The sequence below is a fragment of the Lissotriton vulgaris genome, chromosome 7 (assembly GCF_964263255.1).
Source record: "Lissotriton vulgaris chromosome 7, aLisVul1.2, whole genome shotgun sequence".
NCBI lineage: Eukaryota > Metazoa > Chordata > Amphibia > Caudata > Salamandridae > Lissotriton > Lissotriton vulgaris.
Genome location: NC_141695.1, coordinates 20304960 through 20377048, shown reverse-complemented (window position 1 = coordinate 20377048; position 72089 = coordinate 20304960). Strand labels below are relative to the sequence as shown.

The window sequence follows — 72089 nt, the reverse complement described above, 5'->3', positions numbered from 1 at the left end:
TGTTATCAGGCTTGAGTTTCGAAGTGTTAACCCGTTTACCCTGGCTATAATTTTTCCGCAGTGCGGGGCGTTCCATTATGTCGGTTGGGCTGCGTCGGCCAACAGATGTGCGCCACACTACCGAGGTAGTGCTTGTGATGGCCGTTGGCCGACGGGCGCACTTAAATGCCCTGATCACCAAGCAGAGCACTGTGACATTAAACACCTCTCACCCCATTAACTCAGGGCTGCAGCAACTCTTTTGTACTGGAGAGAGGGGCTGTGAGAAGGTAAGCCCATCATGTGCACTGTGCTGCCCGTCAGAGCTGGTTGCAAGAGCAGGCATTACAGGTACCCAGGGCCGGCTCTAGGCTCATGGTGGTCCTGGGCAGGGAGCGTAGGTTGGGGGTCCCGGAAGAGGGGGTCCGGGCGGGGCAGAGAGCGCAGGCCAGTAAAGAGGGGAGGGGGTCAGGGAGTTTAGAAGTGGAACAGAGCCGGAGGCCGCCAAATCCCTGCCAGGGGCCACCACGCAAATATGTATCCATCCTCAAACGATTAATATATATTAAGGATATGTATTGGCGTGGTGGCCCCTGGGGTTTGGTGGCCCTGTGCAGGTGCACAGCTTGCACATGCCTAGAGCCGGCCCTGAGGTACCTGTAGTGTTGTAGGTCAACCAAACATTTTAGAGGTCTGCAAATTGGTGGGCAGAGCCACAATGCTCTAATACACAAGCCACCACTAAATGTGACCCCTCCCCCCTTAAAATACATACCTTCCCCAATGGTTGTGGACTTAGTCTAGTAAACCCCACTCAAATATATGCACTTTCCCTAGTGTTGCTTACTCTGCATGTAGAACAGTACATCTTACCACGCCCAACCCTGCACTTGCCCCAGAGTAGCTGGGACTGGAATAATAGCAGAAAACTTAACCCTATCCTGTTTCTGAGACTGGAATTAGAACAGCAAATCTGATGCCCTCCCATCCCCCCAAATATATGAATTTCCCCCAGTGTTTATTGTCTTGGAGGCAAAAAATTTTTCCACATGAAGATATTTTTTCTTGTTTTTAGAATAGTAATTAATAAATATTATTTTAGTTTTTAAATGCAATTGTATTTATTTAAATGTTTAAGTAATTTATTAAAGAATATGTGAAATTGTATACATGCAATAAATTGTTGTTTAAATATATGTAGGAATTGCATGGAAATACATGTATTTATTTTTTAATTAACAATATATATATATATATATATTATTTTTTTTGGGGGGGGGGGCGTGGCCAAGCAGCATGGCCGGCAGGACGTGAGCTCCACAAGCTCCCGGCCTGAGAACCCGTAAATTCTAAATACTTATCCTGTTGGAGCTCAAAACCGGTTGCGGCGGTGGTCGGAGGAGCCCCTCCCACCAGTCATCCCCCTTGCGAGTGGCGGAGGCGAGTACCTGGGCGGAGATCCGTGCTGGCTGCCGGTGTGGATGAGCCCCGGACCTCTGGCTACGCGAGGTTGGGGTCTGAGGCCTATGCAGTGGTGACGACGGCGTGGCGGACCTGCTTCCCTGTGGCTCCCGGGGGACTCGGCGCTTCCCTCTCCGCACCGGAGCTGCTGCCATCTGCGGCTGGTGTGGAGGAGCCTGGAGCCCGCTGGTTGCTGCTGCGGGGGAGCTGTATCGACTGGCGCCTACGGAGGTGGCCGCACCGGAAGGCCTTTCCCGCTGGCGCAGCATTGTATAGGAGGTAGAGGCCTTGGGAGACGCCTGCCGCGGCTTGGGTGAGACCTTCATGGCCCTAGCGATCTCGGTCTTCTAGTGCCCGGCGGACGGCCCGGGGCTCTGCACGACGGAGGTGACCTGGCCCGTAGCCTGATGGCCTATCCCGCTGGGGCGGTGGGCGGCCATTGGCCGGCCCGAATTTACCGATCCGACTGCTGGGGGGGCTCGTGACCCCTGAGAGAGGAGCTGCCCCGTGACTTTGAAGGCCCCGCTAGGAGCGGACTGAGGGCCCGGAGGGCGCTGCTGTGAGTGGTGCTCTGTATCCTGGCCCCCCCGCACTGACTTGCTTGCCCCTGGAGGCCACTCACCGAAGGGGATCAGTGTCCTGTGTGGGTCCATTCAACCGGCCTGCGGCGGCTGAGGCCTTGATAGTGATCCATTGCACGCGGTGTCACCGCTTTGTACCTGGCGTGTCGCCCTACGTTGCGGACTACTCAAAATCATTGGCTGGGAGGCACCTGGGACTTGCGGTCTGAGGGGGTCGAGTGCTCCTAAACCTGAGGGGGCACCCTACGTGGCTGGTGTGCTGACCGGAGCGCTCTGGGCCTTGGTCATGCGTAAAGACAGAATGTCGCGTGCCACGCAGCCAAACACCATCACCCAATACACTACGCAGTGGCTGCCCCCCCAGAGGATTACGCGCCAATCGGGCCAAGATGAGGGAGCGGGCGAATCCGGAGAGCCCTCCTGGGCGGAGTTGTTGAAGGCCATACAGGGCTCCCATACCGCACTGGAGCGGCAGATCGAGACGGTCTCCATAGACGTCAACTTGCTGCGAACTGACCTTCGAAAGGTTGCTGACAAAGTAACTGATGCCGAGGGAACTATTGCGGAGCTGCAGGGTGAGGTGGCCACTCTCAAAAAGACAGTCACACACCTCACGGCCGCGACGCAGGCCTTGGAGCGGAGGGCTGAGGATGCGGAGGGAAGGGCCCGTCGAAGCAACATAAGGGTCCTGGGGGTGCCGGAGCGGCTGGAGGCGGGGAACGCTGAACGCTTTTTGGAAACCTGGATCCGTACATCGCTGCGCCCGGAGGGCCTCTCAGACGTTTTTGTCATCGAGCGAGCACATCGTGCTTTGGTTCCGCCGCCGCGCCCCGGGGCACCCCCATGAGCCCTGATCGCCAAAATCCTGAACTATAAGGATCGCAATTGTATTCTACGGGCGGCGAGGGATTTGGCAGATCTCACCATCGAGAACAGCCGGGTATCCATCTATCCTGACTATACCCAACAAGTCCAGGAGCAGAGGAAGTCCTACTTGGAAGTAAAAAGGAAGCTGTGAGAGATGAAGCTGCAGTATATGCTGTTGTATCCGGCAAAGCTCAAAGTACTCTCGCAAGGGAAGGCGCACTTCTTCGAATCCCCAGCGGAGTTGTGGGAGTGGCTGGAGATCAGGGGCGACGACCTTCCGCCCGGGGAGCGGGGGGGGACCCCGTGAGACGTGGGGAACCCGGCCGTCACGGAGACGCCGCAGCAGACGGAGACGTCGGTCTGGTTCGGCTGGCCCGGAGGAACATAGGATTACGATGGGCGAGGACGGAGCTATGCGTATGGGTCCTTTGCCGGATGAGTCTGAGTTGGGGGCTCCGAGCCTGACCGGGCCTGAGGAGGTCCTGGTCCCCGACACTTTGCAGGACACAATACAGGACACGCTCTTCACTGCTCCTGTGATCCCGGAAAAAGGGGGGACTAAGTCGCCGGAGGTGCCGGTTTCATCCTGAGGTGATATGACTCCTGGACGTTCTGTATGTTTGGCCTACTGGCCCGTACCTGGTTTGCTTTTCTGATGGATAACTGCTGTCAGCAGCGCTTGGCACTTTGTGACTGTATGAATCAGAGTACCTTCATTATTTTGCTATATGAGAGATGTGTTTGGGTTTGGGGGGGGAGCTGTATGGTGGGACGGGGCCCGAATTGCACTGTCTCACACCGGGGAGAGTACAACTAACCTTTGCTGGCTTCGGTAGGGGGCTTGGAGGGGGGGTTGTTAGTTGTTGAGTGTGTGTGTAGTGTGGGGTGAATGGGGAGCTGTGTACGTCCTGGCACTGGCAGAGGGAGGGCGGGGTAGCCTGTTTTGTTGTTGCTGTCATCCTGCTCGTTGGTGGGGGGAGGGGGGGTTCTTCAGAGTTTGAGTGGTTGGGGGGTTGGGAGATTGGAGGGAGTTGTGGGGAGAAACTGTTTTCGGCATCGAGTGTACTGTTGTTCGAGACCCTGGGAGGCTGCTTGCGGATGCTAGATTTGGCTGCCCGGATGGGCGTGGCCTGTGCTTATGGGATACAAATTTTTTACTTGGAACGTGCGTGGGCTGGGCACCTGTACTAAGAGACACAGGGTACTGTCCTTTCTCCGGCGCCATGGAGTCTCTATTGCGTGTCTGCAGGAAACTCATTTGAACGAGGAGGGAGCTCTTAAGGTGGCGAAGAAATGGAGGGGTCAGGTGTTTTATTCCTCCTTCTCTACCTATGCTAGGGGGGTCCTGATCTGGGTGGCACCCAGGGTTCCCCTTGCGGTTCAGTTCGCTGAGGCGGATATTGAGGGCAGGTACTTACTCCTGCGGGTGAAGTTGGATGGGAGGGATTTCCTGCTGCTAAATTCCTATGCACCCAATGTGGATGACCCAAGCTTCTTCTCCAATCTTCAAGAACTTATTGTTTCAGATTTAGACGCCCCCCTCCTCTGGTTTGGGGACTTTAACTGTGTGATGGACCCGATGTTGGACAGGCACCCTCCCCGTGCGGGCACGAAACCGCGGATGACGGCGCGTGTCCGGAGGTGATGGATAACCTGGGTGCTGTTGATGTGTGGCGCCTCGGTAATCCGGGGCTGAAACTATACACTTGTTACACTCCGACACACAACACGCATAGTAGGCTCGATAGAGTCCTTGCTGCAAATCTCTGTTTTATCGGTCACCCATCAGGCTCGGTTTTTGTCTGATCATTCGCCCGTGACGTGCGTAGCGCAATGGGTAGTCCAGTCCTCCCGTCCGCGGACTTGGAGGATGCCAGGGGACCTCCTGCAGGATCAGGTAGGTAGGGAACATGTGGAGACAGCCCTACAGAACTACTTAGACTTAAACTGGGGAGACAGAGACTTGCATTATGCGACCAAACGGGACGCTCTCAAGGCGGTTGTGCGGGGCGCATGTATGGGCCTGACTTATGGGGTCCGGAGACAGTTGCTCCGAGAACTGCGGTGCGCTGAGGATCCCCTCTGCCACTATCAATCCCTGTCGGATCCGGATGGGTCGGACTTGGAATCTGAGCGGACGGCCCGTGAGGGCATTCAAGATATCCTTACCCGGCTGGATAAGTTTACCCTCGGCCAATACCGTTGGCGTCTCCACTGGGAGGGGGACAAGTCAGGCCACCTGCTAGCCTGGATTCTTCGGAGGGAGTCCGCTCCACACGGATAGTGGCGTTGAAGAATCCCGCAGGGGACATGGTGCACTCAGAGTCGGACCTCCTCGCGGATCTCTGCACTCATCTGCAAGCAGTATATACCGCGGACCCCTTGGTGACGGAAGCATCCTATCAGTCATACCTTCGGGGTCTGACCCTCCCGATCTCTCAGGGGAGGATGCGGAGGAACGGGACGCCGTCTTGTCGCTTCAGGAGGTCAGAGTAGCACTGGCCGCCCTGCCAATGGCCAAGGCTCCGGGTGGAGACGGTTTTCCACCGGAATTTTATCAGGCGTTTGCAGATACTCTTGCCCCCCTTCTCCTGCAGGTTTACCATGAGGTGCTGGAACGTGGCACACTCCCACCTACCATGCATCAGGGGGAGGTTTGCATGCTTCTGAAACCGGGAGGGGATAGCTGTGATCCCGCGGCATACCGGCCTATCACCCTAATCAACACTGATGTGAAAATCCTTACTAGGATTTTAGCCACCCGGCTGGCGCCGCATATGGCGCACTTAGTCCATCAGGACCAGTATGGGTTCATCCCTTGGCGCAACACCGCCATGAACCTTCGGCGCCTAAACCATGTCCTTCATGAGGTGCGTGATAGGGAGGATCCCCAGGTCCTGGTGTCGATAGACCTGGCTAAAGCTTTCGACACTGTCAGCTGGGGGTACCTCTTGGAGGTGCTTCAGCTGGCTGGGGTGGGGCCCCTTTTCTGCGCCTGGATCCGGATCCTCTACAGCGTGCCTAAGGCCAGGGTCAGACTCGAGGCGGCCTGCTCAGAAGAGTGGCAATTGGGCAGGGGCACCCGTCAGGGGTGTCCCCTGTCGCCGCTCCTATTCGCCATGGCGATTGAGCCCCTGGCGGTGTCAAACCTAGCGGAGATGGTCCCCTGGGGGGATACAGGTGGGGGATACTGTACATTTGATCTCCCTGTATGCCGATGACGCGTTGTTCTACCTAACGTCCCCCGGGAATCGCTGCCGCTCCTGTTGCAGCACTTAGATCATTTTGGTGCAGCTTCTGGGCTGCGCCTTAATCCTGGGAAGTCCTTGATCTTTCCCCTGGCGGGCTGTGGCGAGGATCCCAGACTGGGTTTCCCGCACATGGGGCTGAGGTGGGAATTGGAGGCCTTCCGATACCTGGGAATCCAAGTGGCCGCGTCCGATGAGCAGTTGCTGGCCCGTAACGCCGAACGAGTGCTCAGTTCCCTGCAGCAGTCCGTGTCCTTTTGGAATACGCTCCCACTCTCCCTAATGGGGAGACTAGCCGTTTCCAAGATGGTGATGTTGCCGAGGGTGTTATATGTCCTACAGAATATCTTGTGCCCGCTCCCCCCTTGTATATTTAGCAAGCTTAATACGCTGCTTACTTCCTTGCTCTGGGCGGGCAGGTGCAGCAGGGTTGCACTGCACACAGTGGTCCGACGCTGGGAGGAGGGGGGTCTGGAGGCCCCAAGGTTCGATTTATATTATTATGCGGCCCAACTTCTGCCAGCCACAAGGTGGTTCGTGGGTACAGATAATTGGGAGTTACAACTCCTAGCGGGCAGGGCGGATGAGAGGACGCTACAGGTGGCCCTGATGCGGGGCAGGGGAGCGGATGATTCCCTGCTGTATGTAGTTCGACACACTGCGGGAATCTGGCTGCGACTTGTGGAGAGGGTGTTGAGGCGGGCCCCCTATTATAGGGAGCTACCGGTGTGGATTTTGGCGCCGTTCCGGGAATGGCGTGAAGGCGGTTGTGAGACTCTGACGGACCTATATCCAGACGATTCTTTCGTGACCCTAGAGAGGGCTATGGAGGCCTTTGGACTCACTGGGGGACAGTATCTCCATTATAGAGGCCTTCAGGAAATGGCGAAGGCGACCTGGCCACAGTATCCGGAGGCGCCCCAGGTGTCCCACACTCTGAATATCCTTCTGTCCTGTAGCGGGGGCGACGGCTGATGACGCTGTTATATACGGCTATGAGGTGTGACTCGGCCCCTCCGATCTCCCCGTCTTGGCGGCATGGGAAGCGGATCTGGGGGAGGCCCTGGACCCGGGTCAACGCAAACGAATTGGAACCCTTACTCGGAAGGTGTCATGTAATGCACGATTCAAACTGATCCATTTTAATTTTGTGCACCGCACTTACATGACTCCAGTTGCTTTGCACCGCATCGCCGCAGATAAAACAGATGCCTGTCCTAGATGCGGTACGGTCAGAGTCGGATTTCTCCATCTGGCCTGGGAGTGCCCGCTGGTCGGGGACTTCTGGAAGGCGGTGGTGGACCACATCCGAAAGGTCACGAGCCTTCATATTGCCATGACCCTGCTTCATTGTTTACTGGCCCTGGTCCCCAAACCCAAAAAGAGGAACTTATCTTACAAAATGTTGCAGCTACTCCTGGTGTTGGCAAGGCGACGAGTGGCTATCACTTGGATGGAACAGAGGGCCCCTGTCATGTCACTATGGCTTCGGGATGTTGGCGAATGGACATTGGCTGAGGAGACACACATGCAGCGTACACGCAAGGATGAGAGGCTGCAAGAGGACTTGCTTGCCTGGCGTATGATGTGCGCTGTGGGGTCAGTCTGCAGCGATTAGGATGCAGCTAGTGCTGAATTGTTCTCCCCTAGGGAATCAGGGTCTGAGGGAGAGGATGCTGGGGGCGGGGAGGGAGGGATGGTGTTGGGGTAATGCCCTGCTGGATATGCACAATGTTCCATACTGTCAGTTTTATGATTTACTTTGCATCCCGAAGATTTGATTCTTATAATTGTTATGATGTCTGCACCTGCTGGGGCCGTACTGGGGCAATGAACTATGTATACATGTATTTTCTTTCTACCGATGCCAATTTTGGGGGGTAATATGTTGTTATTCTTGCTGACAAATAAAGGTTTTTAAAAAAAAAACAATATATTTTTTAAATAAAGTGAATATGCTTTCGAATTACAGATGTCTTTTTTGTTTTTTGTTTAGAAAAGTACTTTCAATGATTATTCCTCTTTTTCTAATAATTACACTTCTTATTCAGTGTTAGTAATGTTAAGAAATATGTACATTTTAAAAATAATGTTACATTTCCATTGAATACTGTATTGTTAAGTAAATATTTTTTACATTGCATTACTTAATATATTATATTTTGTAGTCAGTATTTTGGTAGTAGATGCTTTATAGTCAATATTCTGGTCATTTATTTTTTAATCTATAAATATCAGAAAGATATAGATATTTTGGTCACAGATATGTTGCTGCCCTTAGGGATGAGTATATTTGGATTTCACACGTCTGTCACTGCTGTCGTTATGAATATGGATATGATTTTTACTCTTAGTAACATGAATATGTGAACTTCGCTCCCCTGACTTTGCTGTGAAGCTTTCCTTCTGAAAGTGCATAGAATCGATTTCCACTCTCTCATTCCTGGTGCCCCTATGAGTATATATATCCTTTTATATCCACACCCTTATTCTGCTATCCGTATAAATATGTATATCAATTCCTGGCAGACAGGAAACAACTGGTCTACTGGAATGGTCTTAGAACAGAAGAATTCATCCTGCCAGGAGGAGTTCCCCAGGGTTCGGCCTTATCACCAACGTTGTTTAACATTTATGTAGCCCCCTTAGCTAGCCTGATAAAGAGCTACGGATTTAAGCTGGTATCATATGCTGATGATACACAGCTTATAGTATCGTTAGACAAGGGTGCAGACTCCAGAGCTTTGGACTTCTGTAGTTGCATGTCATCCGTGATTGACTGGATGAATACTAACTTTTTAAAGTTAAACGCAACCAAGACAGAGGTCATTGAATTTGGCTCAAAAGATCAAATCTGGAATCAGTTATGGTGGCCGAGCACGGCCGGAACACCTCCGACACCAGTTGCAAAGGCAAGGAATCTGGGAGTAATGGTGGGAAAAAATCTTACCTGGGCAGCACAGATCAATCAGGTAACATCAGCCTGTTTCTTTACCCTTAAAGGGTTGAGAAAGATCCTCCCATATATACCATTTGCTTTAAGGAAAACTGTCGTCTTGTCAACCATACTCTCTAGAATTGACTACTGTAATGCTCTCTATCTTGGACTGGGTGTAGCCCAATTAAACAAACTCCAGGCCATTCAAAATGCTGCGGCCAGAGTACTGCTTGGGCTGCCAAGAAGTCATCCTACCTTGGCAGCCATAAAAAATCTTCACTGGCTTCCAGTGTGCAGACGGTTAGAATTCAAATCACTCTGTCTAGTACACAATGTTTTGTTTGGAGAGGCCACGGAAGAGGTGCGGAATCTCTTCTCGAAGTATGTTCCTGCACGGACCCTTAGATCCTCGTCTTTGGGTCTGCTACAAGTTCCAAAGATACAGAAAGTACGCTGTGGGGGAAAGCGCTTCATATTTCTAGCGTTAAAACTCTGGAAAAAAACTTCCACTGCACATAAGAAGCCTGCCCAGTAGACATGCATTCCGCAAGGAAATTAAAACCTGGCTCTTTCCCTAAAGTCATCCGAACGCCTGCACAGTTGATGTCTCGTTCCTAACACAGCGCCAAGACGCCTCGGCAATAGAGCGCTTTACAAGTAAAATCAGTCAGTCAGTCAGTCTGTCCCTATGAATGTGTATATCTATTTTACCCATCTCCCGCAGGTCCCTGTGAATGTGTATGTCTATTTTACCCTCCGCCCCCTCCGCCCCCTCTCCCCACTTGTCCCTATGAATGTGGATATCTATTTGACCCATCTCGCCGCTGGTCCCTATGAATGTGTATATCTATTTGACCCATCTCGCCGCTGGTCCCTATAAATGTGTATATCTATTTTACCCATCCCCCACTGGTCCCTGTGACTGTGTATATCGATTTTACCCATCCCCCGCTGGTCCCTGTGATTGTGTATATCTATTTTACCCTCCGCCCGCCCCCCACTTGTCCTTATGAATGTGTATATCTATTTTACCCATCCCCCTCTGGTCCCTATGAATGTGTATATCTATTCTACCTATCCCCCGCTGGTCCCTGTGAATGTGTATATCTATTTTACCCATCCCCCTCTGGTCCCTGTGACTGTGTATATCTATTTTACCCATCCTCCGTTGGTCCCTATAAATGTGTATATCTATTTTACCCTCGGCCCCCTCCCCCCGTTGGTCCCTATGAATGTGTATATCTATTTTACCCATCCCCCGCTGGTCCCTATGAATGTGTATATCTATGGTACCCTCCTCCCCTTCTCCTGGCTAGTCCCTATGAATGTGTATATCTATTTTATCCATCCCCCGCTGGTCCCCATGAATATGTATATCTATTTTACCCTCCGCCCCCTCCCCCCACTTGTCCCTATAAAAGTGTATATCTATTTTACGCATCCTCAGCTGGTCCCTATGAATGTGTATATCTATTTAACCCATCCCCACCTGGTCCCAATGAATGTGTATATCTATTTTACCCACCCCCCCCGCTGGTCCCTATGAATGTGTATATTTTACCCATCCTTCACTGGTCCCTGTGAATGTGTATATCTATTTTACCCTTTGCCCCCTCCCCCTACTTGTCCCTATGAACGTGTATATCTATTTTACCCATCCCCTGCTGGTCCGTATGAATGTGTATATCTATTTTACCCCCCCCCCCTTGCTGGTCCCTATGCATGTGTATATCTATTTTACCCATCCCTCACTGGTCCTTGTGAATGTGTATATCTATTTTACCCTCTGCCCCCCTCCCCCCACATGTCCCTATGAATGTGTATATCTATTTTACCCATCCCCCGCTGGTCCTATGAATGTGCATATCTATTTTACCCATCCCCCGCTGGTCCTATGAACGTGTATATCTATTTTACCCCCGCCCCCCACCGCTGGTCCTATGAATGTGTATTTCTATTTTACCCATCCGCTGGTCCCTGTGAATGTGTATATCTATTTTACCCTCCGCCCCCTTCCCCTACTTGTCCATATGAATGTGTATATCTATTTTACCCATCCCCCCACTTGTCCCCATGAATGTGTATATCTATTTTACCCATCCCCCGCTGGTCCCTGTGAATGTGTATATCTATGGTACCCTCCCCCCTTCTCCCGGCTGGTCCCTATGAATGCTTATATCTATTTTACCCATCCGCGGCTGGTCCCTATGAATGTGTATATCTATTTTACCCATCCCCCGCTGGTCCCTATGAATAGTATATCTATTTTACCCTCTGCCCCCTCCCCCCACTTGTCCCTATGAATGTGTATATCTATTTTACCCATCCGCGGCTGTTCCCTATGAATGCGTATATCTATTTTACCCATCCCCCGCTGGTCCCTATGAATGCGTATATCTATTTTACCCATCCCCAGCTGGTCCCTATGAATGTGTATATCTACTTTACCCATCCCCCGCTGGTCCCTATGAATGCATATATCTATTTTACTCCCCCCCCCGCTGGTCCCTCTGAATGTGTATATCTATTTTACCCTTCGCCCCCTCCCCCCACTTGTCCCTATGAACGTGTATATCTTTTTAACCCATCCTCCGCTGGTCCCTATGAATGTGTATATCTATTTTACCCGTCCCCCGCTGGTCCCTATGAATGTGTATATCTATTTTACCCTCACCCCCTCCCCCCACTTGTCCCTATGAATGTGTATATCTATTTTACCCATCCCCCGCTGGTCCTATGAATGTGTATATCTATTTTACCCATCCCCTGCTGGTCCTATGAATGTGTATATCTATTTTACCCATCCCCTGCTGGTCCCTATGAATGTGTATATCTATTTTACCCGTCCCCCGCTGGTCCTATGAATGTGTATATCTATTTTACCCATCCCCTGCTGGTCCTATGAATGTGTATATCTATTTTACCCATCCCCTGCTGGTCCTATGAATGTGTATATCTATTTTACCCGTCCCCCGCTGGTCCCTATGAATGTGTATATCTATTTTACCCTCGCCCCCTCCCCCCACTTGTCCCTATGAATGTGTATATCTATTTTACCCATCCCCCGCTGGTCCTATGAATGTGTATATCTATTTTACCCATCCCCTGCTGGTCCTATGAATGTGTATATCTATTTTACCCCCCCTTCCCCACCGCTGGTCCTATGAATGTGTATTTCTATTTTACCCGTACCCCGCTGGTCCCTGTGAATGTGTATATCTATTTTACACTCCGCCCCCTCCCCCCACTTGTCCCTATGAATGTGTATATCTATTTTACCCGTCCCCCCACTTGTCCCTATGAATGTGTATATCTATTTTACCCATCCCCTACTGGTCCCTGTGAATGTGTATATCTATGGTACCCTCCTCCCTTCTCCCGGCTGGTCCCTATGAATGTGTATATCTATTTTACCCATCCGCTGCTGGTCCCTAAGAATGTGTATATCTATTGTACCCTCTGCCCCTTCCCCCCACTTGTCCCTATGAATGTGTATATCAGATTTTCACGCCTCATTTTTGCTACCCTTGGAATCGTGTACATCATTTTTACCCCTCTGCCTCTATTGTGAGGTAGCCCCTTGAAAAGGGTATATTTGAATTTCACTCCCCACCTCCGCCGCGAGGCGGCCCCTAGGAATTACTTTAACTCTATCATTCATTCATTCGTTTATCTCATTACACAGGTAACTCTCGAGCTGCCCTCCCCAGGGCATCTCAGAGCGGTCTCTACCTCTGGGAGGAGGTAGCACCGAAGAAAGCCGCTTCTTCTGCTGCTTATATCCTTCAGGAATATGAATGCCTCTGTCAATTCTCCACTAACTCACTCTTCCTCCAGTGTAAGCGTGTGCTTCTAGTTAAATATGTGCCATGTTTCATATCATTTGTTCCATGTGCCTAATCCACGTCAAATTGCAATTTTGGGTCTAGTTAGTATAACTTTAGCAGTCTGTGAATTAATATATTCACATCATAGAGAGGGAGAGAAGGTCAGCCCCCTCAGCCATTGGTTGCTGTAAGTGTCACTCACACAATGTTCACCCGACATTCATCAGCTATTGGTTGATTGTAACCGTCACTTATCTATTCTGGAGATGTGGCATCCGTCATAAACATGGTTCCTCAGGAGGTGTCATGCTAGTGCCGCCACAGGGCTAACATATCCTGGCTTTTATCCTTGATCTATAATATAGCCTTATAGCCCGCCGTAGTGGGCTATACTGGCTATTAAAGGCCGGCTACAGCGTTAAAGGTCCGAGCGAAGGCGAGGGAATTTAAGAAGGGTGAGGGTCTTTAATAGCCAGTATAGCCCTGCTACGAAGGCCTATAAGGCTATTAGAACATTCTGCCACTAGAGGGCAAAATGTTATAACGAATAAAACAAAGGCTTCTCGAAGCTGGAGGGGATTTAAATCCCCGCGAGCTCCGAGAGGCCTTTTTAAAATATTGGAATGTTGCTCTGCGGGCCTTTACCGGCCCGTAGAAAAATGGAGCTCCCAACATTCCAATGTTCTAATAAACTACAATGGTTCTGTCGGGAAGAACCCAATCGCTTTGAAAAAACACATAAAGATTTTCTTGATACCTTTAAATAAGTATGAGAAGTATAGTATTTACATTGATTAATTAATGAAATGTATCACAAAAAACTTTGGAACACATATTAAATGACGTAGAAACACAAAATCTACTAGTAAATGCTTGCAAAAAGGCTCTTCTTTTATATCAATTGAGCGCATAAATCAATATTTACAAGAAATCAAAGGGCTGTCAATACAAGAAATACTGACAAAGTGACATGTGGTATGGTGACATTAAGTGTTCAGTGATAGTGGTATCAAGAACCTGTTTATGTGTTTTTTCATAGCGATTGGGTTCTTCCCGACAGAACCATTGTAGTTTATTATATACATGCAGAGGTTCTGAGGGACACAGGGTCGCCCCATTGTTGCCATACCCCCCTTTTCTCCTTGATCCACCTCTCTCTGTCCATCCTACCATTCCTCGCTCAGACGCCATGACTTTGTCACATAGGCAACATGTTGTTACGACACAGGCATTGATTTCCATGTCCTGGCAGCTTCTCGCCTTCCTGTTACTTTATCTTTCCTTTTGAGTCACTCCTCGTAACCCACCCACTGTCTACCCCCCTCCTGATCCAAACTTTCTATGCCCCCATGACATCCATCCATCTATTCATTACGGTGTCACCTCCCTAACTGCCCCACCTTCTCACCAGCACGGTACGCCTCACCCGTTCACCCTTGCCCCATCACAGTGGCCTCACCCCTGTCTCTCTTAGGACTGAATGCCTCCTCCTGCTACCACTCGGGGTGCCCTTGCCATCCTTACTTCTTTTTAACAACCCGCTCTGTGGCAGGTAGTAGGCAAAGGCCATTGTTTCTGACCTAATGCAGGATCCGAAGGGTGGGAAGGTGGGTAGCGTGACGCGAATGGCAACTCACACCAACCAGTGTTCATGCAGCCGTACTGAAAGAGTGGTAGAATACAGAAGGAATATCATATGTTACCGCGCATGCAAAAACTACGCGTGGCTTAATAACGCATTCACTACCATGACTGAGTCGTTACCACGAGTTTTATTACAATGCAAGTCATTACAACTACTTGCTGGAGTTAAGCGCTGGACTCTGGAATAGTTTAAATAACTATTCCAACTCCAATCGGTGTATCAGTACGGAAGGTGTTGGGCTTCAAATCCAAACCCAGTCCAACCCCGCATTCCCTAAAGCAAGTCGTTGTAATGACTTGCGTTGTAATGGAACTCGTGGTAACGTCGCAGTCGTGGTGCAGAGTGTGTTGTAAGGGCACTACGATGTAATGCCTGGATTGTAATAGATGTTTCCCTTGGCAAATAGTTCCTCCCTCACATTAGGCTATACTTCACTTGTAATGCGGCAGGCAGGATAGCCGTTCCGTTTGTGATGGAGTACCCATCCCTCAAACTCCAACTCAGGGCCTTGGTCCTCCCTACCTCAGGTTGCAAAGGCCGGATTCTGCTTTAAAGACCAGAGTGTTGCATATTTTAGCTCTTCGATCTACCTCGTCCTCAGTAGATCCTCAGGTCAGGAGTGCTGTACTCCGGGTTTGGCCCATGTTTTTTCTTTATTTGCAGCTTCTTGTTAGGATTCAAAAACTTTTTGGCGTAAACCTTACCCAGACCATCATCAGTTGCACGACACACAAAGTAAAACAAGGGATACAAGCTATCACCTAACACTTTATTTCTAGATCTACTTTCCGAAACAGTTTTCCTAGTTTCTTCTTCAAAGTGCTCATGTGTCAGGGGTGATCCTGCCGTCAGCTGATGATGCCCCAATCCTCAGGAAACCCCCGTCCAGCAGAGGGTGGAGTTCCCTGAGGAGTAAATAGAAGTGAAAATTAATTCATTTGAAGATTTCAGAGTCCTAAAGCAATGTCACGATTTCTCCACAAGCCTACAAGACACAAGGCTGGACAGGACAGGAGATTATAACAAATCACCACAAATAAATGTTTGGAGAACTGAGGGTTTTCTTAGTCACATACTGCTCCCATATCACCAGGCCCCCGCTTTCAAAGGCTCTGTGCCCAAAGAGGCCACCACCACGCCCTCAACGTCCCACCAGCCCCCACTGAGGAATTTGTACAGAAATAAGTTCAGGGGCCAAAGTGTTTCTTAAAAAACCTCTGCCACAGTTGTTAAAAACTAGGATAGTGAATACTAACACTACCTAATAACAATTCTATGACTCTTTCTTCCACCACCCTCCACTTCCTGCCTGTGTATCTCATGAATGCTGAGGCTGCTAGCATTGAATCCACCTCATGCCTCTTTCTTCCATCACCCTGCACTTCCTGCCTCTTTATCTCATGAATGCTGAGGCTGCTAGCATTGAATCCACCTCATGCCTCTTTCTTCCATCACCCTAACGTCCTTCCTCTTTATTCCATGAATGCTGAGGCTGCTAGCATTGATTCCACCTCGCCTCTTTCTTCCACCACCCTCGACTTCCTGCCTTTATCTCATGAATGCTGAGGCTGCTAGCATTGATTCCACCTCATGCCTCTTTCTTCCATCACCGTACACTTCCTGCCTTTTTATTCCATGAATGCTGAGGCTGCTAGCATTGAATCCATGTCATGCCTCCTTCTTGCATCACCCTCCACTTCCTGCCTGCTTTTCTCATGAATGCTGAGGCTGCTAGCATTGAATCCACCTCATGCCTCTTTCTTTCATCACCATACACTTCCTGCCTTTTTATTCCATGAATGCTGAGGCTGCTAGCATTGATTCCACCTCATGCCTCCTCCTTCCATCACCCTACTCTTCTTGCCTCTTTATCTCATGAATGCTGAGGCTGCTAGCATTGATTCCACCATGCCTCCTTCTTCCATCACCCTGCACTTCCTGCCTGTTTATCTCATGAATGCTGAGGCTGCTAGCATTGATTCCACCTCGCCTCCTTCTTCCATCACCCTACCTCCCTACCTCTTTATCTCATGTATGCGGAGGCTGCTAGCACTGATTCCACCTCATGCCACCTCCTTCCATCACCGTACTCTTCCTGCCTCTTTATCTCATGACTGCTGAGGCTGCTAGCATTGATTCCACCTCACCTCCTTCCTCCACCACCCTCAACTTCCTGCCTCTTTATCTCATGAATGCCGAGGCTGCTAGCATTGAATCCACCTCATACCTCCTTCTTCCACCAGCCTACACTTCCTGCCTCTTTATCTTATGAATGCTGAGGCTGCTAGCACTGTTTCCATGCCATGCCTCCTTCTTCCACCACCCTACACTTCCTACCTCTTTATCTCATGATTGCTGAGGCTGCTAGCATTGATTCCACCTCATGCCTCCACCTTCCATCACCCTCCACTTCCTGCCCCTTTATCTCATGAATGCTGAGGCTGCTAGCATTGATTCCACCTCATGCCTCCACCTTCCATCACCCTCCACTTCCTGCCTCTTTATCTCATGAATGCTGAGGCTGCCTGGCATTGAATCCACCTCATGCCTCATTCTTTCATCACCCTAACATCCTGCCTCTTTATCTCGTGAATGCTGAGGCTGCTAGCATTGAATCCATGTCATATCTTCTTCTTCCATCACCCTCCACTTCCTGCCTCTTTATCTCATAAATGCCTAGGATGCCTGGCATTGAATCCACCTCATGCCTCCTTTTTCCACCACCTTATCCTTCTTGTCGGTTTATGTCACTCTTGCAGGCTCGTTTTCACCACTGCTACTCAATGTGTCCCTGTTTTGATTCTCTTCCTCGCCCCCTCTTCTGTCTCTCTCTCTCTCTCTCTCTCTCTGATGATGAAAAGTGAGTCCCAGTCTTAAAGAATGAATAATCGGGACGGCTGCCCGCAGCCGCTGGCACAAAATTAGCAATGTCAACAAAGACAAGGTGGCCATGCCAGTCGAATAAAATGGCATTTCCATTAGCCTCTGTGTCCAATTGTCTCTTGTGTTTGTCCATATTACAAATGGGGCAGAAAAAGTGAAAGTAACTAGAACATGAATACATGGCTGTCTATTGGCTGAATGCCAGCGGAAGCGGAAAGAGCAACAGACGCCCTTTGCCCTCTGACGACATCACATAGTTCTGTTCTGCCTTCAAAAGCCTCCTATTCACTACTTCAGGGGATGGCTGGATGGCAAGGAATGGAAACTACATCAAGTAAACAGGGTTTGTGCAAGTATGGTGAAAATCTGTTCCTACCACTGTCTGAGGATCCCTGCGACCAGGGCTAGCAGGGGCAGAGTCGGGGCTACCAAAGAGCAAGCCCAGGCTGGCATCTGCTACACTTTTCCGGTGTATTGTATCTATTTCTAAACCACTCTTTATAGAATAACCGTGAGCAAAACTACAAAATGTTTCCCTACCTAAAGTGTATTTTTTGTGAAAATAAGTTGTAGTCCATGAAATACATTTTGCTTGCATGACAATTGTCGCACAACAATTCATGAAAAAAGCGTTACCAGGAGAAAAATCAATGGAAAACATGGAAACATCAACAATTGAGAATGATGTGAGATCTTGCTGGCATAGAAAGGTATTTCTCTAAGTCTTCCTATTGGGCGGGGATATGTATCTTATGCAGTGTGAACCAGAACAGCGCTGTTTAACACAGTCCAACCCAGTCACCAACCACCCCCAACACACAGAGAAAGGAGATAGAAATTCTCAGATCAACATGGGTGTTACTTTTCTGTAGCATCTCAAAAGTGCCGCTGTCATACGTACCCTGGTGAGAGGTCGCGTTAGTACGTCTCGCATGTGTCCGTGCAGGTCCCCGCACAGCATTTCAGCACTTCAGGGCAGTCGTTGTCCTCGTCACAAGGGTTCTCTTAGAATATAAAAAAACAGATCATAAAATGAGATGGTGGGGAATTTTTTTAATTATTTTTTTAATTTTAAAAAGTTTTATATAGCACTGGCTAGACCCGGAGGTATCAGAGCGCTTTACATGAGCATCAGATCATAGTTACAGGTTACATCGTTACAAAGTTTACACAGTTCTTAGAGTATGGCAACATAGTTACTTGTAAGGTCGAGATAAACAATAAGCACAAATACGTAACGGGAAAAGCAGGCAAGGTGAGAGATTCAGGGGAGGGGGGTTGGAGTAGGGGAAGTAGACAGGTAATGAGGGCGGGAAAGAGGAGGGGAGGGTGAGAGACACAGCACGGGGAGAGGAGGGGAAGGGTGACTGGGACACAAACCGGTAGATGAGTCAAGGCAACGTCCAAAGTCCAGTATGCTGTGATCCCAGGGGAACTGATATCCCTTCCCTATCTCTGTTGCGAGAGGCTCCCTTTACGCAGTGGACTCTCTCAGAGGGGTCTCGGAGACTCCAAGGCCTACAAACTGGATCCTTCCCCAACAAGGGGAGAGGGAGTGCTTAGGCAAGGGGTGCCATACCATACCTCAAGTGTGAGTGGTTCCCTTGGCGCAGTGGACTCACTCAGCGGGTTCTGTGAATACCAAAAGTAGTAAGTTTAGGATTTTGTCTCAGATTAGTTCTGTGAATCGGCCTCTGTGTTTTTATTTTTCTCCATCATTGTCCCCTTACGTCCCCCTCATACGCCTACATTGCCTGTGTACTTCTCCCTCACCACCCTGCCTCTGTTGACACCAGGCCTCTGTCTGTTCCAGCTGATCAGACACAATGGCATCAAAACTGTCACATTGCTCAAGGGTGGCTCGGTCGGGTACCGCAATATGTTCCTGTACATTTTAGAGGGGATCTTGCGGAATCACATGTATATTCTTTACAGATCTCTTAGCTGCCAAGGTTGTTGGATCACATCCAAATATTTAGTGCCTAGAACAGCCTCTCGCTGTCCTGGTTACTCTCCACTGACCCTGTGACTATAGTTTGGATTGCGTGGTCTGGCCTAGAGGTCTTCAAAGATGCATCTCGACTGTGAACTGGTCGAGTTTTTTAGGAAGTTAAAACTAAATGCATTTTTGGAAAATACACTAGAAACAGGAGACAAAGGGTATACAGGTCTCAAGAAGAAACCTAGTTTTGCCCTCCCATAACAGCAATCTGTATTGATGTTCAAGTGTTTGAACAAACTGAAGTTGAGGCCCTTGATAAAATCCACCTTTGGGTGTTTTACAATATGAAAAAATAAGAAGAACTGAAGTCAAATACAGACATTATCCTAAAACTCGCCAACAAAGGGAGAGGACTAATACTACGAACACTAACACAATACAGGAAGGAGTGCAGATGCCTCTTGCACGATGAGAAAAACGATAGGATTCTAGAAATAGACCCTACACCACAGCTGAGTTTGGAAATCAACATGCTTATAGACGAGGCAGAAATGGAGAAACGGATATCGAAAAAAGAAGCAGAATTCCTCAAAACCACCAATCCAATAATTTCTGCACAATTCTAAAAATACGCAAGAACAGATCCCCACTTCTGAGATGTCCCATTGCGTCGGGCTTTAGTTCCTTATTGGAACCTTTGCCCTGGTTTTTTGATTTTTTTCTAAAACCCTTAGTTCAAAAGACTCCCATATATCTCAAGGACACCAACCATCTTTTCAAGCAACTAAAAGAGATATAATTTAATTCTGAAGTAATTTGTTACTTGTCTGGGCACTGAAAGCCTTTACTCTAGTTTACCATGGGATGATACGCTCCACATAATACACAAAACCCTTGAGAGAAAGCATTGGGAATATATGACATACATAGATTTGTCTTGGAGTGTGCAAGACTGGTGCTGGCAGAGGGCTTTTTTTTAATTGGAAGGCACTTTTTACTTGCAAATACAGGGAACTTCCATGGGGAGTACCTTCACCCCAAGAGTAGTGGGACTGTATGTCCATGATTTTGAAAGAAAATGAATTCTAAATCCATCTCACCCCTTCAAAGTCAATCAATTAACATAGAGAAGATATGTAGGTGATGCCTGTGTAATATGGGCCGGGGATATTAATTCTACTCTAATTTTTCCCACAGCTGAACAGTTGTGATCCTAATCTTAGATTCACACACACTGTAAACAAGAAAACTTTGAGGTTTTTGGATGTCACGATATTTGCAGAAGGCAAGATCCTACTCACAAACACCTATGGAAAACCAACTTATAAGAATAGTCTGTTGAAATCTGACAGCTTTCATCCCAGACCATTAAAAGAGAAACTCCTCTAAGGCCAGTTTTTATGGCTAAGGAGAAATTGCAGTACGATTGCTGACTTTAAATTACAAGCACAAACCCTCTTAGAACAAAATAGGCAGGAGCCATTGGGCAACAATCAAAAACACACTGACGACATTCGTTTAACCTGTGTCAAACCTTTCAGAATTGCTTCCAACCACATTAAAAAGATTATTTATAGGAATTGGCACATTTTAAACACAAGGGGCCAGATGTAGGAACCCTAATACCGGTCGGTACCGGCCAAAATTACTGAATTTCGGCCGTTACCGACCGGTATTAGACATTTGGGATGTAGGTGGCTACCTTTCAGATTCAGTAATTTACCGAATCTGTATTTAAGAATTCGGTAAATTACCAAATTCTTAAATACCGATTCAATAAATTGCCGAATCTAAAATGTAGGAAGCACTCAAGTGAGTGCTTTTCACCTGCAAGGATTCGTTATTTACCACCAACTACAAGTTGGTGCTAAATAACGAAAACAATTAAAAAGCAATTTTGTGCTTTTTACTCAGTGCCATGTGGCAGACATACATGCCCTTAGGTCATGTATGTCTGCCACATGTGCACCCATGCACTATTCAGGGGTGCAACAGGGTGTCAATGTGACACCCTGCCACCCTTGTAGGTCTTCCAAAAACAGCCGAATCGGTATTCCCCATTCATTCCTATGGGCCTGAAGGCCCATAGGAATGAATGGGTTATACCAATTCGCCTGGAGGCCCATAGGAATGAATGGGGAATACCGATTCGGTAAATACCGAATCGGTTTTTACCCAATTTTACAGATTCGGTAAAAATTACCGAATTAATACCTACATACCATTTACCCATTCTAAAATACAGAATCTGTCAAATTCGGTATTTTAGAATCTGTAAATGGTATTTGCCTACATCTGGCCCAAGACCTCGTGAAATGGGACAAACCAATGTTCCCTTCAAACAGGCAAGAAGCTTGGAGGATGTTATCAGACCTAGAAGATCCAAGAGTACTAGAGATACAGTCCTCAATTGATTGTGCCTTCCTAATGAAGTAGGCCATTGCTCATGTGGTACTTGCAGTATCTGTCATCTAACAACTGCTCCAAAAACTCTGCACTTCGAAAAGGAACAATGGTGGATCTACCGATTCTCCACCTATTAAGAGGGCTTGAATGATGATATACCCTGGAATAGTATTTTCAATAACTAATGAAATAAATCACCTGAGAGTCCTATTGTTAGTAGACGGTGAAAGGTACCTAGGGCACTCTCATTTCCAAAAAAGCATATATGGGAATGAAACGCTTACGTTGGGTTTCTTTTCACCAAAAGTACAATATTAACAAAGCTTTCAATGTATGTATTTCATGCTGTGGGGTACACACAGAAACATGCGCACAACTCCATCGTAGTTACATGGGTACTGCTCCGGAATAAAATACAAAAAAAACTATCTGGGTATATAAGAACCTCAGCGACACCAGTGTTTTTATGCACTTTTTGATACACAGAAAATCTTTTAGGATTTATTGAAAAGAACAGGAACATCCTTTTCTTAAACATAACAATGAGGACACCTCATATCGCCCCCTCCGTTATTTATGAGCTTTAGGCGATGATGTCATCACGTCATACTCTACGTCACATGTTCAGGAAAACGGTTATCCGGCGCCATCCACAAGAGCACAGCAATATCCAGAGCTAAGAGGGGATGGTTGGTCCTCCGCTGGCGAGGCGTCTTGACGATGTAAGTGAGGGGAGACTATGAAACTGTGCTATACTTATAATTGGGGTGAAAAATCCTATAATGCTCATAACCATGCTCTCCTTCCACAAAGTGTAACAATAGGGTCTGAACGACTCTAAGGCCCTTATGGGGAGATATACTATCAAGAAACATGTACGGTTTGAAAAACAAAGAACTTCACGCTTTGCATGTCTTGCTTGTGTATCACAAAGTTTTGTCTTGTTCACACCTAATCAGGAAGGGCCAGATTCACAGAACTAACTTAAGACAAAATCCTTAAACTTACTACCATTTTGGTATTCACAGAAGGCACTCACTCATTTTGGTATTCACAGAAGGCACTTACTCATTGATGAGCAAGTGCCTTCTGTGAATACCAAAATGAGTAACTTACTCATTTTGAGTAACTTGTTCATTTTGAGTAACTTGCTCATTTTGAGTAACTTACTCATTTTGGTATTCACAGAAGGCACTTACTCATTGATGAGTAAGGGCCTTCTATGAATATCAAAATGAGTAAGTGCCTTCTGTGAATACCAAAATGAGTAAGTGCCTTCTATGAATACCAAAATGAGTAAGTGCCTTCTGTGAATACCAAAATGAGTAAGTGCCTTCCGTGAATACCAAAATGGTAGTACGTTTAAGATTTTTTCTTAAGTTAGTTCTGCACACCCAGAACTATTTCAGGAAGTGAATGCTTTGTTTATTTACAGAGTGGTGTACAACGCGAGCAGGAGTGCCTTTAGCATAGAGTCCCAGAAATACTATATTTAAAAATAATTATGTTTCTCCTTTTGATCTTTACAGTCTAACAGTAAATTATCTTGGGCCCGATTCACAGAACTAACTTAAGACAAAATCCTAAACTTACTACCATTTTGGTATTCACAGAAGGCACTTAGGGCCCGATGTAGGTAAATTGGAAGGAGGCAGATGTAGGTAATTTTAATTTAACAATTACCGATTCTGTAAGATTCGGTATTTACCGATTCGGTAAATACCGAATCGGTATTTCCCATTGATTCCTATGGGCCTTGAAGCCCATAGGAATCAATGGGAAATACAGATTCGGTATTTATCGAATCGGTAAATACCGATTCCTGCAAGGGGGAACGGGGTGTCACTTTGACACCCTGTAGCACCCCAATTCTTGGCTTGTGTGCCATGCGGCACACATACATGCCCTAAGGGCATGTCTGTGTGTCACATGGCATAGGTGTACATGCACAGATGTGCATGTACACCTGAATTCGATATTTTACCACCCAATAGGATTGGGTGGTAAATACCGACTCCTAAATGGCCTGTGGCACTCTTTGAAGTGCCAGCTACATCTGGAATTACCGATTCGGTAAATATACCGAGTCGGTATTTTACCGAATCTGTAAATTTACCGATTCGGTAAATTTACATGTTCTGTAAAATTCGGGCCCCCTACATCTCAAAAACCAATTACCGGTCGGTAACGCCCGAAATTGGCCGTTACCGACCGGTAATTGGTGACCTACATCTGGCCCTTACTCATTTTGGTATTCACCGAAGGCACTTACTCATTTCGGTATTCACAGAAGTTAGGAGTCCTAACTTTCGGACTCCTAAATGCCTTCTGTGAATACCGATAGTCTTAAAATTAGGATTTTTCTCAGTTTAGTAGGAGTAAAGTTAGGACTCCTAACTTTAGAACTCCTAAATGCCTTCTGTGAATACCCAAAGTCTTAAAATTAGGAATGTTCTCAATTTAGTAGTAGTAAAGTTAGGACTCCTAATTTTAGGACTCCTAAATGCCTTCTGTGAATACCGAAAGTCTTAAAATTAAGATTTTTCTAAACTTTACTACTACTAAACTGAGAAAAATCCTAATTGTAAGACTTTTGGTATTCACAGAAATCATTTAGGAGTCCTAAAGTTAGGAGTCCTAACTTTATTACTACTAAATTGAGAAAAATCCTAATTTTAAGACTTTCGGAATTCACAGAAGGCATTTAGGAGTCCTAAAGTTAGGAGTCCTAACTTCTGTGAATACCGAAATGAGCAAGAGTCTTCTGTGAATACAAAAATTATAAGTGCCTTCTGTGAATATAAAAATGGTAGTAAGTTTAGGATTTTATCTTAAGTTAGTTCTGTGAATCGGGCCCCTTGTGATGAGCGAATTGAAACCGTAAGAAATAGGAAAAATAGCATGATGAATGCAAATTAATCACTGGTACACAAGTTTGTGTTCCACACCAGACATAACTACAGATTGGGATCCTGGTAAATCACTGGCCCTGAAGAAGGCCACTTGAACTTCAGTGGCACCAATGATTGATGGAGGTGCTGTTGTGGGAGCTCATAATATCTACAACCACATCAAGGTTTGTTATTTTCAACCTTACCGAAGGCTTCCACAGATAATATGTTCACATAAAGAAGAGATACCTGCAGGTAATATTAAAGCATTAGATCTCTTGATAACAACTCGCTCAGCTATAACGTAAGTGCTGAAGCGCAGCCATATACACCAGGCATACTGGGTGGGAACCCTATGATGGAGCATGCCACTAGTACAGCCAGCGGGTGAGGGATCTTTTACAAATCCAAACAAATGTGAAACCCCCTTCTTGATCATGAAGTTAACACATGATTAACATATTTACAAGTTCTCTCTCTTGCGACACTTGAACAAACAAGTCATTTGTCAGTTTTCATCAGAGAGGAAACTACATTGTGAAACTTGTGTGGTGTTCCCAGGTCACCCCCTGCAGCAACTACTGTTGAGATCTTTTGGACCTCAGCAGACTCTGGAGCTCAGGTCTGTCCATGTGCTATGATATACACAGACGTTTCGGCGCTGTATGGATGTGGGTTTCCTACAATGGCCTTCTCTTTATCAAATCATATTGCTAACCAAGTCTGGGAGGTGCTGGAAAATGACTCACTGAATATTGGAAGCAGGCATTTGTTTTGCTCAGAGAAGGGGCAACACCTGAAGCTGCCATCACACTCCTGGTCATCCTCACAGGGCTTGCATTTTTCTTTGTCACCATCTGGAATTTGTTGGCAGACGGTGACTTCGTTCACACCTGGGCACTTCCCTTTACGTGGTTCCGCAACGCTGGTACCTGAAAGAGAGAAATAGTTAGAACCATCAATACCATCAAATCGTCGAATCCAACTTTCCCCAGATCCCCTTCTTGTCACAGTTGGGAACCAGGCTCTTGACAATGATTGGGTTTAGTGTTGATGTGAAGGGCTTGTGGGAATCTGCCAGTGACATGAGGCAGGAAATTCACTTGTCTTGTATGTATGTATGTTTGTATGTATATATGTATACATGTATGAGATTTATAAAATGATTACTTAGCAAAAAATCTCCAAAGCCAACAGGGGTAGTGGGTCATGAAAGGTCTTTTACCGATATCGGGCCTGATTTAGATCTCGGCAGATGGGTTACTGTTGAAGGACTGGGTTATTTAAGACCCAGCGGTGCCAGGGGACAACACCTGAAACCTTTGTGGGTTACCTGTTCCGGCGTACAAATGACAGAGACACGGGACACTTCCTTCGGCGTCAAAGATTCGAGGTTTATTTACTGCAGGGAACACAGAAGTCACGTGAAGTACACAGCATGTAGGTTCGCGGGATCTGATTCAATTTGCTACTGTGGATCGCTCCTTTTTATACAGTTTTCTCCCATACGTTAACGTGATACACAAAGGTTTACAACTTGGTTCCCATCATTATTCCCAAGAGGGGTCGCTTTGATGTATTCAAGGTCCGGAACATAAGTACAGAAACATTCGGTGGTTCCCAACTGTAAAAACCCATCTTCCCACCATTAGTACATTCCAATCGGCAGTAAACAGATCGAAGAAGGAACAGAAACAGGTGTAGAGGAAGGCAGAAACAGTGGGGAGATCGAAAAAGGCGTAAAGGGGTGGTATCGGGAAACACGAGCTGCAAGCATCAAAGGGACGTGCCTAATGAGATGCACGGCTAAGACAATAGACCGACACAGCAAGACGAGCCCCAAGCGGGGCCATCTGCCTTACAGCATCATCTCCCTCATCATAAAGACACTTTCAAAGGAAACGTGTCTTCCGCAAGAGTCTTGAGAATCCCAGGGTTGCGAAGCGGACAGCGTCCGTTCGCTGGCTACTTGAGGGCAAGAAACAAAATGGATGCCGTATCTAAGATGGAACCCGTGGGTACAGATAGATAAACCCACGAAACAGACGAACGGTTTAGGCTAGTACAGCGAAACTGCGTACACCCACTAAACCCGTCATTTGCGGTTCGTAGATACCAGACTCGACCATATTCGTGCAAGTCGAAAACATCACTTACAATCGTCACGGAACCTCACTGCGCCACAAACTGTGATGGATAGCCTGTCTGCAGAAATATAAATCCCATTATATCCTATGGGATTTATATATCGGCGGACGGAATAGCTGTCAACGTTGTGATGGTGTAACCTGTCGGTTGAGATATAAATGAGGCCCATCATCTACTGTTTTCAGTAACTTTCTGGAAATCAGGTTTAAGGAATCTAGGACATATCCAACTCCCTTCAGAAAAACTGCACTACCTCCTTAGGTACTCTGGGGCTGATCTACTTTCTGGTGGACGGAGTTACCTTCACTGCCCTTGCAGACATCAATAGCATTTTCAGGAGCCGCTGTCACGGCGAGTGCTGGAAATGCATTGCACGTTTTACGGAGAGCTCTGTCAACATGTTGGAGCCGTACATCAAACTTGCAACCCATTCTTCATGGCATGGGGTTCATTTAAAAGTTTTCACTGCCCACTACCACCAGTTTTTCATGACTGTGGCGGGCAGTGAAAACTGACCATGTGTCCGCCCAATCTAAATATGGTGGCAGGTACATGGCCTAACATCGGACAGCCTTTACTCCGTCGTCAGTGTGTACAGGCGGTGGCAATAGAGTAATTTACGCTGTCTATACACTAAAGGTCCGCCTGACTCTAAATGAGGCGGGGGACCTTCATGTTAAGAGAAAGGGTACTCTCTCACCATCGCAGCTGAGAACCCTCTCCGCCAACAATTAGCCTCTTAATCTATGTGCCTCAAACCAGTAACTGAACCACATGCAATTTAAGATCAGTATAAAATCTGTGAATCTCCTGTTTGGGGTGAAATATAACTACTTTAAGCCAAGCCCACTACATATAAAATTAAATAAAGAATGAACGCATGTTTATTCAAGCTACTGTTACAGCTCCTAGTTAGCCAGACAAAGTATATATTTTGCCTTCCAAAAATATAATCCCACAGGTGAACATGTCCAGCCCTTAAATTCCAAAGAACATGGACAGGTCTTTTTGGAATGGAAACTCTATCGCCCTGCTGCCTTCAAGTGAAAGAAATAGAAGCTTATATGATAATAAATGTAATTAAAATATTTTTTTCTGTCGCAAAATGCGATTGGGACTGTGTGCGACTTTAAAAAAGTTTTTTAATATGTACTAATCCTAATTTAGGAATCTGTTTGTGGTTCCATAAGGATCCAATCCTTGGAAGAGGTGTGTTATAGGTGTCCCTTCCAAATATCAATTCTTTAGATGGTATATCAAAGTTTTGCAACCCAAATCCGGCCGCAAAACATTGAAAAATTACTGACTTCCGAGTTTGTATGGTAACCCACTATGTGACCCCCTTTGCAGGTTTAAAAATAAGGGGCCATATTTTCAAGAAAGGGCGATACATTATCGCCGCTTTTATCAGCAGGAAACTGCCTCTAAAGTGGCGATAATGGGCTTGATAATATGCACTTGTGAATTCCCATAGAAGCCCATGTTCACACCAGAATCTGGGCTTCTATGGGAATTCACAAGGGCATATTATCAAGCCCCTTATTCCCGCTTTAGCAGCAGTTTCTTGCCGATAAAAGCGGCGATAATGTATCGCCCTTTCTTGATAATATGGCCCAAGGTTTGTTGAGGAGTGGGCAATGGTCCAGAGAACACACTGAAAACTGTCCAACAAACTTCGTAGCAAAAGTAAACCTTTCTTTGTAAAGGCCGCTCGGTTTCCTTCAGTTACGTTTAAATAAAGTTGAGTTCATTCATTTGCAATCACAGTCCTGGTGGTCTGCTGACCTCAACAGGCCACCATCTCTGGGATGGCATCCAATCGGAGTAAGCTACAATTTGAACCTACCTCATTAATATTCATGGGTTAGGTCAGATTATGGCCCACTCCAAATGGGGATTAAACAAATTGAACTATTACTACATAGGTGTGTTTGAAAAATTGCACACTAGTCGTATAATACTGGTTGCAATTTTCGATCAGTATTTTGCGGCCAGTGTTTTGTATATCAAGTCCAAGCTTTTTAATAAAAGTGACGTTTTTTTGCTTACTTCAAGGAAGAAAGTCTGCACTAAAAAGTATAAAGTTTATGATTTTTTACACAGTAATGGTGATCTGCTGACCCCAGTAGGCCTCCATCCCTGAGACGTCAACCTATTGGAGTAAGTTCCGATTTATGAGTTAGGTGGTAGAGCGACCCACTCCAAATGAGAATTTTGTGAATCGCCCTATTAGCACACAGGCTGGCTGGTTCAGAAAATTCATGACCAACAAGCAACAAAAACTAGGTGTTCCTCCATTAATTTTCAAACAGATATAACTCAGTAAATAATCAATATCATGAGACAGATCGATTTAGTTTATATGTTATTATCCAGTATATGCTCATTCATACTAACAAGTTTAACAATTTTAGAATACTTTAGGCCCCCTATCAAAGCAAAACCAAAAAAAAACACATGCTCACACATCAATACAGCCATATAAAATCATACTTAGGAAAACCATCCAATCCATACATTAAAAAAAATTGTTCAGAATCAGAATCTTATTATTATTTGGACAGTTGCAGTTCCTGCGCACGTGTATCTGTGTGTAAAGCCATACTTATAAGTATCAAGCTATCCTGGCTGAAGAAGGGTGACATATCCTGAAACCGGTCCCAGGATGCTTGTTTCTAGTCCAGGGAGGACCTGGCCTGGCAGTAAAGTCCGGACTGTTCAACTGGGGCACAGGGTCAAGACTGATTTGCATATGGCTGGGTCCAAACTCGGGTGGCACAGTGGGCAAAAGAATGATGGATTTAAACCAGATCTTTTGCCTGGGGGATAATGTTTGCATTGTCAGCATTCCCTCCATCATGTGTTTGCTGTAACACTTATAAGTATAGCCCTAGTATGTTAAGATACAAGTCTGTACTCTTGACTGGAAAAGTGTATCCTTACAACTGTACGCTAATCCTCTTGTTACACGATCAGAGCTATACCTTATTAACTCTTCCTTACAGCAGCATTTACCTCGGGCTTCCATTTAGTAACTGACACATATGAGTCCCTTTTTTGGCCAACCGAACTGGTTAATATAAATGAGCATATACCAAATAATAAAATATCAACTAAGTAGGTCTGACTCATGATATTGATTATTTACTGCGTTATACCTGTGTGAACATTAATAGAGAAGGGTGGATGTGGCTCTCACAAGGTCTGCAAACAAGTGCGTGAGCTGCAGCTCGTTCTCTACGGCGTCTGTTGAGACCGCAGGTGCCACCAGTTATCATCAGGCTAAAAGTGCTCTTTCATTACAAAATGCATACAGTTAAAATAGTAAATGTCATATGGTGCCATTAGAGCAGATAGACCATAGGAAGCAATATATGCTATTAGGGTAAATATTCACCTCACATCTCGCTATGGGTCTTTTTTACCATTATGTGTTCAAAGTATTCCCCCATTTTATCCAACATACCCATACAAAGGTTTTATCATTTATCAGGCATTAGCATTTAACCAAGTGGCTCTGGCTATATGTATTAACGAAGTCTTCTATAAGGTAAAAATATATATATGTCAATAACAACAGTTTAATACGGATAAGTACTACACAATGTATTTCTGTGAATATCTGTCAATCAAATGACATAAGGTGACCAAAATTGTATAATGTTTAAGTCTAAAAGGTGTGAGTTTAGACGTAGTCGCGATGCAGAATGTATACTCACTCATTTGTTGGAAGAATGCAGTGAAGCTAGCAGTTTTTAGAATCTGTCAAATAATTGTGTAGAATATGTAAAAAATATGTAGTCGTGTGTGACATATACCTTTTTTCTTTATAATTGCTTCTCCAGATTACCAGCAGAGACTCCTGAAGAAGGCGGTTTTCTGCCGAAACGCGCGTCGAGTTGCTTTATTATTGTACTGTTTTTGTCATTTTAAGTATATAAATGTATTGTTGTTGCACTATATGTATGATTTTGAGGTATTACAGTGTATTATGACATTCTTGTTGATTTTTAATGAATTGTATTTTTATCCCCGTCATATAGTTTGCCTGTCTATATGATTTTTAATTAATACCTATTAAATTCATATATTGTATACTATTTTAGTTTTTGTTTATTCTTCACACCTGTTGGCTTAAATTAATTTGGTCACTTATTTATGCTGATGTCCTAGGCGTTTTTACTCACATAGGTGTTTACCCTGCCCTAGGAATCCAGATTGGTACCCAGGGGGTCCTTGTTTTTCTCACATATGAGACCGCAGGTGCCACCAGTTATCATCAGGCTAAAAGTGCTCTTTCATTACAAAATGCATACAGTTAAAATAGTAAATGTCATATGGTGTCTAAGGGCCGAATTATATGTTTGATGGCCCACCAAACCCCCAGTGGCTGTGCGCAGGACCGCTGCACCAGCGATCCGTCCGCCCTATTATGAATTTGGCAGTTAGACCACCAAAGAACCGCTGCAACTGCTTGGGATCCGTGATTGCTCGGCGTTGTTGCAGAGGTGTGAGGCCGCAATATGCTATTACACATTTTCTCACCTCACCCCTTTTCATGGCCGTGAGTCCTGTTGCCTCTGGACCGGTGGATGCATGCAGGGTGCAAATGTTGTGCCCCTATATAAGCATGCACCCACAGTTCCTGCACGGCATGGACTACACAGCCATACCGTGCAGGAATGTGCTTAGGTGCCCCGTAGAGACACCATCGGGGGACCACCAAAGCACTGCAGGCAGGCGGTATGCGGACAGCTTTGGGGCCTCGCAGCGGGCGCTGGTGTGGCGGCCCATTGTGAGCCTGCCGAAGTCATAATCAGACCTTAAGTGAAGGTGATAAGTACCAAGAATTTCAACTATGGGGTTCAGCAGTTTCCTTGAGGTAGACCCACCACTGCGCGGCTTCTCTGGGTTTTTTGTTTTTGCCTAAGTGTTTCTGCACCAGTTCACCAGCTCAGCTCAGCCCTGCACAAAGCCATTGCCCTCTTTTGCCATGGAATATCCTGTCAGGTCCACAATTGATGAAGAGGCTGAGCTATCTCTGCTGTGCCACGAAGAGTTTATGCTGCTTCCCTCATTAGCCCACAAAGACCTCAATGCAGTCTCCATATCTCACCCTTCACTCAGCCAGACAAAGGTATGTTATGTTTGCCATATTAATGAGTGTTTACATAGCATAGAGAGAGGAGAGGGTCTAACCTTTGCCACTTCAAAGTACCTTGAAGAGGACACCACTTAAAACTAGCGTAAGATACAGTCCTTACGCCTCATTGTGTTCCATGTGTTCACCTTTTATACCACCATTACAGAAATTTCGTTTTTATTTTCACCCCACTAACGCAGTTCTAGTGCGATATGTCACCATAATGGTACCACCAATACCATTACACTTGAGCCGCTTATAGCCTGCACCCCATCGCTATTAAGCCGGCTGCCATGATATGAAGTTCATACCTCATAGTGACTCTTTTTCCTTGTATGTTTTGTTCATGTCTTTTATGTTACATGTACAGGTGATCTTGAGAAGGGAATCCCCCCTCTCACAGTTAGATACACTTTAGGGCGTGTAGACACATAGTCCACACTACACACCCACTAGTTTTAATCACACCCACACCCATTTTTATTGTCCTGAAGAAAGCCAGCATATCAATAAGGCACTGGCTGAAACATGTTGACATTCTAAAGGACGTGAGAGGTCGTAACTCGCCTCTTGCGTCCCACAGCCTTATTTTTAACCGCTGACGGAGGCCCTGTTAATAAAGTCTTTTACCCACCGGGTACAGGGACCCCCGCCAAGCCGTTTTAAACTCACCTTCTTAACATCCCTCACCGCACACACAGTGACATACCTGCTCCGCTGTATTCAGGCGTCGTAGCACACCCGGGACACGCTAGGTGTCACTGGGTGGGCCCGATGATGAAGCATGCCACCAACTAGGTTGGTGGGTGAGGGCTTTCTTAAGACACCCAATGGGTGCCACCCCTGACCAACAAAACTTACCTGAGTCACCATGATCTTTACAATGTAAACATCATACCACCCCATCCCATAGCTAGTCTCTTTTTGATTAATCTACATATAAACCGGGGATCTGGACTAGCTATCTGGTCCTCTCTCTCCCTCTTGATACACGCATGTTTACATAGCATAGCATTCACCAATCACTTGTCTCGTGGCTCTTATACAGATTATGTTCTGAATTTATGATTTATTCAGTGTAGGATTCCAAGTGGGGGAAGATGCAGGGGTGTGTGTGTGCGTGCGTGCGTTCACGCGCATGTGTGTACAACATGTGCCTATGTGTGCTCCCTCTGTATGTTGCTATGTGTGTGTGTGGGGGGTGTATGTCCATTCACAAAAAAATTCCTGAATACGTGAGGTAAAAATAACACAGAAGTACTGCATTACGATTTCATGTACTCATAAATGCCCTTTTGATTTGGCCCCAAAATGTCCAACTCCTTATTAGTAAAGATGCAAAGAGGGTGCAGTTCCTTCTATTTGCACTAACTGTATATGTATATTCCTTAAACCTCCCCATTTTAATGCTTCGGGGTCGGTTCACAAAGGCATTACTAATTATGTCAAAAAATGCTGCAGGAGTGATAATTTATTACCTCCTAAATGGTTCTGTAAATTGACTCATAATGTACATTTATGGATCATTTACGTACGGAGCAGTTTCCACTTGGTAGGGTCTGCATGAGACACTTTACAAAACGTAATTCCTGAAATCTAGACTGCTGTAGATTTACATGAACACCCCTAGATCTGTTTGTGAATCATAAGTGGCGGAAATCTTGTACAGCAGCAAGTGTGACGCATGCAGAGCTGCCTTTTAACTTTTAACACCAGTGCTTTGTGAATCAGGAGGTATAATCAAATCTATCATTGTATAAATGTATAAATGTACCCTGAGACTACAGATCTATTATTATCACAAACTACACTGAGACCACAAGCCCATCACTGCATAAAGGTGCCCTGAGACCATCAATCTATTATTGTGTGAAAGTACACTAAGTCCCAAATCTACCCTTGTGTAAAATTACCCTGAGGCCGAAATGTATCATTGCATGAAAGTACCCCAAGACCACAAATCAATCATTGAATTTTAATACTCTGAGACCCCAGAACTGAGGGCCATATTATCAAGAAAGGGCGATACATTATCGCCGCTTTTATCGGCAGGAAACTGCTGCTAAAGCGGCGATAATGGGCTTGATAATATGCCCTTGAGAATTCCAATAGAGGCCCAGGTTAACACAAGAACCTGGGCTTCTATGGGAAAAGTTCCTAGGGTGACAGTCTGAGTTCTGTCATTTAGAAAGTCAGTCACCCACTTCAGGGCCGCTCTTGTACACATATATCTTGAAGTTTATCTAGTAGGATCGGGTGTGAAATGGCATCGAATGCCACTGACAGGTCAAGCAGCACCAAGAGTGCTGCCTGACCCTTGTCCAGAGCCATTCTGATATTGTCAGTAACCTCGATGAGAGCTGATTCGGTACTGTGTTTGGCCCAGAAACCAGACTGTGAGACGTCCAGGTGGTGAAAGGTTTCAATGAACTCGGACAAGTGTTTGTTGATATGTTTTTCAATGAGCTTGGTCTGCAGGGGTAGTAAGGATATAGGTCGGTAATTAGACAGTTCAGTAGTCGGAATCTTGAGGTTTTTTTGTATGGGTATTACTTGTGCGTTTTTCCATTCTGGGGGAAGACTGCCTAAACTCAAAGAGCTATTAAGGATAGAGCAAATAGGAATGGCAAGCTGGTCAGCAAATTTGTCTGACATATTGGCAGGGATGATGTCCAGGGGGTGGCAGATTTAGTTGTGGTGAGAAGGGATATGACTTCTGTAGGATTAAGAGGGGGAAAGGAGTGTAATTGTGAGGAGATGTTGTGTTGGCCAGTGGAGCCAATTGTGATAGGAGTGGAGAGAATATTGGCAGAAATGATATTCTGATATATGGAATCAATTTTTTGAGAGAGATAAGATGCAACACTATTGCACAGTGACTGAGTCGAATATTGTCAAGCACAGCTGAGAGAGTGGCCCAGTACCAGTGGAGGCTTGCATAAGGCGTGCTGTGGGGCGGTGGGGTGGGGGAGGGGCGGGGTGGGGGAGGGGCAGGGTGGGGTGGTAGTAAACTCGGACATACAACGGAATGGAGGAACGTAATAATTACTTTGCTCCGTTCCGTCGTATATCCGAGTTTACGACTCCCCAACCTGCCCCACCCCGCTGCACGCCCTATGCCAGCCGCCACTGCCCAGTACTGCTCTTAGCTCTGAAGCCTGTTAGAGAAGGGTCTAGAAGACCATTCATTTACATATATGTGGTCAGTTGCTCATTGACCAATTCCTCCAAAATGTTGGACTTATAAGGAAGCCTAGAAATTGGCCGATAGTTAGAGAGAATGGAAACATCCATGCAAGATGTTTTTAATCAGGGCCAATACCACTGCTTCTTTTCACAAGTCCGGATGCACTGCTTCATCACATTATTGATGGTTGTTAGTTGCATAAGTTGTCGTAATTCGTAATCTTTATTGCTCAGTTAATTAAAACCATTGCAATCAGTAGCATATAATACATTAAATACTAAATGATCTGTTGCCGCCATTTTTAAAAATACAATTATTAAAAGATTATTTTGAAGAACATTGAAACAAGTTTCATGTGGCTAAAAAGTGCTTTCTGAAGAGATTAAGTTTCTTTTGTGCTGTGCGTAGATTAAAGATAGAAAAAGTCCTTTGTATGGGCTAAAGTGACTATGTTAAAAGTCTTGTGCCTGCATGGTCTTGGGGCAGGTTTAAGCAGCACTGTCGGGTTGGATTGACGCTTGAAAGATTGGTTTTCGATGGAGTCTTGTGGCTCGTTGCAGACTGCTTCTGCTGCTTTGTTGTGTGCAAACTTTCATTCCAGTGGTTATTGCTTGTCTGTGCTGAGCGAGTTATTAGATTTTATTTTCCATTTTGAGTTTGCGTCGTGCAGTCCCTCCCTTCTGTCATTCTTGTTTTATTTCCGCTTTCTCCAGAAATTTGACTAAATGGCTTGCTAGTTGAATGTTTTTGCCATCAAAGCATGCCTTGACCCCATGCCGGCATGTTCTTATTCCTAGCTTCTTTAGAGACGGTTTTAGATGATATCTGTGCTCTTTGTCCAGACCTTTGCAGGTGCATATTAAATGGAGGATGTCCTCTTTTGAATTCCCACATATTCGGCAGTTCATTGTCATTTGGGGCCTTTTCCATGGGGAAGATGGTTTTGTGACGGGAGTATGCCCAGCCGTAGGCGTATAAACCAAGTGATCCCGACTCCTAAGTAGCTTTGGCAGTAGCTGCTGGTGTAGTTTTGGATGACCGTCCAGCCGTGAGCCCTGTTGGCTAGGCTTGCTTTGTCCTCTATTAGCGAGATTATTCTTACTGATTTGTTTACTAGCTGTTTGAAGGTGTTATGGGACCCAATGCTCTTCCAGGCTTCTTGTAATTCCAAGGAGTCTATTGGGTGCTTTAGATATTTTGCGGCTGCGCAATTCTTTTTACTTTCTATCTCTTTCCATAGGTGGTAATTCAGACTTGAGTCTTTTCCTCCCTGGATTTTATGCCATCTTTTGGCATAGGCGCCCATTCGTTCTACTTTTTGGTTCCTCACGCCGAATTCGAGCCTTATTTGGGCCTGCAAGGTGTAATTAGGCAGGTTGAAAATCATTCTCATAGCCTTGGCTATTGTGTTATCCAATAGCTGTGCGTCCCTCCGTCAAAGGCATTCGCTCCCGTAAGTAATGGCCGGTGTTAATTTTGCCTGAATCACTTGCAGCAGTGGAGTGAAGCTACGGTCGACTGCTTTCGTTTTGAGGCTCTTTAGTGCGATCGCTATGCTGATTCCTCTCCGTTTTATTGCTTCCTTGTGTTGTTGAAATGAACCTTTACTGTCCACGATTACGCCCAAATACTTGTATTACTCCATTTTTTCCAGTGTGATTCCTCCCATTTGCCAGCGGAACCTTGATGATGACATCTTAGCCTTTATCCTCATTATTTTTGTTTTTTGAGCGATTGATGCTTAGGCTATTTGCTGTTGAGTAATTGTATGTTGTGCTGATTAGATGTTGTAGCCCTATCGGCGTTCGGCTGATCAACACAATGTTATCACCCTAGATCAGATTAGAGAGGGTAAGACCACCTAGGCTCAGGGCATGAGAGTTGCTTTCGTCGTGCTTCTGTGAAAGGTCAGACATAAAGATGTTGAATAATATCAGAGCTAACATGCACCCTTGTTTGAGGCCCTTAGTCGTCCGTATTTTCCTTGACAGGCGGTCTCCTGTTCCCAACTTTACTTGTACCCACGTATCCGTGTGTAGTAACATCAGTGATGTTAGTAGGATTGATGGAATTTTCCTATTTGCCAGCTTGTCCCATAGTAGATTTCTATTGATGTTGTCGAACGCTGAAGTGAAGACAATGAAACATACGTAAAGGGGCAGATTGGATAGTTTAACTGCATCAATAAGAAGTGATGAAGCCAGAATATTTTATGCTGTTCCCATTTGTTTGCGAAAGCCTGTCTGGGTGATGGGTATCGCAGCGTTTTCGTTTGTCCATTCTGTGAGCTCCTCTAGTAGAAGACCAGCATAATATTTGGCCTCATTGTCAATTAAGGCAACGAGTCTGTAATTTTTTGGGTCATTTGTGTTGCCTTTCTTATGAATTGGAGCTAATATAGAGCCTTTCCATGATGCTGGCATGGTCTTGGTGTCTATGATCTGTTTAAAAAGTGGGAGTAGTGCCTCTGCCCAGTATTCCGGGTTTCGTTTGTACAAGATGGTAGGGATCTCGTTGGGGCCTGGAGCCCCCTCTGGCTTCCCTTTTGCTTTCCTACGTATGATTTGTTTTTTTTAGTGAAGGCCAACGAAGTAGTGTCCAAATACGGGCCGCGGGCTTGGATTTTGCTGTTGCATTCTAGTCGCCTCGTTATGGCAGTCTTTGGAGCTGTGTTAAAATGGAGCAGGAGGTATTTGGACCGAGCTTCCTCAGTAAGATGAGAATCAATGCTGGGACTTCTTGGCTTCTGGAGGGTGTTAACCATTTTCCAGAATCTTCCGCTAGTATTGTTTCCTTTTGCGTCACGAAGAAGCTTAGCCCATAGCTCTTCCTCTGCTTCCCTTTTTGCATGCCAAATTAATTTCTTTTTACTGATTTTTACTTTTTGCAGTTCCTTTTGAACAGCGTTGTCCGGTCCTTCTCGGTGCAATTGCCGCAATAATTTGTTGATATTTCTTTTGAGGTGCTTTAGATTTTTTTTTGTTTTATAGCCTTGACATAGCCGTCCTTTGAGTGAGGACCCTTTGTAAGGCTTTGTGAGTTTGGAGCTTCCATTGTTGTATGGGTCTTAGTTTTCCTTGTATGTTTTAACCCAAGGCTGCTCGCGAATTGCTCTCAGCATCTTCGATTGTCTGTCTGGTTTGCAGTGCTTCTTTCCTACAACTTTTTCGCTTCATTCACGAAGCCTTCCAGGTTATGCGTATTACATTTTATTCTTATATGTAACACCGAAAGAGAGCATCCTAAGTTTGCTACTGGCGTGGATAACAGCACCCCCTGGATGTTAGGGCAATTATTGATGGGATATCTGTGTTAGGTAAGGACACACTGTGGTTGCCTAACCAGAGTAAATAAAATGAGGGCACAGGTCCAAAGGGGATCCTGATTGGACCTGTTTAATCATCTAGTGCAATTTTGGGAAGTGTTGTGTGTTGAATCCCCCTTCATCTTGTCTTTTCTGACACTTATATTGAGGCTGAAATGTGTGTCATAATTGTCTTTATCAAAATGCTGAATAAAAATATTAAAATATATTCAATTGTAAGAAAGTACCCTGAGACCACCAATCTATCATTGTGTAAAAGTACCCCAAGACCACAATTCTATCACCCTATAAAGATACCCCAAGACCACACATCTATAATTGTGTAAAAGTACTCTGAGACCACTGATCTATCATTCTATAAAAGTACCCCGAGTACGCAGTGTGAAGAGTGCCCTGAGATCAGCATTCTATCATTGTATAAAGGTCCCCAGAGACCACACACCTATCATTCTATAAAAGTACCCTGAGACCAGAAATCTATCATTGTACAAAGGTACCTTTAGACCACTGGTCTGTCATTGTATAAAGATACCCTGAGACCACAACTCAATCCTTGTATGGAAGTACACTGAGACTACAAATCTGCCATAGTGTAAGAGTACCATGATACCACAACTTTTATCATTGTGTTAAAATACCCTGAGACCATAGCTCTCTAATGGTATAAAGGTCCCCTGAGACCACAGATCTATCATTCTATAAAAGTACCCTGAGACCAGAACTCTATCATGGCGTAAAAGTGCCCTGAGACCACACATCTATCATTATATGAAAGTACCCTGAGACTATAAAACTGTCATTGTACAACTGTACCCTTAAGACCACTGATCTGTCCTTTTATTAAGATACCCTGAGACCAGAACTCTATCATGGCGTAAAAGTGCCCTGAGACCTCACATCTATCATTATATGAAAGTACCCTGAGACTACAAAACTGTCATTGTACAACTGTACCCTTAAGACCACTGATCTGTCCTTTTATTAAGATACCCTGAGACCAGAACTCCATCATTGTATATAAATGCCCTGAGATCAGAACTCTGTCATTATATAAACGTGCCCTGAGACCATAAATCTATCATTGTACAAAGGTACCCTGAGAGCACAGATCTAATATTGTATAAAGATGCCCTGAGACCAGAACATTATCACTGTATAAAAGTACCTGAGACCACAAACCCACCATTGTATAAAAGTACCCTGAGACCTTAAGCCTATACATGTATAAAAGTAGCCGAGACCACACATGTATCATTGTATGAAAGTACCCTGAGACCACAAATCTATCATTGTGTAAAAGTTCCCCCGAGATCACAAGCCCATCTTTCTAAAAGGTACTCATACCACAAATCTGAAATTGTCAAAAAGTACCCTCAGACCTCAAATCCATAATTTTATAGAAGAACCCTGAGACCACAAACCTCTCATTGTGTGAGTGTGCCCCGAGGCCACAAACCTCTCATTGTGTAAGTGTGCCCCGAGGCCACACACCTATCATTGTGTAAGTGTGCCCCGAGGCCACAAACCTCTCATTGTGTGAGTGTGCCCGAGGCCACAAACCTCTCATTGTGGAAGTGTGCCCCGAGGCCACACACCTATCATTGTGTAAGTGTGCCGCGAGGCCACAAACCTCTCATTGTGTGAGTGTGCCCCGAGGCCACAAACCTCTCATTGTGGAAGTGTGCCCCGAGGCCACACACCTATCATTGTGTAAGTGTGCCCCGAGGCCACAAACCTCTCATTGTGTAAGTGTGCCCCCAGGCCACAAACCTCTCATTGTGTAAGTGTGCCCCGAGGCCACAAACCTCTCATTGTGTGAGTGTGCCCCGAGGCCACAAACCTCTCATTGTGGAAGTGTGCCCCGAGGCCACACACCTATCATTGTGTAAGTGTGCTCCGAGGCCACAAACCTCTCATTGTGTAAGTGTGCCCCCAGGCCACAAACCTCTCATTGTGTAAGTGTGCCCCGAGGCCACAAACCTCTCATTGTGTAAGTGTGCCCCCAGGCCACAAACCTCTCATTGTGTAAGTGTGCCCCCAGGCCACAAACCTCTCATTGTGTAAGTGTGCCCCGAGGCCACAAACCTCTCATTGTGTGAGTGTGCCCCGAGGCCACAAACCTCTCATTGTGGAAGTGTGCCCCGAGGCCACACACCTATCATTGTGTAAGTGTGCTCCGAGGCCACAAACCTCTCATTGTGTAAGTGTGCCCCGAGACCACAAACCTCTCATTGTGTGAGTGTGCCCCGAGGCCACACATCTCTCATTATATAAAGGTACCCTGAACCACTAAACTATGATTGTGTAAAATTACCCTGAGGCCACAAATCTATCATTGCATAAAAGTAATCAGAGGCCTCAAACCTAGCTTTGCATAAAGGTACCCTGAGACCACAACTTTATCTTTGTATAATAATACCCCGACACCACAAATCTATCATTGCGTAAAAGTACCATCAGACCACATATCTTTCATTTTATAAAAGTGCCGAGACCAGAACGCGCCAGACAATGCTTGAACGCCTTATTTATGTTATTTTTATTTTAAAGGTTTTATATAGCGCTGGCTAGACCCGGAGGTATCAGAGGGCTTTACATGTGTCAGACCACAGTTGCAGGTTACATCCTTACAAAGGTTACACAATTGTTCAAGGTTGGCAAACATAGTTACATGTAAGGTCGAGACAAGCAAAAAGGACAAATACGTAAGGGAGAAAGCACGCAAGCTCCTCAGATTTCCTCTGTTCAGACCCATTTGCTGCAACTGGATCCTAAAGAAACCATGTCCAACTGGTCAGGCGGGCTTCCGCCAGGGATGCGTCCTTAAAGCTACCGAGGCGCTGCTCAGCTCTGACGTGGCAGCTCTGCAGCGCGCACTGGCGCTGCCAGTGATGATAATGGATCTCTCTTTCACAGAGCAGGGGTGAATCGGTTCACAAAGGCGTCCATGGGGCCTGCAGTAGGACTCCTGGGGCCACATTACACATGGGGCCACTGTCCCACTCCGCTCTGCCCTCTTCCGTGGTGCGCCTGGCACGGACCTGGACAGTGCGCCCCACTGCAGCCATGGCGCTGCTCAGAGCGGTGCGTAAAGACGCAACTGCCCAGGAGCACACCGGTGAAAGGCAGAGGGGAGCCCCTGCGCCGTGCGCCCTTGCACCCGGGGCCTGGCCTCAGCTTACAGTGGGGGCATGACCCCCTGAGATGCGCGCAGTTAGGATTGCACCCCCGCCTTCAGAGCGACGCCTGGCTGGGTCCGTGGACCCCCATACTTCCAAGGTGCATTGACTCTGCCCCGCCTCAGTGTGCCAGCAGCCAGTGCGTCACACCACAGACTCGGAGACCCCGTGCCCGCCTCAGTGATACTGCCTAGCCCCCTTCACAAACGGGCCCCTGATTTTCCTGGGGCCACATCCCATGCAGATGAGGTAACCCTCTGGAGGTCGCACTGGCCCTTGTCGTAGGGGTCGGGCCAGGCTCTGTTCCTCTTTTAGTAGTGCCAAGGTGCCCGGGGAAGCAATAACTGGTGCCCAGGGGCACGTGCCGCAGTGGTGCCCCTGCGGTACCACTGACCCTGCGGTACCACCGCCCCTGCGCTCAAGAGCCTCTGTGAAGCGCCTCGATGCCCCAAGGGTTTACAGGCGCTTTCATAAGCCTGTGTCCGAAGGTCACTCACCTTGGCCCCCACTGTCAGCCAGCACCAGGCCCAGCAGGACGGACAGACCGACGATCCTTAGCATGGCGAGGGCGTGTGCTCCACGGCGGTGTGTGCGTGAGGACGGGAGGCAGGGGTGGCTCACAGTGATGGGCGCGGAGGGCGCCGCCTGTGCTTATAACTTACAGGCCCCTCAAGGCGGCTAGCAGCAGAGAGGCCCGTGCCAGGGAGGGGCGGCAGCTCTGACCCCCGGGCGCGGAGGCTCGAGTGACAGCGGTGCCAGGGAGGGGCGGCCGCCCTGACCCCCGGGCGCAGAGGCTCGAGTGACAGCGGTGCCAGGGAGGGGCGGCCGCCCTGACCCCCGGGCGCAGAGGCTCGAGTGACAGCGGTGCCAGGGTGCGTGGACGCTTCTCACGCACGGCGCGTAAGAGGCCCTTGGATCCACAATGGTGCGCGCCTGGGGCAGGTGGCCTCATCTCTCGCAGACACTTTGCTCTGTGCAAAGTAGAACAAGAGGCTGTTGTGCAGGTGTGTATGTGGGGGGGGGGGGCTCTGGCGTCATCCTTGGCCCCCTGCCCACGTGATGCCAGGGGTCAGGTACAGGAGCCTGGTTACGGATGTGTGGCGCGCGCCTTGGTTTGGATACCCAGAGGCCCCTCTGCTCCGAGGCGGAACAAGAAACCATTGCGCAGGTAGAGGGGCGTGCTGACGTCAGGGTTGGATTGGGGCCCCAGGGAGGCCCGGGCAGCCAGAAAAAATGTGACCCACATTCGCCGATCGCAAAACACTGCCTGGTTAGGATCATGGAGATACTGAGGTTTATTTTCAAGCCCCTTGCGCCACTTTTGCGTAATTTTTAACATGGAAAAAGTGACGCAAAAGTGGCACAAGGGCCTTGTAAATCTGCCCCAATGTTTGCAAACTTTTGCAGTAATAAAAGTTTTTTTAAAACGTTTAGGGCCTGTAACCTTTGTCAAGGCTGGTAACAAAATGATTCCACTCATCTTCAGGCTTTAACCTCTTTCGTGCTGATGACGAGCTGAGCTAGTCATGCAGCACGGCGGCACTGTGCTGATGACGAGCTGAGCTTGTCATGACCTCCGTGGAACGTCCACGCGGGGATAATTTCCCGCTTTTCTGGGCGTTCCATTGAGCGGGCGTGGCCATGACGAGCTCAGCTCGTCAACAGCACAGCGCCACCGTGCTGCATGACAAGCCAAGCTCGTCATCAGCACCGCGGCGCCGCGCACGGCCCCCCTCCCCCCGCGCAGGGGAATTAGCCCGCGGCGATGGGGTTAAATCTCGTTCGCACCCCGAGGTCAATGAATTTTCATCTCTATCTTCGGCCCCACAGCCGGTGCTCAATCTTAGCCTGAATGTCCTGCCTGTTACCAGTCTTCACGTTTCTGTTCATCTCTCAGTGACCAGCGGAGGTTCACACTCACTCTTCGGTCCAACAGCCGGTGCTCAATCTTTTTTTTTTTACGGAGTTTTATATAGCGCAAACTTGACCCGAATCGGGTATTAGAGCGCTTTACATAGCACCTCTTGCGTTACGTGAAGACCCACATTCATTTTTGTTAGGCACGGGGAGATTAAGGGGCATATTTACAAGGATGCCGTTAAAATTATGGCGTTAAAATTATAATGGGCTTGATAATAGGCTCTTGTGAATTCCAATAGAAGCCCATGTTCTGGTAAACCTGGGCTGTTATTGGAATTCTCTGGAATTCTCAAGAGCCTATTATCAAGCCCATTATCGCTGCTTTAGCAGCAGTTTCCTGCCGCTAAAGCAGCGATAATTTTAACGCCGCACTTGTACATTTGTACCTCAGTGATTTGCCCAGAATCACAGGATGTTCAGCGTTATTGCCGAGACTCGAACCCGGTTCCCCAGATTCAAGGTCGACCACCCTAGCCGTTAGGCCAACTCCTCTCCCCAATCTCAGGTCCCTGAATGTCCTGCTTGTTACCAGTCCTCATGTTTCTCTTCATCCTTAATTCAATTCAATTCAATTCAAATTAATTTATATAGCGCGCTACATACCCAGAGGGTCTCAAGGCGCTTGGAGAAGGGTGGGGAATTACTTGTCGAATATCCAGGTTTTAAGTTGCTTTCTGAATGCTAGGTGGTTCTGAGTGAGGCGAAGGTGTGTGGGAAGTGAGTTCCAGGTTTTGGCTGCCAGGTAGGAGAAGGATCTTCCTCCCATGGTGGTTTTGTTGATGTGAGGTATAGCAGCAAGGGCTTGGTGGGAGGAGCGTAGCAGGCGGGAGGGGGTGTAGAAGGAAAGTCGTGTGTTGAGGCATTCGGGTCCAAGTTCGTAAAGTGCTTTGTGTGCGTGGGTTAGGAGGCGGAATGTTATCCTCTTATTGACGGGGAGCAAGTGGAGGTTTTTCAGGTGATCAGAAATGTGGCCTTTATGCGGAATGTCTAGTATGAGTCTGGCTGATGCGTTCTGGATGCGTTGGAGTTTTTTCTGAAGTTTTGCGGTGGTGCCGGCGTATAGGGTGTTTCCGTAGTCCAAGCGGCTTGTAACCAGTGCGTGGGTGACCGTTTTTCTAGTTTCGGTGGGGATCCAGCGAAATGTTTTTTTGAGCATGCGAAGGATGTTGAAGCAAGATGATGAAACGGCGTTGACCTGTTTGGTCATCGAGAGTGAGGAGTCCAGAATGACGCCCAGGTTCCGTGCATGGTCCGTCGGGATGGGTGCTTTTCCAAGGGACTCTGGCCACCATGAGTCGTCCCAGGCGGAGGGGGAGGTGCCTAGGATAAGGACTTCAGTTTTGTCAGAATTCAGTTTCAGGCGGCTGTGCTTCATCCACTCGGCTACTTCTTTCATTCCTTTATGTAAGTTTGTTTTGGCGGTGTTAGGGTCTTTGGTGAGTGAGAGGATCAGTTGAGTGTCATCAGCGTAGGAGATGATGTTGAGGTTGTGTTGGTGTGCGATGGCCGCGAGGGGGCTCATGTATACGTTGAAGAGGGTGGGGCTGAGTGACGATCCTTGTGGCACGCCGCAGATGACTTCAGTGGCCTCTGACTTGAATTGTGGGAGGCGGACTCTCTGGGTTCTTCCGGCGAGGAACGAGGTGATCCATTCCAGTGCTTTTCATTGGATTCCGATGTTTCTGAGGCGTTGTAACAGGGTGCTATGACAGACTGTGTCGAAGGCTGCGGAGAGGTCGAGGAGGATGAGGGCGACTGTGTCTCCATTGTCCAGTAGAGTTCGAATGTCGTCTGTTGCTGCGATGAGTGCGGTCTCAGTACTGTGTTTGGCTCAGAAGCCAGATTGTGAGGAGTCTAGGGATTTGTTGGTTTCGAGGAAGGCGGCGAGCTGGTTGTTGACAGCCTTCTCGATGACTTTGGCTGGGAATGGAAGGAGCGAGATGGGGCCTTTACTTCCCAGTGACCAGCAGAGGTTCACACTCACTCTTAGGTCTTGAGACTTCTCTGCCCCCTTAACGTACAGGATTTCGTATTAGCCCCTTCTTATCCTAAATCAGCACCAAGAGATGCTCTGGGGTAGGGGGTGAAATACAACTGCTGTTGCTCACTAACGCATCAAGGTTCTAGTTCATCATCAGTCTGTTCCCAAAGAACCCAATACTCTCAGATCTGCGAAGCTCCTGCCGCAGAAAGGTCCGCAGCGGTTCCTGCTCTCTCGTGTGCTCTTGAAGTAGTTCTGGCCCTAAGGTCCCCTGACAGCCCTCTTCATCCTTAGGCCAATGAGAGGGAGTCACTTCTCAGCAGATTGCAGATCGTCCAGAATGTGGCCGCACGCCTGGCTCCTAATAAACCACCCCCACCTGCCCTGGGCCATTACTGACATTTCTCCATTGGCTTCCAATCCACCAGAGAATTAAGTTCAAGTTCTGTTGTTTCACCCATAGAGCTCTTTATGGTACAAGCCCGAGCTATATGGCGGATGAGTTCAAAGTATACTGCCCCAACCGGTGTCTCAGATCGGAAGGCAAAAGGTTGCTGGTGGTCCCTCGCTTTAAGAAAATACGATCTGGAGGCAAAACTGTTGCCTGCCTGGCTCTGAAATACTGGAATTCTTTGTCAGGCGATTTACATAAATGTCCTAGTCTAGCTCATTTCAGGAATCTCCTGAAGAGTGAATTATTCAAGGCATAAGTTATGGGAGTCCGTGCCTGTCCGACTTGTTTTCTATGCTAGAGCGGAGATACCCCTTCGGGGGTGATTCCTGCACTTTATAAATTCTCTGCATACATACATACATACATACATAGGCCCCGTAGCTAATACTCACTCTGAGCTGGACCATTGAGGTTGCATGGTCCACGAGTCTTCTGTTTACTCTCTACTCTATTGGTGCTCTGGTTCCTCCAATGCACAAGGCTGCCCCTCACCACCACAACTTCAGACGTCCTGCTCAACCCCAGGTCCCATGGGCTCCTACTCACTCTCAAGGGCCACAGTAAGGGCTGTGCTCAATTTAAGTCTATATGGCTGCTGCTCAAATCCAGTTACTTTAGGATCCTGCAGACCCTCAGTTTCCTGTGTTTCCTGCTCATTCGTAGCTCGCCAAGGCTCATAGTAACGCAAGGGCAGAGCTGTGTTTACAAGACTGAAGAGCCACGTTAAAGAGCTGCCTGTGCCGCTTAAATGTACTCGATGACTGTGGTTCACTCGATGACGACTGAGGTTCACTTGATGACGACTGAGGTTCACTTGATGACGACTGAGGTTCACTTGATGACGACTGAGGTTCACTCGATGACTCAGGTTCACTTGATGACTCAGGTTCACTTGATGACTGAGGTTCACTTGATGACGACTGAGGTTCACTTGATGACGACTGAGGTTCACTTGATGACGACTGAGGTTCACTCGATGACTGAGGTTCACTTGATGACTGAGGTTCACTTGATGACGACTGAGGTTCACTCGATGACTGAGGTTCACTCGATGACTGCTGTTCACTCGATGACTGCTGTTCACTCGATGACTGCTGTTCACTCGATGACTGAGGTTCACTTGATGACTGAGGTTCACTCGATGACTCAGGTTCACTTGATGACTGAGGTTCACTTGATGACTGAGGTTCACTTGATGACTGAGGTTCACTTGATGACGACTGAGGTTCACTTGATGACTAAGGTTCACTCGGTGACTGAGGTTCACTTGATGACGACTGAGGTTCACTTGATGACTTAGGTTCACTTGATGACCGAGGTTCACTTGATGACCGAGGTTCACTCTGACCGAGATTCACTTGATGACCAAGGTTCACTCGATGACCGAGGTTCACTCAATGACCGAGGTTCACTCAATGACCGAGGTTCTCTCAATTCCTGAAGTTTACTCGATGGCCGAGGTTCACTCGATGACTCAGGTTCACTCGATGACTCAGGTTCACTCGATGACTCAGGTTCACTCGATGACTCAGGTTCACTCGATGACTCAGGTTCACTTGATAACTGAGGCTCACTTGATAACAACTGAGGTTCACTCGATGACTGAGGTTCCCTTGATGACGACTGAGGTTCCCTTGATGACGACTGAGGTTCCCTTGATGACGACTGAGGTTCACTCGATGACTGTGGTTCACTTGATGACTTAGGTTCACTTGATGACGACTGAGGTTCACTTGATGACTGAGGTTCACTTGATGACTGAGGTTCACTTGATGACTCAGGTTCACTTGATGACTAAGGTTCACTCGGTGACTGAGGTTCACTTGATGACGACTAAGGTTCACTCGATGACCGAGGTTCACTCAATGACCGAGGTTCACTCAATGACGAGGTTCTCTCAATTCCTGAAGTTCACTCAATGACCGAGGTTCACTTGATGACCGAGGTTCACTTGATGACCGAGGTTCACTTGATGACCGAGGTTAACTCGATGACTCAGGTTCACTCGATGACTCAGGTTCACTCGATGACTCAGGTTCACTCGATGACTCAGGTTCACTTGACAACTGAGGTTCACTTGACAACTGAGGTTCACTCGATGACTGAGGTTCCCTTGATGACAACTGAGGTTCCCTTGATGACAACTGAGGTTCCCTTGATGATGACTGAGGTTCACTTGATGACGACTGAGGTTCACTTGATGACTAAGGTTCACTCGGTGACTGAGGTTCACTTGATGACGACTGAGGTTCACTTGATGACGACTGAGGTTCACTTGATGACTTAGGTTCACTTGATGACCGAGGTTCACTTGATGACCGAGGTTCACTCTATGACCGAGATTCACTCTATGACCGAGATTCACTTGATGTCCAAGGTTCACTCGATGACCGAGCTTCACTCAATGACCGAGGTTCACTCAATGACCGAGGTTCACTCAATGACCGAGGTTCTCTCAATTACTGAAGTTTACTCGATGACAGAGGTTCACTTGATGACCGAGGTTCACTTGATGACCGAGGTTCACTTGATGACCGAGGTTCACTTGATGACTCAGGTTCACTCGATGACTCAGGTTCACTCGATGACTCAGGTTCACTCGATGACTCAGGTTCACTTGATAACTGAGGCTCACTTGATGACAACTGAGGTTCACTCGATGACTGAGGTTCCCTTGATGACAACTGAGGTTCCCTTGATGACAACTGAGGTTCCCTTGATGGCAACTGAGGTTCCCTTGATGACGACTGAGGTTCACTCGATGACTGAGGTTCACTTGATGACTGAGGTTCACTTGATGACTCAGGTTCACTTGATGACTAAGATTCACTCGGTGACTGAGGTTCACTTGATGACGACTAAGGTTCACTTGATGACTGAGGTTCATTTGATGACCGAGGTTCACTCGTTGACCGAGGTTCACTCGTTGACCGAGGTTCACTCGATGACCGAGGTTCACTCGATGACCGAGGTTCACTCGATTAATCAGGTTCACTCGATGACTCAGGTTCACTCGATGACTCAGGTTCACTCGATGACTCAGGTTCACTTGATGACAACTGAGGTTCACTCGATGACTCAGGTTCACTTGATGACTCAGGTTCACTCGATGACTCAGGTTCACTCGATGACTCAGGTTCACTCGATGACTCAGGTTCACTCGATGACAACTGAGGTTCACTCGATGACTGAGGTTCACTCGATGACTCAGGTTCACTTGATGACTGAGGTTCACTCGATGACTGAGGTTCACTCGATGACTGAGGTTCACTCGATGACTGAGGTTCACTTGATGACCGAGGTTCACTTGATGACCGAGGTTCACTCGATGACTAAGGTTCACTCGATGACTAAGGTTCACTCGATGACTGAGGTTCACTTGATGACTGAGGTCCACTGGTAAGGTTGTGTGTGAATTGTGTACGTGCAATTTAAGAGTGAGGTGCACTAATAGTGCGAGATGTACAGGTTAGGAATGAAGGTACACTGATAGAGTTGAGCACACATAGAGTAATATCAGGTCATGACTGAGGGTTGCTGGTAGAGCTGTGTACGCACAGGTCACATTTAAGGTGCAGCAATAGGGCTTTGTGTATACATTGTATTTGGAGATCAGTCGGGGGCCATCTGCAGAGCTGTGAGTGCATGTTGTACATGTATAGCAAGTGCAGAACCCGATGAACACAGGGGATGTGCAGGTCAATGTTAATTTACATATACACAGCAAAAGCAAGATGATGGATGGAGCACTAAAACTTTTCCGACACTCACCCCCAGTCACAGTTCTGGGTTGAATTCATCATCATTCTTTAGCTCACTTCGCCAGCACAGTTCAGACATGGCTATATGCAAATCAGTCTTGACCCTGTTCCTCATAGGAACAGTCAAGCCGTAATTACCAAGCCAGGTCCTCCCTGGACCAGAAACAAGCATCCTGGGAACGGTTTCGGGGTAACACCCCTCATCAGCCAGGCTAGCTCGAATCCAGTGGCAAAGTGAGCAAGGGACCCACGTCTGGGCATACCCTGTCAACTTAGGGTGAACAAAGCAAAAACAAGGAGATGATGGGTGGAGCGCTGAAACCTTTCAGACACTCACCCCCAGTCACAGATCTTGGTTGTATCCATCATAGTTCTTTAGCTCACTTCGCCACCTCAGTTCAGATCCAGCTATATGCAAATCAGTCTTGAACCTGTGCCTGCGGGAACAGTCCACCCGAACTGCCTAGCCAGGTCTTATTTTAGGCACAGACATTGCTTGGGAACCCTTGGAGCAGCCCATCTAGGGTGATGGCTTGGATTAACCAGCTCAGTGTCAACATGTGATATATCATGCAATCCAGCTGATTTTGGAAGTCAGATAAATAAATAAAGCTTGTATCAAATGACATCACCCCATGTAACAGGTAGGCCAGCCAGCACCTTCGCTGACTGCTGATGGTAAATATATCCAGAGGGAAAAGAGTTCCTCAAATTCTTGCATATGAATGGTCTGTGTCGCAGTTGATGGTACTTGCGGAAACCCAAATCCCGGCTCCTGAGTTCAGATCCAGTCAGGGCCGGACTGGGAAACAGAACCGGCCCTGGCAAAGTGCTCGGCCGCCCTCCCCCCCCCCCTCCGGGAGGAGAGGGGGGGGGGGGGGCCGGGGTGCGACCGCGCTCTGTGCCAGGGCCGGTTTTCGGCCGTTTTTGTTACAGGGCCGTTTTTGCAGCATAGCTGCAAAAACGGCCCTGTAACATAAAACGGCCCCCAGGAGCCCAAAACCGGCCCCCAACCATGCGGCCCACCGGGGGATTTCCCGGTGCCCGCAACGGCCAGTCCGGGCCTGGATCCAGTGACTAATTACTCTGGATCTCGCTTGCACTGCCGTACACAGTGGGGAAACAGATGTCCGGTAACAACATTCTCCCCCCAGTCAACAGATCTGGGTTAAATCCATCTTTCTTTTGCTCACTCTGCCACCCCAGTTTAGACCCAGCTATATGCAAATCAGTCTTGACCCTGTGCCTCATGGGAACAGTCCAGCCCGAACTGCCAAGCCAGGTCTTTCCTGAACCAGAAACAAGCATCCAGGGACCAGTTTCTGGGCATACCCTGCCAACTTATGGGGAAGACTGATTTGGATATGGCTGGGTCTGAACTGGGGTGGCGGAGTGAGCTAAAGAACGATGATGGATTCAACCCAGATCTATGATTGGGAAGGAGTGAGTGTCTGAAAGTTTCAGCGCTCCGTCCATCCTCTCCTTGTGTTTCGGATGTACACAGGGCCGGTGCTAGGCATGGGCAGTGTGGGCAGCTGCCCAGGGCCTCGCACTCAGTGTACCAGCATGGGGCCTGCACCGGACATTTGTCCTTTTGTTTCCCTGCAGATTGAACTGAAAGAAAGGCGTCTCCTTGCAATTAGGGTCCATGGAGGGCCCTCTCAGGGATGGTGCCCAGAGGCCTAGGGGAGAGGGACACTTCCTATTGTGCTAATTGCAAGGGAACCATTCAGAGACACTCTGGGACGCTGGAACAACATCCTGGTGCCAGTTTTTTCTGTGCCCGATACGGTGCAGGGTATATAGTCAGGCAGGCGCCTCTATCTTGTATGTCTTCGTTTGAGCTGCAGACAGTGTTTAAACAGAAGTCTGGGCCCTGGGGTCTACTCTCCGACTCTTCCATCAGTGTCTCGTATCAGTAACCCCAAAGGGGGTACCAGCAGGGGTCGAGCCTCGCCCTGCACTGCAGCCAATAAGCAGAAGGCTGCTCCGTCATGGATTTATTTATTTATACGTTTAAGTAGAGAGTACTTTACACAGAGGTGTGAGAGCGCTTTACAACAGAGCAAATAATTTTTGTTAGTGCATTAAGTACATACTTGGAATTAGGTTATATCCCATCTGAATGGGAAATTCCTAGATTATAATGCTCAAGAATGCATGCAGCCCAACAAATGACAGACCAAGGCATGATACACCTCACCAGGGCCGGTTCTAGGATTTGCGAGGCCCTGGGCTAAAAGGGAATGTGCGAGGCCCCTCTAATGTAGATAAGTGGCTCCTTGCAAGGAAACCATTCACAGACACTGTGGGAGGCCTATTGTGCAGCATTTTGTCACCCCCACAGTTTTAACTTTGAGCCCACAAGCATTTCTCACACCTTCAGTCCGATAGGTGTGAGAATTGCTTGTGGGATAAAAGTTAAAACTATGGGGGCGCCAAAATGATGGACAATGGGCCTCCCACAGTGTCTGTGAATGGGTCTCCTTTCAATTGAAGGGAGCGTCTCCCTCCCTTATGTATCCGCATACCATCCCTGGGAGGCCAAGTAAGGGGGGCCCCTCTATTTCAAAGAAAGGTGACACCTTTCTTTGAAATGGATCGCCAGGGACCCGACAGGACACATCAACAGTGCGTGGCCACATGCTGGTGCGAGGCCCTGGGCAGCAGCCCACACCTAGCGCCAGCCCTGCACCTCACAGGGCGCGGGCATGATACACCTCACAGGGCGCGGGCATGATACACCTCACAGGGCGCAGGCATGATACACCTCAAAGGGCGCGGGCATGATACACCTCACAGGGCGCGGGCATGATGCACCTCACAGGGCGCAGGCATGATAAACCTCCCTACTCCGCTGTTTTTGTTGAGATGTAATTTCCTTTATGGCACAAGGTACTTACCATTATAATGGCGAACGATTGAGATTTTAATGACCAAAATACAATTGAATGTACGAAAAAAAGCAGCCACGGCCATGTCATCTGCTCACAAGTTACCACTGCATCACCTGCTGCTTCTCCAGCCTCCCTCCCAGCCACTGCTCAAACACCTCTCGACATAACATAGTGCACAAACTATGCAGACAAAGGAGATCAAACGTGTGTAGCTTACAGCTTTATTTTAATGAATCTAATTTCGCTTAATTACATTCCCAACATTTATAAATTCTTTTCGAGTATCTGTCCATACGTTAGATGGTGAAACAACAAGTGCATGATATTCTCTGTGTAAATAGAACATACTAAGTCATACAGACCCCTGAATCGCAGCAGCCATCCAATGCCCATATGTTGAAATTGCAGCTCCTAGATTGTAACCAACCCTTGCTGGAGAGGAAGAGGAAAGGGTGGGTTACAGCAGCCAAACTAATTGGGCCCACAACTTAGGGTAGTTGGCAAAAAAAAAAACACTGCAGGACGCCCATTGCCCAACATTTAGCGCCTCCACAGTTTCAACTTTCATCCCTCAAGCAATTCTCACCCCTTCAGCCCCATAGGAGCTGTAAAGGAGGCGCTTGTAGAGGCTGGGAGCAGAAGCCGAGGCCCAGGAGTCATCTGCACAAAGCAGCTTCCTGAGCTGGGTCACACATGCCAATGAGAGGGGAGGGCACATTCCCTTCTGGGCCAGGGCCCCGCAAACCCTAGAACCGGCCCTGTATGTGCAGATGCATGGCTGTGTGTATCCAGGACATGTGCTCCTCCGGGATGAGCTCGACGGACAGAGCTGTTCGTGCACAAGGGCAGTGCATGTCATTGGCAAAGCTGAGAGTGTTTGTCAGATCTGACTGCAGGCCACGCGCACAGGCATGCCAGAGTACAGTGCTCCATGTCAATATAAATGGAGGAGAATTGCTGTCAATGCTGTAATTTGGAAAGAGCTTTTTCTGAAAATCATCTATGAAAACTACTTATGTTTGAAAAAACTCTAAAGAGGACATGATTGCAATTCCTTAATATTTTTGATTGTAACACAATCCCTGGGTGCCTCATTATCAGGGTTGGTACTTAGGATGACCACAAGTAATTGTGGTAAAACCTGCCAAGATCGAAGTGACTGCAGAGGGTGATCAATGTGATGCAGCAGTTCATGGCCTCCACATGCCATGAGGAAGGGCTGTAGTTTTGCTGAGGACACTTACAGAATACATTGACTTTAAGATTAAATCATTTGTATTATTACATGACCTTGTATACCTAAATCAAGGGCTCCAAGAAAGCACAGGGGGATGAGCGTGGCTCAAGTAAAGGAGTGTAATATGTGTTATCTCCCAGTTCTCCCACTGTATTCTCGGTGTGACCCCCGGCCACAACGACTGAGACTGGAGCGGTGCGACTGCAAGGGAGAGATGGGGCCGGACAGAGAAAGCAAGACCCCATCACAACAAGGGTCACACTCAGTCTCAAACTGAGAGGATTCGCTCAATCTCTGCCCCACGGGCATGATAAGGTCATGCCAATCCAAGCTGCAGCTCAGGTCTAGTCCTGTGTAACAGCGCCTAGTTCATATCCCACCAAAGTTATCCCCACTCCTTTGACTTTGCTTGTGAGAAGGTCTTTTGTGGTAGAAGCTGTTTGAAATCATGAGATTTACCCTCAAGGATCACGTGATCTTGTCAAAAGAGATGCCTGCAGGTCTAACATACGCATCTCCTTCGTGATGACCTGCAATCTCTTCATAATAATCAACGTGGAGGGAAAGGGAAGGTATGATCCATTCGGCTTCCAATGGTTAGTGCAACAGTCAAAGAGGGGGGAGAATGGACCACTTGTCCTGTGTAACCAGGGTCTTTGTTCATGTGGCAACCAACATAAAAACCCTCATACAAGTACACAGGCCGTTGGCGGTATATCTTGATTCTCCGCCTACGTGTACTGATTCAGCATCATCATTGGGTCTTTTTATTTGTAAATATGCTGACCTCCACCTGGAGGAAGACCTGCTGGTTTGTCAGTAGTGGTCAGGAATGAGAAGAGAGGGTGTGCTTGTGGTCTCGTGTAATTCAGGACCTGCAATCTCTGTCTTCTGTTCTCTGTCACATGCTCTGTCAGCTGTAATCCCCAAAAATCAAAACTGGGTCACCGTCCATGGTGGTTGTCTAGCGCCTGGATGCCCTTCAGAAAATATGTTCTTTCTTGTAGGGCTCAAAGTTCTGCTATGACAGTTTCACTGAAGTCCTTAGTTCCTCCTTGGTTTCTTTGTGGAGTTTGGATATGCCTTCCTTACTATAACTCTAGAACCGTCCTCCAAAGGAACGTCCTTGGAGTTCAAAATCCTCGATTCTAGTCTTTGGGGTTTCCTCACCAGATTTCTCAGGACCCCCAGAAGGTGGATGGTGGCTGCACAGATCTGGTCTTCCAGACATTCACTTTGTGACTTTATATGAACCAGAACTGGAGTGGCACAGTCTTTGAATTCCCTGAGCTTCTGGTTATCATGCAGCAGCACTCTCACTGAGACCTCCCGCTAGCCAATCCTTAGCCTGTATCCTGCACTGTCCCCTCTGTTGAGCGTTGCTGCTGGTGAATGAGGTCATTCTCGTTTCTAAATCGGTTGCCTTCTTGATATCTGATGTGGCTCTTTGAGGGTCTCCTAGGGCTGGCAGGATTAGATTCCCTTGGAGAATTCCAACCAGCATCCTCAATAGCTGTGTCTATCATCTCCCTATCACTGTCACCCTACTCGGAGGGCAGTGTGCAAGATCAAAAGTCAAATGGATCTTTCTTGCTTTTATTTCTGTTTCTTTTTGAGGCATGGTAAGTGCAGTGCCACAAGTCTCTGTAAGTGCACGTCTTGACAGTTTTGACAAGGCCTCCAGCATCAGCTGTCTAGGCCTGGGCGTAGTTTGTGGAGTTTTGCTACACGGAACTCCGCAAAGTTACAAAAAACTCTGCGAAGTTCCGCGAGTGGCGAAGTTATTATTATTATTATTATTAAAACGGTTTTGTATAGCGCGTGGTTACCCTGGAGCATCCCAGCGCTTCAACAAATAGAGTAACAGATTAAGAAAGAGAAAGGCACAGTGGTTTAACAGAAGAGAAAAGTTTTCAGTTGTTTACGAAAACGCAAAAGGCATGGCTCCGAGCGCAAGACTAGGGGGAGTGAGTTCCAGAGGGTTGCAACCTTTACGGAGTGCAGTGAGAACTGCAGTTTGTGCTGGTATTTCTGCCGCCCTGGTATAAATTCTACCCGAGCAGCAGCTCGCGCTCGCAAACTTACCGCTTGCGATCGCAAACTTACCGTTGGCGATCACGGGCGAGGAAAAACTCAGCTGCACATCGGGGAGTGGAGTTTTCTGCACTCTGCGAGCTCCGTGGAGTGCGGGGTGCAGAAAACTCCACAAACTCCGCGAACACCACCCAGGCTTGCTGTCATGCAGTGACATTCATTCACTATCCCCCGGAACACCCCCTTAGGCCCTCTCACACTCCTCCAGTCGTTTCCCACAGCGCTCTTCAGTTACTGGGAGGTGCTGGTTTGAAGTTCTGGTATACTGCCAGCCTCTCTTAATTCTTGGTGTGGGTCACTTTTACATCTGCATGGTCACGATGGAGGCCCTCTGCTGTACCTACTCTGGGCAGCATGTGGTCAGAGGGTCGTGGACTGTGGGGTTCGGAGTGTTCGTCGTGGCGGGGTCCGTAGGGTTCAGCCAGGGTTTGAAGCTATTGCGGATGTCGGTGATCTTACGGTGGAAGAAGGCAGCGAGGGTGTCACACAGGGCTTGCGATGGCGGAATGTCGTTGGTGCAGGAGCTAGGATTGAAGAGTTCTTTCACGATGTTGAAGAGGTCTTTGCTGTTGTGGGCGTTGCTGTCGAGGCGGTCTTTGAATGAGGCTCTTTTGGTGGTCCTGATGAGGTGGTGATGGTTGCAAGTGGCGTCTTTGTGGGCTGTGCGGTTGGCGGGCGTTCTATCGTTGAGCCAGGTTTTTCTGAATTTCCGGCAGGTGCGCTTGAAGGCCAGGAGCTCTGGGGTGAACCAGCTGGCTCTCTGGCTGGTGTCTCTGTCGGTGGGTTGTCTCATTGGTGCTACGGTGTTGGCGCAGTCCTCCATCCAGAGTCTGAGGGTGCGGGCCCCATCCTTGGGGTCGGTGGGGCTGGTTGGTGGGTTGAGTGCGAGGTGTGTTTCTAGAAGTTCCTTGGTGAATTTGCCCCAGCATCGGCGGGGGATCAGTAGGGTGCGGTGGTGAGCCTAACACTTACCTGCCGCCACTGCCGAGAGTCTAAAAAGCTGCCAGAGACACTTGCCGCCACCGCCAAGAGTCAGGAAAACCGCAAAGACCGCGCCGCCGCTCCGGGGACTTCAATACCCGGCAGGACACGCGGCGGCGCGCAGGAGGTGACGCCAGTCGCACGGGGAACGCGCCAGGAGGCGGATTTAAACCCCGGACATACCGGCAGAGCTGGGGAGCCTAACACTTACCTGCCGCCACCGCCGAGAGTCTAAAAAGCTGCCAGAGACACTTGCCGCCACCGCCAAGAGTCAGGAAACCCGCAAAGACCGCGCCGCCGCTCCGGGGACTTCAATACCCGGCAGGACACGCGGCGGCGAGCAGGAGGTGACGCCAGTCGCACGGGGAATGCGCCAGGAGGCGGATTTAAACCCTGGACATACCGGCATAGCGGGGGAGCCTAACACTTACCTGCCGCCACCGCCGAGAGTCTAAAAAGCTGCCAGAGACACTTGCCGCCACCGCCAAGAGTCAGGAAAACCGCAAAGACCGCGCCGCCGCTCCGGGGACTTCAATACCTGGCAGGACACGCGGCGGCGCGCAGGAGGTGACGCCAGTCGCACGGGGAACGCGCCAGGAGGCGGATTTAAACCCCGGACATACCGGTAGAGCGGGGGAGCCTAACACTTACCTGCCGCCACCGCCGAGAGTCTAAAAAGCTGCCAGAGACACTTGCCGCCACCGCCAAGAGTCAGGAAAACCGCAAAGACCGCGCCGCCGCTCCGGGGACTTCAATACCCGGCAGGACACGAGGCGGTGCGCAGGAGGTGACGCCAGTCGCACGGGGAACGCGCCAGGAGGCGGATTTAAACCCCGGACATACCGGCAGAGCGGGGGAGCGTAACACTTACCTGCTGCCACCGCCAAGAGTCTAAAAAGCTGCCAGAGACACTTGCCGCCACCGCCAAGAGTCAGGAAAACCGCAAAGACCGCGCTGTCGCTCCGGGGACTTCAATACCCGGCAGGACACGCGGCGGCGCGCAGGAGGTGACGCCAGTCGCACGGGGAACGCGCCAAGAGGCGGATTTAAACCCCGGACATACCGGCAGAGCGGGGGAGCCTAACACTTACCTGCCGCCACCGCCGAGAGTCTAAAAAGCTGCCAGAGACACTTGCCACCACCGCCAAGAGTCAGGAAAACCGCAAAGACCGCGCCGCCGCTCCGGGGACTTCAATACCCGCAGGACACGCGGCGGCGCGCAGGAGGTGACGCCAGTCGCACGGGGAACGCGCCAGGAGGCGGATTTAAACCCCGGACATACCGGCAGAGCGGGGGAGCCTAACACTTACCTGCCGCCACCGCCGAGAGTGTAAAAAGCTGCCAGAGACACTTGCCGCCACAGCCAAGAGTCAGGAAAACCGCAAAGACCGCGCCGCTGCTCCGGGGACTTCAATACCTGGCAGGACACGCGGCGGCACGCAGGAGGTGACGCCAGTCGCAAGGGGAATGCGCCAGGAGGCGGATTTAAACCCCGGACATACCGGCAGAGCGGGGGAGCCTAACACTTACCTGCCGCCACCGCCGAGAGTCTAAAAAGCTGCCAGAGACACTTGCCGCCACCGCCAAGAGTCAGGAAAACCGCAAAGACCGCGCCGCCGCTCCGGGGACTTCAATACCCGGCAGGACACGCGGCGGCGCGCAGGAGGTGACGCCAGTCGCACGGGGAACGCGCCAGGAGGCGGATTTAAACCCCGGACATACCGGCAGAGCGGGGGAGCCTAACACTTACCTGCCGCCACCGCCGAGAGTGTAAAAAGCTGCCAGACACTTGCCGCCACAGCCAAGAGTCAGGAAAACCGCAAAGACCGCGCCGCCGCTCCGGGGACTTCAATACCCGGCAGGACACGCGGCGGCGCGCAGGAGGTGACGCCAGTCGCAAGGGGAACGCGCCAGGAGGCGGATTTAAACCCCGGACATACCGGCAGAGCGGGGGAGCCTAACACTTACCTGCCGCCACCGCCGAGAGTCTAAAAAGCTGCCAGAGACACTTGCCGCCACCGCCAAGAGTCAGGAAAACCGCAAAGACCGCGCCGCCGCTCCGGGGACTTCAATACCCGGCAGGACACGCGGCGGCGCGCAGGAGGTGACGCCAGTCACACGGGGAACGCGCCAGGAGGCGGATTTAAACCCCGGACATACCGGCAGAGCGGGGGAGCCTAACACTTACCTTCCGCCACCGCCGAGAGTCTAAAAAGCTGCCAGAGACACTTGCCGCCACCGCCAAGAGTCAGGAAAACCGCAAAGACCGCGCCGCCGCTCCGGGGACTTCAATACCCGGCAGGACACGCGGCGGCGCGCAGGAGGTGACGCCAGTCGCACGGGGAACGCGCCAGGAGGCGGATTTAAACCCCGGACATACCGGCAGAGCGGGGGAGCCTAACACTTACCTGCCGCCACCGCCGAGAGTCTAAAAAGCTGCCAGAGACACTTGCTGCCACCGCCAAGAGTCAGGAAAACCGCAAAGACCGCGCCGCCGCTCCGGGGACTTCAATACCCGGCAGGACACGCGGCGGCGCGCAGGAGGTGACGCCAGTCGCACGGGGAACGCGCCAGGAGGCGGATTTAAACCCCGGACATACCGGCAGAGCGGGGGAGCCTAACACTTACCTGCCGCCACCGCTGAGAGTCTAAAAAGCTGCCAGAGACACTTGCCGCCACCGCCAAGAGTCAGGAAAACCGCAAAGACCGCGCCGCCGCTCCGGGGACTTCAATACCCGGCAGGACACGCGGCGGCGCGCAGGAGGTGACGCCAGTCGCACGGGGATCGCGCCAGGAGGCGGATTTAAACCCCGGACATACCGGCAGAGCGGGGGAGCCTAACACTTACCTGCCGCCACTGCCGAGAGTCTAAAAAGCTGCCAGAGACACTTGCCGCCACCGCCAAGAGTCAGGAAAACCGCAAAGACCGCGCCGCCGCTCCGGGGACTTCAATACCCGGCAGGACACGCGGCGGCGCGCAGGAGGTGACGCCAGTCGCACGGGGAACGCGCCAGGAGGCGGATTTAAACCCCGGACATACCGGCAGAGCTGGGTAGCCTAACACTTACCTGCCGCCACTGCCGAGAGTCTAAAAAGCTGCCAGAGACACTTGCCGCCACCGCCAAGAGTCAGGAAAACCGCAAAGACCGCGCCGCCGCTCCGGGGACTTCAATACCCGGCAGGACACGCGGCGGCGCGCAGGAGGTGACGCCAGTCGCACGGGGAACGCGCCAGGAGGCGGATTTAAACCCCGGACATACCGGCAGAGCTGGGGAGCCTAACACTTACCTGCCGCCACCGCCGAGAGTCTAAAAAGCTGCCAGAGACACTTGCCGCCACCGCCAAGAGTCAGGAAACCCGCAAAGACCGCGCCGCCGCTCCGGGGACTTCAATACCCGGCAGGACACGCGGCGGCGAGCAGGAGGTGACGCCAGTCGCACGGGGAATGCGCCAGGAGGCGGATTTAAACCCTGGACATACCGGCATAGCGGGGGAGCCTAACACTTACCTGCCGCCACCGCCGAGAGTCTAAAAAGCTGCCAGAGACACTTGCCGCCACCGCCAAGAGTCAGGAAAACCGCAAAGACCGCGCCGCCGCTCCGGGGACTTCAATACCTGGCAGGACACGCGGCGGCGCGCAGGAGGTGACGCCAGTCGCACGGGGAACGCGCCAGGAGGCGGATTTAAACCCCGGACATACCGGTAGAGCGGGGGAGCCTAACACTTACCTGCCGCCACCGCCGAGAGTCTAAAAAGCTGCCAGAGACACTTGCCGCCACCGCCAAGAGTCAGGAAAACCGCAAAGACCGCGCTGTCGCTCCGGGGACTTCAATACCCGGCAGGACACGCGGCGGCGCGCAGGAGGTGACGCCAGTCGCACGGGGAACGCGCCAAGAGGCGGATTTAAACCCCGGACATACCGGCAGAGCGGGGGAGCCTAACACTTACCTGCCGCCACCGCCGAGAGTCTAAAAAGCTGCCAGAGACACTTGCCACCACCGCCAAGAGTCAGGAAAACCGCAAAGACCGCGCCGCCGCTCCGGGGACTTCAATACCCGCAGGACACGCGGCGGCGCGCAGGAGGTGACGCCAGTCGCACGGGGAACGCGCCAGGAGGCGGATTTAAACCCCGGACATACCGGCAGAGCGGGGGAGCCTAACACTTACCTGCCGCCACCGCCGAGAGTGTAAAAAGCTGCCAGAGACACTTGCCGCCACAGCCAAGAGTCAGGAAAACCGCAAAGACCGCGCCGCTGCTCCGGGGACTTCAATACCTGGCAGGACACGCGGCGGCGCGCAGGAGGTGACGCCAGTCGCAAGGGGAATGCGCCAGGAGGCGGATTTAAACCCCGGACATACCGGCAGAGCGGGGGAGCCTAACACTTACCTGCCGCCACCGCCGAGAGTCTAAAAAGCTGCCAGAGACACTTGCCGCCACCGCCAAGAGTCAGGAAAACCGCAAAGACCGCGCCGCCGCTCCGGGGACTTCAATACCCGGCAGGACACGCGGCGGCGCGCAGGAGGTGACGCCAGTCGCACGGGGAACGCGCCAGGAGGCGGATTTAAACCCCGGACATACCGGCAGAGCGGGGGAGCCTAACACTTACCTGCCGCCACCGCCGAGAGTGTAAAAAGCTGCCAGACACTTGCCGCCACAGCCAAGAGTCAGGAAAACCGCAAAGACCGCGCCGCCGCTCCGGGGACTTCAATACCCGGCAGGACACGCGGCGGCGCGCAGGAGGTGACGCCAGTCGCAAGGGGAACGCGCCAGGAGGCGGATTTAAACCCCGGACATACCGGCAGAGCGGGGGAGCCTAACACTTACCTGCCGCCACCGCCGAGAGTCTAAAAAGCTGCCAGAGACACTTGCCGCCACCGCCAAGAGTCAGGAAAACCGCAAAGACCGCGCCGCCGCTCCGGGGACTTCAATACCCGGCAGGACACGCGGCGGCGCGCAGGAGGTGACGCCAGTCACACGGGGAACGCGCCAGGAGGCGGATTTAAACCCCGGACATACCGGCAGAGCGGGGGAGCCTAACACTTACCTTCCGCCACCGCCGAGAGTCTAAAAAGCTGCCAGAGACACTTGCCGCCACCGCCAAGAGTCAGGAAAACCGCAAAGACCGCGCCGCCGCTCCGGGGACTTCAATACCCGGCAGGACACGCGGCGGCGCGCAGGAGGTGACGCCAGTCGCACGGGGAACGCGCCAGGAGGCGGATTTAAACCCCGGACATACCGGCAGAGCGGGGGAGCCTAACACTTACCTGCCGCCACCGCCGAGAGTCTAAAAAGCTGCCAGAGACACTTGCTGCCACCGCCAAGAGTCAGGAAAACCGCAAAGACCGCGCCGCCGCTCCGGGGACTTCAATACCCGGCAGGACACGCGGCGGCGCGCAGGAGGTGACGCCAGTCGCACGGGGAACGCGCCAGGAGGCGGATTTAAACCCCGGACATACCGGCAGAGCGGGGGAGCCTAACACTTACCTGCCGCCACCGCTGAGAGTCTAAAAAGCTGCCAGAGACACTTGCCGCCACCGCCAAGAGTCAGGAAAACCGCAAAGACCGCGCCGCCGCTCCGGGGACTTCAATACCCGGCAGGACACGCGGCGGCGCGCAGGAGGTGACGCCAGTCGCACGGGGAACGCGCCAGGAGGCGGATTTAAACCCCGGACATACCGGCAGAGTGGGGGAGCCTAACACTTACCTGCCGCCACCGCTGAGAGTCTAAAAAGCTGCCAGAGACACTTGCCGCCACCGCCAAGAGTCAGGAAAACCGCAAAGACCGCGCCGCCGCTCCGGGGACTTCAATACCCGGCAGGACACGCTGCGGCGCGCAGGAGGTGACGCCAGTCGCACGGGGATCGCGCCAGGAGGCGGATTTAAACCCCGGACATACCGGCAGAGCGGGGGAGCCTAACACTTACCTGCCGCCACCGCCGAGAGTCTAAAAAGCTGCCAGAGACACTTGCCGCCACCGCCAAGAGTCAGGAAAACCGCAAAGACCGCGCGGCCGCTCCGGGGACTTCAATACCCGGCAGGACACGCGGCGGCGCGCAGGAGGTGACGCCAGTCGCACGGGGAACGCGCCAGGAGGCGGATTTAAACCCCGGACATACCGGCAGAGCGGGGGAGCCTAACACTTACCTGCCGCCACCGCCGAGAGTCTAAAAAGCTGCCAGAGACACTTGCCGCCACCGCCAAGAGTCAGGAAAACCGCAAAGACCGCGGCGCCGCTCCGGGGACTTCAATACCCGGCAGGACACGCGGCGGCGCGCAGGAGGTGACGCCAGTCGCACGGGGCTCGCGCCAGGAGGCGGATTTAAACCCCGGACATACCGGCAGAGCGGGGGAGCCTAACACTTTCCTGCCGCCACCGCCGAGAGTCTAAAAAGCTGCCAGAGACACTTGCCGCCACCGCCAAGAGTCAGGAAAACCGCAAAGACCGCGCCGCCGCTCCGGGGACTTCAATACCCGGCAGGACACGCGGCGGCGCGCAGGAGGTGACGCCAGTCGCACGGGGAACGCGCCAGGAGGCGGATTTAAACCCCGGACATAACGGCAGAGCGGGGGAGCCTAACACTTACCTGCCGCCACCGCCGAGAGTCTAAAAAGCTGCCAGAGACACTTGCCGCCACCGCCAAGAGTCAGAAAAACCGCAAAGACCGCGCCGCCGCTCCGGGGACTTCAATACCCGGCAGGACACGCGGCGGCGCGCAGGAGGTGACGCCAGTCGCACGGGGAACGCGCCAGGAGGCGGATTTAAACCCCGGACATACCGGCAGAGCGGGGGAGCCTAACACTTACCTTCCGCCACCGCCGAGAGTCTAAAAAGCTGCCAGAGACACTTGCCGCCACCGCCAAGAGTTAGGAAAACCGCAAAGACCGCGCCGCCGCTCCGAGGACTTCAATACCCGGCAGGACACGCGGCAGCGCGCAGGAGGTGACGCCAGTCGCACGGGGAACGCGCCAGGAGGCGGATTTAAACCCCGGACATACCCGCCTCGCGGGACGCGAGCGGGGCGCCCGGGGCTAAGCCCGGGCAAAGGGCGGGCCCTCTGTGGCCCTCAGAGGCCTGAGGAGCCTGGCCTGGGCCACGCCCTTTGACTGTTGCTTTCCAGCCCTTAGGCCTATGGACCTCTAAAACAACTGTAAGTTTGCCCTTTTATCCTTGTATTATTATTGGGACCAATATTACAGATTGATTCTTGTGACTGCCTATACGTAATTTCTGCTACCTTGCACTGCCATTTTTTCGGGGACTGTTATGAACTGTCGAGAGACTAGAAGCATGGCAGCTGCCGGAGCCAAAAAATTGACTGGTACCCTTGATGATTTTATTGTTCGGACTCATGCCCTAATAGACAAAGGGATTATTTTAATGGATAGAAGGGTGTCTCAAGATTTGGCAATGGCCAAGAGATCTTCCTTAGGCCTTATAGCTCAAGCTTGCACCCCACATGCGGCAACAGGTCCAAATACTCTTGCTATTGTACATAATGAGGGGGGCCATGATGATTTCAGTTCTCAAGAAGGTTTGGAGGCAACACCTAATCTCGCTTTATTAGTAGAGAGCGGTTTATCTAATGAGTCTGAAAACGCCTCTATGGTTAACATACATCAAAGGGGTATGAAAGAGGGGGCAATTCCTAAACAAAAGACGAAACCTGTTACACGCAAAGGGAAAAAAGCACAGACTACTCAGAACTTGGATCAAACTACTCTAGACCCGGTGCCTCAAAACTCGAACAGTATCCTGGTTGCTCACACTGTTGACACGGATGGAGCTCACCAAGCCAATGTGGGCCTACCCCTAAGCTTACCAGATGATACTGTTATAGACAGCAGTCTAGAGGAAATCTTGGATTTAAGTGGTGAAGTAGATAATCATGTTAGAAGCAACGAGGATAGGAACAGCTTAAACATGGTAAATAATAACATCTTTGAAATGTTGAAAATCCTCCTTGAACCCATTGAGGTTAGGCTACGTTGCTTAGAAACCATCTTAAAAAACATTCATAAAGACATAAGTGCTCCCAGTTTCAGTTTAAATAATAAGATACCCCCTGTAAAGAAGGTCACGAACAAGCCTTCTGTAGGTGACAAAAATATCCCTATTATCAAAAAAAAAAAATGTGCCCAGCAATTCCACTAATTCCATCATCTCAGGAGGCGCTACTTCAAAAACTCCTGACCCTAAACAGACATCGAATCCTGTAAAATCTAAAGTAACCCCCCAGGTCAAGTTTAAAGACCCCACACCCCCGACTCCTAAACTAGATCAGGCCCCAAAAGAAAAGAGAGAACCACGGAGAAACATCCACCTTCCCCCGGATGCATGCTCCTACGTTGTGATCTTGACCGGGGTCACTGAACTTGTACCAACTGAAACGGAGTCCTACCAAACCCTAAAAAATAAGGTGTGTCACTGGCTGTCCAAAAATCGCCCACTACCGCCCGGCATGCCCAGTAACATCCTTATGGTGGAGAGAACTCCTTGGGTTGGAGGCAACAGGAAAAACCTACAAGGTGACTGCGTTGTGGTCACCTTTGAGAACCCACAGGTAGTAAACCACATCTGTGCCGGCATACCGCGCTATCAGGCGAGCACGGTCACTGCCAGGCCTCTCTCCTACTTCTATGCTCAGGGGAATCAACCCGATAGAAGATGGAGTTGGTTAAAGGGCCCCCAGGAACATAAAAACAGAAGTTCAATCCCCCATGGGAGGCTCAATCCCGTGGCTGGGAGGAGGGGGGTGAGGACGGGTGGAACATGGTCAGGAGAAGAAGGGCTAGACCTCTCCAGGGTGGGTTTGCTGTAGGGCCCCAAAATAACCACCCACATTATGATTATTACTATGGGAACGGGCAAGAAAACTGCTTTAATGTTCCAACATTCAACCATTACGACTACCCGTCTTTTATGGATTGGGTAGATTGACAAACATCGGTTCCCGCAGTTAAACAACCGTTAACCGCCCCACATACCTCTCCACAGAGCAGTCAGCCTGCACAAGAATTAAACCATGAGCCAAGTACTGAACCAACGTCCACTATAGGACAGGGCACTGAGGAAAGGACAGCCCTGTGTGTGATTGATGGGAATGAAAGGGGCAGGCAGGGGATTGCTATGGCCACATGGAACATTGCGGGCCTTAGGAATAAAATTGATGACCCCCATTGGAGAGACCTCATAGGCACTATGGACATAATTGCCATGCAGGAAACGTGGGCGACCGAAAACTCGCTTACAGTGGATGGTTACACCACCTTCTTCCTCCCAGCTGTTAACTCAAAGAGAGGGCGGGCCAGAGGTGGTCTGGTTACCCTGATATCCGCAAAAATCTCAGGCACCTATAAAGAAATTCCCACTGGTAGCCCCTATTGTCTTGCAGTTTTAATTACACATAGGGGCTTTAATGCTGTACTATTAGTGAACTTCTATAACTCCTTTGACAGAGAACACCCAGTTGACAACTTGCTGAGGTTAAACTCTTTCCTAATTAATTTCCAGGAGTCTATGGAGCCTGATTGAATTGTTATTTTACTGGGAGATTTTAATGTCCATGGTTGCCAGGAAAAATGTCCCCCCAATATTCTATTCGGCCCCCCAGAAGAAGAGAACATCCATTTTGAACACTCAGAGCAGGGAACCTTCCTAGAATCTCTGCTAGCTGAAAACGGTTTAATGCTGCCAATCGGGGGGGAAGAGGGCATTCCAACCTTTACGGGTCATGGCAGTGGGTCCACCATTGATTATATTTTTTTGAGCAGTAGTCATGGCAGTCATATTATTTGTTATACTGTTGTAAGGTCCCACTTTAGTGACCACAATCTTGTTGTATTAAAAATTAAGAATGTATTTGATATTAAGGTTAGCAGCTCGAGTATAGTAGACAAATGTGATTTACGACCAACTGATCAGGCCCGCCGAATTAAATGGTGTAAAATAATTCCTGAGGATTTTTTTGGCAATCTGTGTATAAGTAGTCAGGAGGCCTTTAATCTCTGCTTGAATGACCAGGCGGGGGACTTAGAGGTGTTAGAGGCGTACAATAGGGTTTGCGCCAACATCGTGTCCCATCTGACACAAAAGTGTAAAAGGAAAACTCAAGAAAAGGTAGGCTGGTTTGACAACAAATGTTCTGCTGCCAATCACAAGTTAAAAGTAGCCCTAAAATCTAAACCAGTAGACAGAAAGCTCGTGGCTACCCTCAGGAAAGCATACAAGACCACCATTGAGAATAGACGGCGTGAGATTAGAGAGGATGCTTGGGCTGACCTGACCTCAACTGATGTCCTGAAAAGTAGCGCTAAATTCTGGGCTGTGGTCAACCAACCATTCTTTTCGGACTCATGCAATAATGAACTGGATTGTGGCATCCAAGAAGACAAATGGCACTTACATTTTAAATCTGTTTATGAACAGGAAACCCCTGGGGCGCAGGACACTACTAGCCTATATCAACTCCCCTATAGTCTAACGGTGGATGAGGAAGAGGTGGCCTTAGCCATTGAAAAAATGACTAGTAACAAAGCTCCCGGGCCGGACGGGGTTCCAGCCGATCTTTTTAAAGTGGATATTTTATTCTGGTCCAAAATTTTAGCTAGAGTTTTCAACAGCATTTTTAAAACAGGTATTCCTGAATCATGGACCCAATCAGTAATTGTCCCCATTTTTAAAAAAGGAGACAGGGGGGAACCCGGAAATTATCGCCCTATATCCCTAATAGATTCTGCGGTCAAGGTCATAGGGAGAGTGGTTCTCAGCAAACTTACTGAATGGTTAGAGGAGACTAACACCCTCTCCCCCCTTCAGTATGGTTTTAGAAAGGGAAGGAGCACCATTGATCAGAGTTTAAATTTACAATTGCTGATAGGCAAATACACTAAAGCAAAGCATGGATCCCTGTACATTGCCTTCATGGATCTGTCCTCGGCTTTTGACCGAGTTAACAGATCCAAGTTGTGGGGCCAGCTCCTTAGTATAGGCATTGATCCAAACATTGTGTATTTCCTAGCTGACCTCCATAAAGACCTCACCGCTACTGTCCGTTACGACAGAAAAGGGAATTGCACAGGGAAAATTATTATCATCAACGGTGTTAGGCAGGGCTGCATTCTTGCTCCCCTGCTCTTCACACTATATATTAACGATCTGGGTGGAATACTGGGCACTGCATGTAAAGATATACCTAGGGCAGGGAAATACACATTGCCCGCATTACTGTACGCAGACGATGCGGCTCTTATAGCTAGAACTGCAGTGGGTCTGCAAAGTCTGTTGAACTCTTTTTATAATTTCATGATAAAACTAGATTTAAGCGTCAATTTTGGCAAATCCCATGCAATGGTGGTAGGCCACCATGCTAAGGCCAAAAAAAATGTCATGACTTTACACTGTAATGGCCACAAATTATCAAGAGTTTCCAGATTCCCTTATCTGGGTGTAGTGTTTGACGACTGTTCCACATGGCTCCCGCAAATGCTGGAGAAAAAAAAGGTTTTGGCACGTTCCATATCTGCAGTCCTGGGTTTCTCACGTAAACATGGGGTGAAGCCCCTAGAGGCAGTCCTAAAAGTGTATGCTGCTAAATGCATAGCTATTGCTATGTATGGCGCAGATCTGTGGGGCTTCAGGCCTGTTAAATTTCTCCAAGTGATTGAAGATAACTTTTTAAAATCCATTCTTTCCTTACCAAAATCCACGGCAAGTTTTATTGTACACCAGGAATGTGGGGTGGATTTTTTGGAAGATCGAGTTTCTATGGCTCCCCTTCTGAAATGGATATCTGTGTGTCTCAATCCAGAGCTTGAAGTCAATCATGAAATCCTGAAGGACTGCCTAAAATTAGATCACTGGAATAAGATCCCCTGGCTGAAATATGTTGAACAATTGTGTGCTAAGCTGGGAAGGCCTGAACTGTTCCATAATCCTTCCGCCCTCGTGAAGGCTGATTTGAAGTGGACTAAGAACACTTTTCTGTTGTATAGTGGAATGGACAGAGAAAACAGGGAGCTGATAAAACCCTCTGTCAGGTCTCATCAACTGATTGTCGCTTCAGATCATGAGCCGGAACTTTATTTGAAGGTCGTCAATAACCCAAGTCATAGGTACCTTCTGACTAAGTTCCGATTGAATAAAGTCCATTTGTTAATTACCGGCCGCCCTGGCTGGACCAGGGACTCGGAATTGAACATCTGTAACTGTGATGGCTACTCAATTATGGATACCGCCCATTACCTGTTCTTTTGTACCCACTTTAAAACCATTAGGAAAAAATTCATCATTCCCCTGTTAAAGGGGAGAGGGTTCAGGCAGGTTAAACCAGCTTTATTATACCTTCAGATATTAACTGATATCTGGGAAATTTATAATGTGGCCAAATTTCTAACCATTGCAGTGAGACTGGGTAATAAGATCAATTGGATGTAGAATAGCCATTACTAACTTTGCCTATTGTATAACTGAATCTAGTTTTTTACTCTGTAATGTTTTTATTAATGCTTGCCTTTTTTTCTTTTAATGATGTATTGCGATCCTTGGATCATTTTTTTATGTGTGTCTTGTACTTTTATGGTTTTGAAAATTGAACCGAATAAAGTATTTCTTGGCTTGAGTGACGGGTTTCTGGAAGGTGGAGTGGATGCAGTGGTGGTCGGTCCAGGTGAGCTTGGAAGCACAGTTTTTTGAAAGGGCTATAACTGGGAAGTTCAAAGTAAGGGCTTTTTCCTTGATTATTTCTTTCTGGGGGGCAAAGGAGGCCCGTGAGTCTAGGTTAACTCCCAGGTATTTATAGGAGGTTACTTCTTCTATAGGCTGGCTGTCCATGAAGCCGCCACCAACCCTGACCAGTGATGCGTTCCTGAGCAACATCCCTTTCGTCTTAGTGATATTGTCTGTTGTGTACCTGAAGAGCTTGTTAATTAGTCTTTGCAGCCCCACTCGAGTTTGACTCAACAGGTCATCCGCACAGAGAATATTCGATATGAGGTGACCTCCCAGACTTGGGGCGTGCAAGGGCACTTTGCAACGACACTACATGAAATAACTTGATTTGACGTAAATCACACAATTTGCCTTGTGGTTTAGCTGGGATTTGAACCATGGTTTCCTGGTCAAACTAGTGACTAGGGGGCATATTATCAAGAAAAAGCGATAAAATTATCACCGCTTTAGCGGCAGGAAACTGCTGTAAAAGCAGCGATAATGAGCTTGATAATACGACCTTATTAATTCCCATAGAAGTCCATGTTAACACCAGAACCTGGGCTTCTATGGGAATTCACAAGGGCCTATTATCAAGCCCATTATCGCCATTTTATCTGCAGTTTTCTGCCGATAAAACGGCGATAATTTTAACACCAGTCCTTGATAATATGCCCCTAGATTACTTTCTTTTTATCAATGAAATGAAAATAAAATTTATAAAGCGCTACAGTTGCCCTGAGGCGTCCAGGCGCTGTGACTACACAGAAATACCTTCAGAGGAACAGGAGTAGTTTGTGGTAGCTAAAATAGAAAAGTTTTAAGATGCTTCCGGAAGCTAGTTAGGTTGGAATTGCATCTCAACTGCAGAGGGAGGGTGTTCCACAATTTTGACACATTGTACGAGAACGAACGTCCACCTGCTCTGGCTCTAAAGATTCTAGGAATTTTGGCCAGTGATGCAGTCGAAGATCGAAGCACCTTGTTGGGCAAGTAGGGGGAAATCAGGGAGCGGTTGATTTCTGGACCAGTTTCCCAAAGGGTCTGATGAGCAATGCACAACGCTTTGAACTTCACTCTGTCCCTGATAGGCAACCAGTGTAGCGTTCTTAGGCCATTTTTTATTGAAGTTCTTCGTGGGACTCTCAGTAGCGCACGGGCAGCACAATTTTGAGTGCGCTGGAGTTTTTTAAAGGTGTAGTCTGGTGCCCCGAGATAGAGGGCATTATTAAAATCCAGACGAGATTGGACAAGGCCCTGTATGATTATTTGTCTGGCCTCAAATGGAAGAAGGGGAAGAATTTTTTTTATCACCCTAAGGAGACCAAAACATGTGGCTGACACCTTGGTGGCCTGTGTATTGAGGCTCAACGACTTATCCAACCATACCCCCAGACTTTTGATGTTGTCTCTGGGGGCAGGGGCCGCCCCCATGCTCGCGGGCCAAAGCAGCTCCATGGTAGAGGGGGCTGCCGGGCCCAGGAGCATGAGCTCGGTCTTATCGTCGTTGAGCTTCAGGCATGAGCTCATCATCCAGCTCCTAACTTCCTCCATACACGCCGCTAGATTGGGCGGTGATTGGAGGCCACTCTTCTGTGTAAGGGAGACCACCAGCTGGGTGTCGTCCGCATAGGAGATGATGTTAATCCCATGCGGACGAACAATCCCAGCCAGCGGCCTCATATATGCGTTGAAGAGCGTGGGGCTCAAGGATGACCCCTGCGGAACTCCACACCCCAGAGCCTTGTCTGATGACATAGATGTGCCGTCAAAGACCTGGAAGGTTCTGTCCGATAGAAAAGACTCAAACCAAACCAGGGCTTCTCCGGACACTCCTAGGTCGGCGAGACGGTTCAACAGAATTTTATGATGTACCGTGTCGAACGCGGCACTCAGATCGAGGAGGATCACTGCCACTGATCCCCCACGATCCAAGATCCGTCTCGCCTCCTCAGTCACAGCCAATAGGGCGGTCTCTGTCCCATGTTTTGGGCGAAAGCCCGTCTGGGAAGCATCGAGGAGGTGGTTTTCCTCGAAAAACTTCGTCAGAATGGTATTGACGTACTTTTCCAGGATCTTTGATGCCCATGGGAGCAGAGAAATCGGGCGATAGTTGCTAGGATTAGCTGGGTCGAGGGAAGGTTTTTTTAACAAGGCCCGTACCATTGCATGCTTCCATGTCGCAGGTACCATCCCACTCGAAATGGAGGAGTTCAATAATTCCAGAAGAGTAGGGAAGATGGTTTTACTGGCCAACCCCAGCGAGGCCGGAGGAGCAGGGTCACGCGGTGAGCCGGATTTTATTTTTTGTGCCAGAGACTCCAGTGTTTCCAAATTCAGCAATGGAAAGGACTCCAGCTTGTTGTGAAAGGGAGTTACCATGTCCCGTGCTGAGTCCGAGTATTGT

The 72089-nt window shown here is 48.8% G+C and overlaps 1 protein-coding gene across 1 annotated transcript; it reads right to left on the bottom strand.

Moving 5' to 3' along the window:
* Positions 1–18329: 18329 nt before the first annotated feature.
* Positions 18330–42290, bottom strand: LOC147700542 (uncharacterized). The gene is made up of 3 exons (XM_086928443.1): positions 42148–42290; positions 25418–25600; positions 18330–18433 (listed from the first exon to the last, which is right to left on the bottom strand). The coding sequence occupies exons 1-3, from the start codon at positions 42209–42211 to the stop codon at positions 18348–18350; spliced, it is 333 nt and encodes a 110-aa protein (XP_086784569.1). The 5' UTR covers positions 42212–42290; the 3' UTR covers positions 18330–18347.
* Positions 42291–72089: the final 29799 nt, after the last annotated feature.

Coding starts and splice junctions, on each gene's coding strand:
- LOC147700542 (XM_086928443.1), bottom strand. CDS start 42,211: ATGCTAAGGATCGTCGGTCTGTCCGTCCTGCTGGGCCTGGTGCTGGCT. Junction 25,601..42,147: donor GGCTGACAGTGGGGGCCAAG/GTGAGTGACCTT, acceptor TCTCTCTTTCAG/GTACCAGCGTTGCGGAACCA. Junction 18,434..25,417: donor ATGCCTGCTTCCAATATTCA/GTGAGTCATTTT, acceptor TTATATTCTAAG/AGAACCCTTGTGACGAGGAC.